Source organism: Notolepis coatsorum (assembly GCF_963971535.1).
Source record: "Notolepis coatsorum genome assembly, chromosome: 4".
NCBI lineage: Eukaryota > Metazoa > Chordata > Actinopteri > Aulopiformes > Paralepididae > Notolepis > Notolepis coatsorum.
In genome coordinates, this window is record NC_140168.1 from 200405631 (window position 1) to 200477719 (window position 72089).

Consider the following 72089-nt stretch of genomic DNA (forward strand, 5'->3'; position numbering starts at 1 on the left):
GCGGCTGGTCGATGGGGTATGACGCCCGCGTGCCTCCGGAAAATAAACAATCACATTTAGCTAAGTACTTCTATATGGTTAAAGCTGCACTGTCATGACGTGTGTTACAACAGTTTCAAAATGAGCCCTTTCCTCTTACAATCTAAACCCTTTTAAGGCAGATTGAACCACATTCTAGACACTTGTTTGTCTAGTAAATCGGTGTGTATCGATTTTACTAGTTACACTGCTGGCCAGTATGACTTACTACCATAGTGTCTTTATTCCTGTATCACTGTACATTTAATACTACAACTCTGTACATACGTCTGATTAGCGCTATTACTCAGTAGTACTAATTTATATATTTTATACCCAGTTTAAATCACCTGTACATTGTATATTACTGTTGCACTTTACTGTTACATTTGCACTCTGATTGGATGCCAAACCTCTTTTCGTTGTACTGTACTTGTGCTGTATGATGACAATATATTTGAATCTAATCTAAACTAATGTAATCTATTGTACAGTGAGCTTCAAACCATGTTCCAGGGACTCAATCTTCCTCTAAGCAGCAACAACAACAACAACAACAACAACAACAACAACAACAACAACAACAACAACAACAACAACAACAACAACAACAACAACAGCAAAGACAACAACAGTGGAACTGCTTTTTGTGTAGATGGAAACGATTCCCTGTTTATAATTTTTTTTTGTATAAAGAAATATGATAAGCTGATCAGATGTATGTACAGAGTTGTAGTATTAATATGTACAGTGATACAGGTATCACAGGTAATGTTACTATGTTTTATTTGATTTGTATTTGCATAATATATGACCAGCGAAGCAGGCTATTCTCGGTCCTCGCTCCACAATGGTAGAACGAAATTCCCACCACAGTCACATTCTGATTCTTGGAGAGTCTGGAGTGAGTCTGGGAGCGGAGAAGTGGTGTTTTGTTGGGACAGGAAAACAGCCCTAACATCCTTCTCATTTGTGACATTTGGCTGTTCCGTCTGCTGTAGCCGGCGGCCGCAGGAACTATACTGAACGGCTCGCGACGCCAAAACCTCAAGTTACACAGAGCGCCATGAAGGAAAGCCATGTGGTACTACAGCCCCGCCGCGCCAGCGAGCATAAATCTGGAGTACCATTCTCACAGTCACGCCTCGAGAACTGTAAAGTCCCACACGCACACACACGCGAGCACGCACAGACGAACACACACACCCACACACGTTTCTCTCTCAAAGAAAAGGCGCACCGACGTTGATGTCATCTCTGTCTGAATAAAATATTTACAGCGCCATGGTAACGACCCGTGGGGACCCGAGTGGTCCGATGGAAAATGAGGATGTGATTGAGCGGCTTTTCCAAATTAGTTCTCAAACAAACAAAAAAAAAACTGGGTCAAACGCGCCAACGTGCCGCCACTGTGGTCTCCCTTTGTGAGAGATGGGGGGGGATTACGGAGGACGCGGAGGAGGAGGGAGGGAGGGAGGGAGGGAGGGAGGGAGGGAGGGAGGGAGGGAGGGAGGGAGGGAGGGAGGGAGGGAGGGAGGGAGAAAAAGCCCCCATGTTTTCTCGGCGAGCGGGCGGGGGGGGATTAAACCCTTCATCGCGTCGCCGTTAAATACTTCTTCTTTCTTTGGAGTCACAGCGGAGCAGACGCGGGGAGAGGCCCGGGCGCTTGTTGGCGATAGGGCACGTCTCAAAGCACACGCCGCTGTCTTCCCTTCCCCTGCGCCCTCTGTTCTTTTCCCTCCAGAGCTCTAATCCGTGTTCTAGGCTCCGGGCAGCGTGTAGTATTTTACCAACACACTTGCAGTTCCGGGCCCCTAATGTGGCGCGAGCGGGCAGGCCCTCCCTCGCAGAACACCTTTCATTTGGGGACACGAAAGGGGAAACCTGGTGTTTCAATATCGAACCTTCGTACTATCTTTGTACTATTATGTACCCTACTATTATGCTACTATACTTATAATTAGGGATGCCCCGATCGATCGGCCACTGATCGTTATCGGCCGATAATCAGTATAAATATGCGATCGGTGATCGGTGATAATGCTTTATTTTCGCCGATCGTCAAAACAGATCTCACTCGCTGAGTTCTGTCTCAGACACCGGGAGCTGCACACAGTGCTGCGCGTCTGCTCCTCCTCCAGCTCCTCCCGCACGCATGTAAACACGGGTCTAGTCTAGTCTAGTGGGACGGGACCTCCATGAGCTAACGTTAGCTACCGTTACAAAATGACCCAGTCAACTATTCACTTTTAGTTTAATACATGATGAGGCATTGTCTAACTGAACGGTATCTAGCCGGCTAGCTACTTATAGCTCCTGATATCAACAAATGCTCCAGCAATAGTCTAGTTATCTAGTACTAGTGTATGATACCTCTGTTAGCTCACGTTAGCTTAGCTCACTGTTCAAAACTAAATGTCCCATTCAACTAAATAGTTCACTGAGGCGTTGTCTTAACGTTATATTTCCGGCTAGCAGTAGCTACAGACAGCTCCTGATATCAATGTCTTATAACACTCATTCGATGCATATTCGAAGCCCGGCTTGCGTCGCAGTCACTAACGGGGATAGCTGAGGGAGTAGGGTATATCTGCAGAGCCTAGGGTAAATCTGCAGAGCCGAATGTGATTTGATCAAAGCAGAGTATGTACAGTTTGTACACACAGACAGTGGAGATAGCGAGCATTTTGACTTGTTGCGTGGTGGCGTTGTCTCGCAGATAATACAACTACAAGTACAAGTCTAATTATATAATATATATATTTTATAAAAAAAAAAATATTATATAATTTTTTTTTTTTTATTAATCAAAAACGATCTGTATCGGATCGGTATCGGCCGATATGGCTCAAGACGATCGGTGATCGGTATCGGTGGCAAAAAACGTGATCGGGGCATCCCTACTTATAATACTACCTACTATGATAAGATAAGATATTCCTTTATTGATCCCCTTGGGGAAATTCAGGCATCATAGAAGCATGTGGGAGGGGGGAGGGGAGGTGCAGGTATGGGCAGGGTAATCATAGAAGACATACATACAGGCAATAGTATAGTACAGTAGAAAGTAAAAATAGGCAGTGTAAACAATATAATGAACAATGAATATACGCGTATGAGCAAGTAGGCAGTGTGAGCAAAGGTGTAGATGAGAGTCTGTATGCTCTATCAGTTATACTATACATTACAATAAATATGGTTACAATAAACACTAGAATCTAAATATATACTATGCTAATACTACTATGCACTCAGAGTATATAACACTCAAGTTCGACACTGTTTGATGAACAATGCCGCAGCCACACTGACCCTTAGCTGTCAGAGTTGTACCCTTCCAGAACTTGTACTGCAAGTCGCTGTTAGATCTCAGTGCAGCATTTGATACAATTGATCACGATATTCGAATTGATCGTCTTGAAAACCTTGTCGGTTTCTCAGACCATGTACTTAGCTGGTTTAAAACATACATCAGAGGGAGGAAATTCTATGTTAAACTAGGAGACCACATGTCTGAGATATATGACAACAACTATGGAGTTGCACAAGGGAGTTGCTTAGGTCCTTTACTCTTCTCCCTTTACATGTTACCGCTGGGTGATATCATCAGAGAACATAATATAGGTTTCCATAGCTATGAGGATGATACACAATTGTACATATCTGCTGAACCAAATGATACAGCGATTAACTCCATTACAGACTGCTTACTGGCAATAAATAAATGGATGAGTAAGAACTTCCTGAAACTAAACGAGAACAAAACTGAAATTCTAATTATCGGCCCCAAAACAAAAAAAGAAACGTTAATAGAGAACCCGGGAGGACTAATCCCTTGGATCAAATCTGAGGTCACTAGTCTCGGGGTTATCATAGATTCAGAACTGAACTTCAATTATCATATTAACAAAGTGACAAAAAACATCATTCTTCCATCTCAGAAATATAGCAAAAGTACGACCATTTAATAATCAAAACTATGCTGAGAAGCTAATTCATGCATTCATATCTAGCCGGTTAGACTACTGTAATACACTTTTCACGGGTCTCCCTAAGAAAACCACAGGGAGGCTTCAGCTTATCCAAAACTCTGCAGCCCGACTGCTAACTAGAACCAAAAGGAGAGAGCACATTAGCCCAGTCTTAGCTGCTTTACACTGGCTTCCTGTAACATTTAGAATTGACTTTAAGGTCCTTCTCCTTACCTACAAAGCTCTAAATGGACAGGGACCTAGCTACTGTACATCACCAACACTCTAATAAATTACAGGCCAGCAAGAACACTGCGATCATCAACTGCTGGACTACTAGAGGCTCCCAGAAACAGTCAAAAAAGGATCGGTAATGCAGCCTTTATCAACTATGCCCCAAAACTATGGAATAAACTACCCCAAAACATCAGCGAAGCAAACTCACTAGATATCTTCAAAAGACAGCTTAAAACCTACTTCTTTGCTCAGGCATTTAAATGTGTCGATTCTATGCACATTTTATCTTGCTATCTCCTCCCTCCTCTCTGCCGAGACAACTCACATCTCCACTATGATGAATTGAAAATGGGGGATCCTGATGTAAACAAGACGAAAGTCTTTCTCTGGTCTGCATCCCCTTAACAATTGTATGTATTGAGCTGTACTGTACTGTACCCATTCTGCAATCTGTTAATAAAGTTTTCAATCAATCCCCAGACTGTCGAGGTCATCCTATCACCAGCCCTCACTGCCTCCCTATAACCGGTTTAGACGTGTCGATTCTACCTTCTTCAACGGACTTGACTCCCTACTCAAACTACAATATGGACCAACTAGCAATCGCTATCGGGATCTGGATCTGTACAAGATTAATTCGGAAACACGATAACCGTATGGAGATAGCTATGGACAGACTGGAAGCCCTCCACATGGAACTTGTAAAGAGACTTGCTGCCCATCAATCCGACGCTGCCCGATGCCCCCCCCCCCCCCCCTTCCCCCCACTCTCAAGTGTGCTGGAGCCTTTAGAACTCACAAGGTCACGCCGGGGAGTCGAGAGATAAGAACAGAACATAGCGTTCCTCCTACGCACATTGCACTCGCCCCCACCCCTCACCCCCGGCCCTGCTGATGAATTTAAGACTGTGTGCCATTATTACTACCAAATGTAATAATTGTGAAAGCCCCTTGAATATTGAAGAGCACTGCTCTGTTGTAATCCAAAATTGAACTATTTTATCACTGTTCTATGTGAAATACCCTGTTGTATGTTTGTTCCATTTTATAATTCTTAGTCTATTTCTAAACCGAATCATTTTAAACAATTTTTGTACTGAATGAAACTGTAAACAGAGAACCTATTGGGATACTAGGTCCTAATGTGAAACACTGTGATTTACCTTACCTTGCTCATGCTCGCTTATGCCTATATTTTTTACTGTTGTGAAGCACTTTGAACTGCAACTTCTGTATGAAAAGTGCTATACAAATAAAGTATTATATTACTGTAAGTCGCTTTGGTTAAAAGCATCAACTAAATGACTAAATATAAAAATGTATTAGTTCGCTGCAGGAGAAAAATAGAGAGTGCAGGTCAACTGGGCATCGTAGAAGGGAAGGGAATGAGAGGACACTGATCTCAAACAGATGTTTTATGTGGTGTAGAAGACTAGTGATATTATACCATGTTGACCGTGACGGCAGTCATACCTGCTGTCACCTCCTCTTCATTCGTCCTCCTCCTGAAGCCAGCCACGCTCGTCTGCATTTTTGTAAGGAGCAATGCAAATCGCAAGTAAACCCATTGAGCCGAGTAAACTAGCTTCAGCCTGTCAATGTTTTGACACACACACACACACACACACACACACACACACACACACACACACACGCACAGACACACACACATGCACGAGAGACACAATAACCATGGCCGGACCGCCTGGGGAGTCACTGGACGGTGATGACGGCTCTCTCTCTCTCTTTCGTTTTCTTCCAGACCAGCTCCCTCCAGAATGATCCTCTCAGTGAGACACCGGGGACATCGTTTCACCGTGCGTGCCGTGCATGACGGGGTAGCGTGGTGGCACACCTCTTCCTCCGTTTCAACCCTCCTGTGTGAGGGAAAATGCAAACACGCTGCTGCCACGTCTCACCCCCACGCCTTCCAAAATGCAGTGCCAACCACCCTCCCCACCCCACCCCACCCCACCTCCCCCACGGTCGTTGTGTTGTTGAGTTGTGAGTGTCTCTGCGCCATACAGTCATTACAGTGATTTTGTTTCATGCAGGCAGAGGGTGGGAACGGCACACGTGCGGTGGAAGCTGTGGAAGGCTCTGCCTCACTGAGGCTGGTGGGGAGGAATGGGATGTAGTACCTCGCTGCCCCCTAGTGGTCAGACCGCGATACTGTCAAAACACAGGGCACTCTCTCTTCACATACAAGACGTATATCCTCAAAAAAAATTCACCTTGAAATCTCGCCGCCTCCCTCTTCCCCTGCATTGTACACATACATAATGCACAACCCGTTTGACAAAAGATAAAGAACCGAACAAGGTGTAAGATAAAGATATCTTATATCTGAGGAAGTCTACCCATATAACTCTGTATGTTGATAACATGTACGATAATGCTGTATATGGGGCATTCTACCCAATTAGTTTAAAGTGCAGTCCCACAACAAGAAAAACTATTTAACAAAACAATTAAGTATTCAGACATAGATATTTACTAAGAATATGTTATGATCTATTTAAACCCAAGGCATTACATTATATTGTGATGAGCTAAATATATACAAAATCATCATTTATAGGGTACTTTCTATTGGGAAGTAGCTGTCCCAAACCCTGACATGTAAATTTCAATGTATACGAAAGCTTGCCATTTTGTGTCCCTCGAACAAAACTCAATTTTAATAAAAAAATAATGAACAATAAAACATTTCATAATTTAGATTCCTGATGTGTCATGTAACATAAAAACAAATACAATTTATTTAGCTTTTTGTTTTTAAAAGAATTTTAAACACTTTTGTGCGAAGCATCTTGCAAAAAAATGAAAAATGACCTGTCCCTCAGTAAGATTGTTCTACTTCCACTAGCTATTAAGACCAAAAAAGCCAAACTAGAACATAAAAACTTAAACCTATATCAAGGCACAAGTGTTGTTTCACTACGCATGAATGACTTTTTAGTTGTGTCCCCATGTTTGTTACTTTTGATGAAAACACCCCTTCAGAGATAATGGACTGTTTCGAAGTTTACATATTGCCCAGGAACTGACATCATCTTCCTTTTCTAAAGATGGTGGAGAAAAGACAAGTAAGTGTGCTCCTCTTTTCATGCATTTTCTTTGAGTTATGTGATGTCCAACAGAGGGGGATGAGCTTGTTGCGTCAGAACTGTTACCATAAATGCACATGTTAAAAAGTTATTTGTTTGAAATTGTAAATATACATATTTAACATCATTATTTCCTCTCATGAATGTACACCATGTGGTGTCAATACCGTTAGCATATGGCTAGTAATGGCTAGTAGTTGCCTTTTTCGTCAGCCCTGTTACCATCAGCCCTGTTACCTTTCAATGGGTAACAGGGTTGAGTGAATGGTAACAGGGCTGACAAAAGTATATGCTTTTGTGTGTACATGAAAATATACTTCCCTTACCAATAGTAAGAGGTTACAGCAGTGGCGGTTTCTCCACTAGGGGCGCTGGGGCGCCGACCGCCCTGGTAAAGAGAGAGAAGAAGAAGAACATTTTTTATTTTAATTTTTCATTTTAGAGCCCTAGAAATCAAATAAACATGTTTAAAATGAATAATATTTACTCATTTTAAGTATGTTTGTGTTTCCAATGCACAATATAACGTTAATATATCAAATATAAATAATTGTTTTCAGACAGGAAGTGAATGTCTGCTAGAGAATAATACCGCCTCTATACTTTCCATAGCCGCATTTCCCCTGGGCTAGATGCATTAGCGCTTACAGTGGGCGTGCACTGGTTTCATCGATGTACTGTCGCAGCCAATCAGTGCGTAATTCGCTGTGCGTTGAAATATGATGTATTATGATGGAAACCGGGCACGTTTTGAAGAGATCTATTATCATTATATCAGCGTCAGCCGCATTTCTCGGAGACGCTCTCTGATTGGCCGACGTCAGTTTCTACACTGGGAAAGCGTAGCCACTCTTCGTTCAAAGTAGGTTAAGGACAAGGTAACGTTAGAGTTTGTCTTAGAGCGTGACAGCAAGTTATTTCGACGGTTAAGCTTAGGCACTCTTTCAAAGTTGGTTAAGGTTAGAGTTTGTCTTAGAGCAGGGCGATAGAACGCCAGGTAGTTTGCAGGCTGTTTGACGCGGAAATGGGCAAAGACAGACTCATTCATTCATTCATCACAGTACTGAACTGTTGTGCTAACAACAAGCTATTTGGCTAATAGAAGCTATTTGGCTAATAGCTGGATGCAGTCTGGACAGAGTGGATATACATCAACAGTCTGGGGACCAGTGTTGTGCTAGTTACTGAAAAATAGTAACTCAGTTACTTTACTAGTTACTTCATTTCAAAGTAACTTCGTTACTGTACTAGTTACTTACACCCAAAAGTAATGAGTTACTGTGAAAAGTAACTATTTAGTTATTTAAAAAAAAGATTAAAAAAAAAGATTGCTCCCGAGTCCCATGCCCTATAGTACTCAAAATCGGTTGATCAACTTGACAGTTTCCATTCACATCACCGAACTCTGCTAAGCAATGTGGTCTAGATACAAACACAAATCTGACACAAACAAATGTTGTCCCGAGTCATATAATAAGAAGTGCGCCGGTTGAAGGAACAGCCTTGATGTCGCCGGAGCGTTTCATTATAACCATTATAATTCAAGGGTACTACGACTATGCTTGCACCTCATGGTACCAAAGCACCTCAAAGGCGCTTAAAACAAAATTACAAACATCACAAAACAAACTGGTCAGACTACTACTTGACCTGAACCCCAGAACCTCACCCCTGCCCACTTTGACAACCTAGGATGGCTTAGAGTAGACGACAGAGTACAGCAACTTGCAATGGGCCTGGTCTACAAGATACACTACACGACCGGGGTACCCATGTACATGTCAAAATACTTCCCAAAGGTCAGTGAATACCACAACCACTACACCAGAGGAAGCTCAACAAATCATGTAAAACCCAGATTCGGCTCAAACAAGGGACTAAACACGTTTCGCAATTATGCCACAACAATGTGGAACGCCCTACCCAAAGCTAGCGGTAACGGTACTGTATATTTGAATACCGTTTATGTCACAAATGTATCAGTACTAAATACCTATATGTCCCTATGCCATAAATGTCATGTATGTTGTGTATGTCATAAATGTCTATATGAATTGAAAATGGGGGACCCTGATGGAAACAAGACAAACGTCTTTCTCTGGTCTGCATCCCCTTAACAATTGTATGTATTGAGCCGTACTGTATTGTACCCATTCTGCAATCTGTTAAATAAAGTTTTCATTCATTCATTCATTCACCATCTTGCAAGTTGCAACGTTGTTTAAGATATCAATCAAAGCATTGCAACGTTAGAATAGTTAGGATATCAATTGTGCATGAAAGGACTATATTTATATTGTTTGGTTAGTATTATATGAGATTCCCTGGCAGATTTCGTACAGTCAAAATCCGTTGATCAACTTGAGTTTCACTCACCAAAGTCTGCGGTGGTTGAGATGTAGTAACGTTACGTTAGTCCAGTTGACTCCAGCAGCGCCTCAAACATGTTCTTTATCTCGTTTCCATGTTGTATATTAATTATCTCTCCAAGTAGTTGCTAAATGGTTTGTTAGTTTGTTACTGCATTCTTTGTATGTAGATTCATAGCGAGCGTTTGTTTTGTTTACAATAGAGAGGGTCTATTTCTTTCCGTAACCGCATTTCTTGCGCACTTCTGATTGGCCAGTGGCCAGACTCGCCTCGTATCATTCTACGCGGGTGGGGATGAGGATAATAATAATAATAATAATCACTACCGCTCGCTATCAATCTACGCCGTATATAACGCAAATAACGCAGTGACGAACCATTCAGTAACGTAAGTAGCGTTACTGAATTTCAAAAGTAATGCGTTAGAGTACTAGTTGCGGCAAAAAGTAACTTCGTTTCTGTAACGCGTTACTTTGTAACGCGTTAGTCCCAACACTGCTGGGGACAACAGTGGACATAATTATACACTTTATCAAGCCCTCCTCGACCACGTAAACAGTGAGTTAATTCGGTCTCTCTCTCTCTCTCTCTCTCTCTCTCTCTCTCTCTCTCTCTCTCTCTCTCTCTGTCTCTCTCTGTCTCTCTCTTTCTCTCTCTTTTTCTCTCTCTCTCTCTCTCTCTCTCTCTCTCTCTCTCTCTCTCTCTCTCTCTCTCTCTCTCTCTCTCGCTCTCTCTCTCTCTCACAGCGTGTTGTTAATTTTCGAGAGAGAGAGAAAGAGAGAGAGAGTTGAGATCGGGGTGTGAGTGTTTGGAAACCTAGCTGCATGGACTCTGTGATCATATTGATTGATGGAAATGGTGATAGTTGTACTGTAACTGTACCTACTTAAATATCCGTATGCTTTTGGTTTCACAGACGCTCTGACGCACACAGTGTGTGGTTTCGCGATGCGTGTGCACGCGCGTGTTTGTGTGCAGTGTGGCATTGTGCAAATGTACATGTAAATTTTTGGTATCGATCGACCCCCCTGGAGAAAAATTCACGAGCCGCTACTGGGTTACAGCCAATGTTAACCTGTTAATCTGTAGACCGTTTTCGCCTAAAAGGTACATGCCTAAATAAATGGAAGATTGCTCAACTTCTGTAAGGTCAATTAGCATGTTCTTGGTATCTAGGAACATCTAGGGACCTGGGGGTATGTAGTTCCAGTGTCAGAAATATTGTGTCTGTTACTAGGCTGAGTAAATTGTAATGAATAAATTAATTATGATTAATTATGATTTATGATTTTGATGATGATGATCAAAAATGTATGCGGGGCACGAGAAAATGCTCACTGAGCTCATTCACCACCTTATGAGATAATGTGTACAAAAAATCTAAGCAAATTAACCGCGGGAAGATGATTAAACAGAAGGATTTGTAGATTCAGTAATTAATGATAATCGACTTTAATTATAAATTCATATTTGACCTTGAACTTGACCGTTGATCAACTTGAGTTTCACTCACCAAAGTCTGCGGTGGTTGAGATGTAGTAACGTTACGTTAGTCCAGTTGACTCCAGCAGCGCCTCAAACATGTTCTTTATCTCGTTTCCATGTTGTATATTAATTATCTCTCCAAGTAGTTGCTAAATGGTTTGTTAGTTTGTTACTGCATTCTTTGTATGTAGATTCATAGCGAGCGTTTGTTTTGTTTACAATAGAGAGGGTCTATTTCTTTCCGTAACCGCATTTCTTGCGCACTTCTGATTGGCCAGTGGCCAGACTCGCCTCGTATCATTCTACGCGGGTGGGGATGAGGATAATAATAATAATAATAATCACTACCGCTCGCTATCAATCTACGCCGTATATAACGCAAATAACGCAGTGACGAACCATTCAGTAACGTAAGTAGCGTTACTGAATTTCAAAAGTAATGCGTTAGAGTACTAGTTGCGGCAAAAAGTAACTTCGTTTCTGTAACGCGTTACTTTGTAACGCGTTAGTCCCAACACTGCTGGGGACAACAGTGGACATAATTATACACTTTATCAAGCCCTCCTCGACCACGTAAACAGTGAGTTAATTCGGTCTCTCTCTCTCTCTCTCTCTCTCTCTCTCTCTCTCTCTCTCTCTCTCTCTCTCTCTCTCTCTCTGTCTCTCTCTGTCTCTCTCTTTCTCTCTCTTTTTCTCTCTCTCTCTCTCTCTCTCTCTCTCTCTCTCTCTCTCTCTCTCTCTCTCTCTCTCTCTCTCTCTCTCTCTCTCGCTCTCTCTCTCTCTCACAGCGTGTTGTTAATTTTCGAGAGAGAGAGAAAGAGAGAGAGAGTTGAGATCGGGGTGTGAGTGTTTGGAAACCTAGCTGCATGGACTCTGTGATCATATTGATTGATGGAAATGGTGATAGTTGTACTGTAACTGTACCTACTTAAATATCCGTATGCTTTTGGTTTCACAGACGCTCTGACGCACACAGTGTGTGGTTTCGCGATGCGTGTGCACGCGCGTGTTTGTGTGCAGTGTGGCATTGTGCAAATGTACATGTAAATTTTTGGTATCGATCGACCCCCCTGGAGAAAAATTCACGAGCCGCTACTGGGTTACAGCCAATGTTAACCTGTTAATCTGTAGACCGTTTTCGCCTAAAAGGTACATGCCTAAATAAATGGAAGATTGCTCAACTTCTGTAAGGTCAATTAGCATGTTCTTGGTATCTAGGAACATCTAGGGACCTGGGGGTATGTAGTTCCAGTGTCAGAAATATTGTGTCTGTTACTAGGCTGAGTAAATTGTAATGAATAAATTAATTATGATTAATTATGATTTATGATTTTGATGATGATGATCAAAAATGTATGCGGGGCACGAGAAAATGCTCACTGAGCTCATTCACCACCTTATGAGATAATGTGTACAAAAAATCTAAGCAAATTAACCGCGGGAAGATGATTAAACAGAAGGATTTGTAGATTCAGTAATTAATGATAATCGACTTTAATTATAAATTCATATTTGACCTTGAACTTGACCTTGACCTTATTATGGCCAAATCATACATCTATGTATAGGGGAAATGCTCCTCTTTCCAATGGCAGGGTTGAATCTGGATTTAGTAATTTCTTGCGGTTTTTACCATAATTAGCATTTTTCCGATAAATTTGTATTTCCGATAAAACATATAAAACATCTGTAAAAATGAAAATATACACTTTGACTACTGTTTTTGATAGGGTTATGGTCTTTACTCTTGGCTACAAAAAAAAATATTTAAAAACATTGACCTCTTAACATCCAAGGGCCCACATGTGGACGATTCTTTGCCGACCTCTAGTGGCTCGGGTGTGCATTTCTTTTAATACAATATATAGATAGAATTAAAGCCCTATTTGTTGCCTGTCGATTGCCCTTTCAGGTGACAAAATCCGTTCAGCGGTTCTCGAGTTACATGCCGATATGTGAGGCGTGCCCCAAAGTATGCAAAAGTACACATTACCACCCCCGACTCCCGGGGCTCTAGCTCCGTCAATCATTTGGCGATCTAATACGGTCTCTATTGATCGATTTATGATAAAGAAAAGCAGGGTCCCCCTATAGGGGGACCTTAAGGCTTAACAGGAGTGACTTTTGTATTTGTATTTTATATGATTTTCTTAGGATGACTCTATCTGCAGTGGAGAAACAGCGCCTAGATATTTAGAGACAGAGAGGGTGAAATGGAGAAAGGATAAGGAGACAGGGAAAAAGCTGTCTATCAGTCAACTAAGTGACAGAGAAAGGAGAGCCAAGCGGCGCAAATGGAGAGCGCAACAACTGAGATGCAGAGCAGCCAAAACAGCAGTTGCAGCAACCATAGATCAGTGCATGACGCCGCCTCTAAGTCCAGACCCAGGGCCAAATTCAGGGTCAGATCCTGGGTCAGATCCAGGCCCCTCAAGGTTAGAGGAACAAGAGAGAGAGAGTGTGTATGAGTGAGTGTGAGTGTGAGTGTGAGTGTGTGTATGTGTATGTGTAAGGGGAGCATTTGAGTAAGTCACATGCATTGGTGAGTATTTGATTGTCAGTACAACTATTTGACTAATCTTTGCTTTATTGTGCTGCAGGCAACGTGCTCAGGGGCGTTTAAGGTCAAAGAAGGAGAGAAAGAGGCTCCACCAAGAGCTGGAAACATTGAGGAGTAGCCTGGAAAAAGAAAAACAAAAGCAAGATAAGTACAAAAAATGGTACTTTCGCTTGAAGAAAAAAGCAGCATCCCCATCTTCCAAAGTCAACCATGACTTGAGCACCCCATCTGCGCGGTTACAAGCACGAAGTACCCTCAAATTTCACACTGCACTGTTGCTTACTTACTTACGCCTTTTACCCCGTTTGGGGCATAGACCGTCAACAAGGGTTCTCTAAGCATCCCGATCCTGAGCCAACCTCTCAAGCTGGCCCCAGGTGTGTCCCATCTTCTTGGCATCATCTTCCAAGTCTCTGCGCCAGGTGTTTCGTGGTCGGCCTCTCTTTCTTTTCCCTTGGGGGTTCCACCTGAGAGATTTTCTTGTGATGCTCAGGGATGGTTTACGGAGTGTATGGCCGATCCATCTCCAACGCCGTTGGAGAATCTCTTTCTCTGCTGGCTGTTGTTGTGTTCGTTGCCACAGGTCTTTATTGCTGATGGTGTTAGGCCAGCGAATCTGGAGGATTCAGCGCAGACAGGTGTTTAGGAAAACTTGTAATTTATTGGTTGTTGTGACAGTGGTCCTCCAGGTCTCAGCGCCATAGAGTAGGACTGACTTCACGTTGGTGTTAAATATCCTGATCTTGGTTGTGATGGAAATGTCTCTTGAGCTCCAGATGTTTTTTAGTTGGAGAAAGGCTCCTCTGGCCTTGCCAATCCTGGCTCTCACATCAGCATCTGTTCCACCTTGCTTGTTAACCATGCTGCCCAGGTAGGTGAAGTTGTCTACCTCTTCCAACGCTTCTCCTTCCAGAATGATGGGTGATGTGTTGTCAGCATTGATTCTCATGACCTTGCTCTTCCCTCTGTGGATGTTAAGCCCAAGCCGAGTAGAGTTGTCAGCGATGGTACTGGTCTTTTCCTGCATCTGCTGCTGGGTGTGAGAGAGAAGGGCCAGGTCATCTGCAAAGTCGAGGTCTTCTAACTGCGTCCATAATGTCCATTGTATGCCATTTCGTTTCTCTGCTGTGGATTGCTTCATGACCCAGTCTATTGCCAGCAGGAACAGACATGGTGACAACAAACAGCCCTGTCTCACTCTAGTTTTTATCTGGAAGGCGTCGGTGGGTTGACCGCCATGAATTACCCTGCAGGTCATCCCCTCATAGGAGTTCCTGATGATATTTCTGTACTTCTCTGGCACTCCGTAGTGTCTGAGTAGCTTCCAGAGGGTCTCTCTATTCACGCTGTCGAAAGCCTTTTCGTAGTCAATGAAATTAATGAATAGGGGTGAATTCCACTCTAATGACTGCTCCAGTAATATCCTCAGTGTTGCGGAAGCCCGCCTGGTGGTCTCGTAGCTGTGGGTCGACGGCGTCCTTCATCCGGTCCAGTAAAATCCTGTTGAATACTTTTCCTGGGATGGAGAGTAATGTGATCCCTCTGTAGTTTGCACATTGGCTCAGATCTCCTTTCTTCGGTATTTTGACGAGGTAGCCCTCCTTCCATTCTGATGGGATGTGTTCTTCTTCCCATATCTTCTTGAAGAGAGGATGGAGCATCTCTTCCATCGTCTCTATATCGGCCTTCAGTGCTTCTGCCGGAATACCGTCGGGTCCTGCAGTCTTGCCGTTCCTCAGCTTCTTGATGGCTTTGCGGATCTCTTCTTTTGTTGGCACGCTGCAGTCTATCAGCAGATCCCTGTCAGCTTGCTGGATGTCTGGTGGGTCCTGTGGTGCTGGTCTGTTTAGCAGTTCCTCAAAATGTTCTACCCATCTTTCCTTTTGTCTTTCCTCTCCGATGATTGGCTGTCCATCTTTGTCCTTAACTGGTCTTTCTGGTTTACTAAACTTTCCTGACAGCTTCTTGGTGGTGTTATATAAGTCTTTCAAATGTCCATGTCTAGCTGCTTCTTCAGCCTCTGCCGCAAGACTCTCTATATAGTCCTTCTTGTCTGCCTTGATGCTTTTCTTAACCCTTTTTGTGGCTTCTGTGTACTGGTTTTGTGCTTTGACCTTTTCGGCTCTTGTTCGACTGTTGTTGATTAGTGCCTTCTTCCATTTCCTCTCCTCTATCTTCCTCAATGACTCTGCTGATATCCACTCCTTGTGGTTGTGTTTCTTCGGGGCCAGTACTTCTTTGCACGTTGTACTTACTGCTTCCTTCACAGACTTCCACTTCTTGTCGATGTTTTCCTCCTCTTCTTCAATCAACTCTTGCAGGGCTTGAAACTTGTTCCTAAGTGTGAGTTTGTATTCTTCTAACTTGGTTGGGTCTCTCAGAAGTGCTGTGTTGAATGTTTGTCTCCGATTCTTCTCTCCTGTCCAGTTTTTCTTTAATTTCAGCTTCAGCCAGGCAACCAGGAGGTGGTGGTCTGAGGCAACATCAGCTCCTCTCCTAACACATACATCTTGAAGGGACCTCCTGAACTTCTTCGTGATGCACACATGGTCTATCTGGTTTTCGGTGTTGAGGTCCGGTGAGATCCAAGTAGCTTTGTGTATCCTTTTGTGGGGGAAAATGCTTCCGCCGATGACCAGGTTGTTAGTGGCGCATAGGTTTGCGAATCTCTCCCCGTTGTCGTTCATCTCTCCTATACCTTGCTTTCCCATTGTCTCCTCGTAGCCTCTGTTGTCACTTCCTACCTTGGCATTGAAGTCTCCCATTGTGATGTTGATGTCTCTTTCTGGGTATTTCTGAATGATGTCCTGTAGTCTGCTGTAGTATTCTTCTTTTCTCTCTTCATTGCTGTCATTTGTAGGGGCATAGCACTGGATAATGTTCATTTTTGCCTTCATAGTTCTAAAGGAAGCTGCAATGATCCTAGGACCATGTGCCTCCCATCCAATAAGTGCTCTCTGGGCAGCCTTGGACAGCATCAAGGCCACTCCCTGGGTATGGTGTGCATCGTCCTCTTCATGGCCTGAGTACAGTGTCCGATCCACCTTGATTCACTGATTCCGAGTATGGCAAGATTGTAATTCCTCATCTCGGCAGCCACCTGCGCAGTCTTTCCGGCTTCATACATGGTCCTTACATTCCATGTTCCGATGGTGGTAATGGCCCTGCTTGAGAGAATGGTGGTCGGCAGGGTAGCTTCCGGATGTTTCCGGCTTTCACTACACTGCGTCATACTTCCTACCTGAGGTCCATCCTCTCTCAGGGTGGGAGATTCTTGTTTTTTCTTTGTTGACGTTTTTGTAGCAATGAGGTTTTTACAGGATGGGGTCACTGGCCCCAAGCCAGTGGCGGCTCTGCCACTAGGGGCGCACGGGCGCCGCCCCACCTGCTGTTAAATCAGAGAAGAAGAAAATAAAACTATTTAGTTTTTTGTTTTATAGCCCTATAAATAATATAAACATGTTTAAAATGAATAATATTTACTCATTTTAAGTATGTTTGTATTTCCAATGCACAATATAACGTTATTATCTAAAATAAAAAAAAAAATCGTTTTCCTGAGCAGGAAGTGACGTCACGTTTTTTTTTTATTTTATTTTTTTTTCGTATTTCTCTGCCCGGGCTAGACACGATAGCGCTCTGAGTGCGCGTCACAGTTTGATCGCTGTATCCGTCACAGCCAATCAGTGCATAACGCGTTGTGCGTTGAAATATGACTATTATGTTGGAATCCGGGCGCGATTTGAAGCGGTCTAGCCAGTAGCGTCAAGAATTTCTGTAGCCGCATTTCGCGGAGACGCTCTCTGATTGGCCGACGCCAGTATTTTTTTCCGTAGCAGAATTTCACAGAGACGATCTCTGATTGGCCGAATCCAATTTCTAATGTTCCAATTCTAGCTTACTCCTAGGTTGGTCCGTTGTTGTGAGATGCAGGCAGCTGTTTGTCTTAGAGCGTGCCGTGACTGCAAGTTCTTTAGACTGTTAAGCTTAGGCACTCTTTCAAAGTTGGTTAAGGTTAGAGTTTGTCTTAGAGCATGGCGATAGAACGCCAGGTAGTTTGCAGTCTGTTCGAGCGGAAATGGACAAAGGAATGAAGTACTTGTGTTGTGTGGTGCTGCTAACTGCTAACAAGCTAACACTTGGCTAACAAGCTATATGGCGGATGCAGTCTGGACACAGTGGACAGTGGTCTGGAATACATCAACAGTGGATTATACACTACTTTATCAAGGCAAGCCCTCCTGCCCTGGACGTGTCAACTAAACAGTGAGTCTCTCTCTCTCTCTCTCTCTCTCTCTCTCTCTCTCTCTCTCTCTCTCTCTCTCTCTCTCTCTCTCTCTCTCTCGCATTTGGATTGAAAATACGTGGATTATGGCTTGTTCAATATCGTCTATGTTTGAATGAATGAATGAGAACTTTATTAACAGATTGCAGAATGGGTACAATACAGTACGGCTCAATACACACAATTGTTAAGGGGATGCAGACCAGATAAAGACGTTTGTCTTGTTTACATCAGGGTCCCAGATTTTCGATTCATATCGATAGTTTAATAGCTAGCCTTGGCTCGTTTAACAATATGCAAAATCTGTGTACAGCCCTGTACTCATACTGAAATTATTCTTGGTATATAATAGGTCTGATTGTGTAACGAATCGATTCCACGTCGCGCTGTGTGTGAGAGAGAGAAGGAGAGAGGGAGAGATCTGCGTGTGTTTGGAGACGGAGCAAGTTTTGTTTCTAACTTTTCTATTTATATATTGTGTTTCAAGTTGTGAATTAGACTATACTTTATTTGACTGGTTGTGTGTTGTTATAGTAACAGCTGAGCGACTCGTTCATAAGAGCCGATTCATTGCCGTGAGCGTGAGTCGAATCGCTCACGTCTTGCCATGAGTCGGTTGCGTGGTACTGTACATGTTTGCAAAATGTTTGGTATAGCGCCCCTAGTGGCGAAGCATCCACGAGCCGCTACTGCCCCAAGCCCAACCTTCCACCATTTCTGGCTTCTGGTGTTTTGGAGTTGGTTTGTTAGTCCCCTCCCCTGGCCTATTGTCTTCCAGGTAATGGATTGCAGCCTCATACCACGTGAGGCCAGACAGGTTTCGGGTTGTGTACAAGCTGTCTCGGCACGTCAAGCCCAACCAACTCCTGCTACTGTGTAACGAAAGCTGCGACCAAACAAGCATTTTCGTCCCAGCAGCACAAGATAGCACTGCACTGTTGAGGGACATAAAAAGAAAATATTTAGATTCAAAAGATGAACGAGAAAAGCAGATTATCTCCAAAATGTTATCCGGGAAGATTGTAAAAAGGTACCGCATGCAGAAATATGGAAATAGTGCCAGTGGTCTTCCAATAAGAAGGTGGAAGACTTTGGAAAAAAATTCACTTTCTTTCACTCGTAAAGCAAAGCTCCGCATCCCAACACAGTTCAAATCAAATGTCAAAGCTTTCTATGACCGTGATGATGTCAGTCGAGTCACGACTGGAAGAAAGCAGACCATAACACAGCAGAAAGTTAAAAAACAAATGAGATTTCTTGTTGATTCACTGCAAAATCTTCACATGAAGTTCCTATCTGAAAATCCACACAGAGCTTTGTCCTACAGTCTCTTTTGCAGACTTCGACCCCTGCAGACATCCCACCATTCAGGACAGAGATACGTGCATGTGTAAAATCCATTAGAACCTCGGCTTTGTGGCTGACAAGCTGAAGCAACTAAGTTTGCTTACCAATTCCAACCTTGAGCAGCTTATTGAAGAGGTCTCTTGCAGCACAAACATTAAACATTGCATGTATGGAGAGTGTCCCACATGCAAACTGAAAAGCTTCCCACTGGCTACTGTTCCTGACACCAACATGCGTGTTGCATACATACAGTGGGTAATGGAGAAGACCATGCTACAAGAAAAGAAGGCTGTGTCATTCAAAGTGACAGCTAAAAAACGAATTGAAAGCTCTGTAGAGGAGCTCATTGAGCATTTCACTTGTCTGCTGCACAGGTTTAAGAAACATGTGTTCAACATCAAGCAGCAGTTCTCATTCTCCAGAGAGCTAAAGAGAAGTCTGTCCTCACACGAATGCATTATACATGTGGATTTCTCAGAAAACTACTCATGTAAGTACAGTGCTGAGATCCAGGCTGTGCATTTCGGTGCCTCGCACCAACAGGCATCAATGCACACAGGTGTGTTGTATGTTGGTGAAGATGCACGCCCTCTCTGCTTCTGCATTATCTCAGAATCCAAGCAAAAAGGTCCGCCTGCGATCTGGCAACACCTTGAGCCAGTACTGGACTACGTACAAGCCAATCATCCACCTGTGTCTGTGGTCCACTTCTTCAGTGACGGTCCTTGTACTCAATACAGGCAGAAGGGTAATTTCTTCCTGTTCAGTACTGAATTGAGTAAGAGGGGCTTTGAGAGTGGCACATGGAATTTTTTTGAAGCAAGCCACGGAAAGGGAGCGCCTGATGGTGTTGGGGGAGTATTAAAAAGACTGGCAGATCAACTTGTGAGTACAGGGCGTGACATTCCTGATGCCACCACACTTTACCGACCACTACTTACAACTGGCACGACAGTGAAGCTCTTTTATGTGGAAACTGAGAACATTGTGGATGCTTATCGTAACATGCCAGCAAATATCCCATTAGTCCCAGGGACAATGCGAATACACCAAGTGGTCACCAACAGGAAAGGCCACTTGATCACCAGGGATGTCAGCTGTCTGTGTGCCACATTGAAGAACCTGTCCTGTACATGTTTCAACACTAACCACTTCATCTTTGCTCCACTGATAATGGGCCCCCAAATGATCAAGGCAACCCAAGCCTCAAGCACCCCAGCCATACCTCAGCCAACCACAAGCACCCCAGCCATACCTCAGCTAACCACAAACACCCCAGCCATACCTCAGCCAACCACAAGCACCCCAGCCATACCTCAGCCAACCACACAAGCACAAGCACAAAAGTCAGCAGAACAGCTGACTGAAGAACTTCAAGGACCCCAGGAGATTGATTGGAGTAGTGATAGGATAAGTGGTCAATGGTGTGTCCTTACATATGACCAGGAGCTGTACCCTGGAATCATTGTGGCAACAAGTGAAGTGCATGCACCATATTGGCCAGAATAGATATTTCGGGCCATCCCGCGTGGACTGTATCTGGTACATGTTTGACGACATTTTAAGGTTGATTCCTTCTCCTGTCAATGTGACAGCACGACATGTAGAGATCCAGAAAGACATCTGGTCAAAACTTGTTGGGTAGGCAAACTAATGGTGCATTAGGTGATTGTTTGTTCTGCAATTCTAGGGAGGGGGGTTTAGATGTTTGAAAAGATGTTAGATGTTTGAAACATTGTTCCACTGCTGTTTGTTGCCAAGGTTGAATTTCAGCTGTCAACCGAGGTTCACATGTTGACAGGGTACCTGACATGGCGTTTTTTCCCCCTCCTATTCCTGATTGTTTTTTGTTTTGTTTTTTAATAAAACAATTGATTGAATTTGACTACATCTGCAGTATCATAATTATTTTCATCATCTTCTACACTAAAACCTCATATCTGTCAACAAAGTATTCTGATATGTCATGTTGAATTAAAGGCTTATGACTGTGTCATAACTATCTCCATAACATCTTCTTAAATAACTCCATTACACCCACAATTGTAACTTAAACAAGCAGTATAACCATTTCGGTAACTGTGTCAGGTAACTGTGTCATTCCTGTTACTGAGGTGTCAGCCCTGTTAACCTGTTCCCCCCCACGGGGTCGGTACCGACCCCTTTTTGACATTATTATCATATATTAATATTTTTATGAGTGATGCAATAAATTTGCGTTTTTAAAATCAAACGTTTTCAAGTATTATTATCACTACTATGTCACAAATACATGTAGAATGTAAAACGTTAGGTTGGCAATAGTTTAGCAATAGGTTAAAAGTGAGTTTTTATCATTTTAAGTTTTTATTTTTCAGTCGCGTTTTTGACGCGGAAGCGGAAATGGAAATGTTGAACCATGGGAATTGTAGTTTTTTTGCGGCCATTTTGAAGATCGCCTCGCCAGCTATCTGCCTATAGGCTTGTTCAAGATGGATTTCGGTTTGCCTCGACTAGTAGACGAGAGTAGCCGAGTGAGTTAAGAGGGCGGACACTGCCGATTTCACTCTCGCCTAGTCTCGCGCGGCAGATACGCTTTCACGTCACCACACACACATTACACACCTGTCCAGCTCATTATAATGCGATGGCCGTGTGCAAAATTAGATCAGATTCAAATGTACAGCACACCATATACTGCTACAGTGGAATATACTATTCATATACCATAATGTATACCATCTTGTTGCGCGCTCCTGGCCGCACGCACACACAACACACTGCTGTATGTGTGTGTGTGTGTGTGTCTGACAGCTTGAAGTTTATCATGATGATATGATGATAAATTGATAACGCATAACATAATAAAGTTTTCAATCAATCAAACGTCTCATAACTCCCTGGCTGTCACATGGCTGGTGACTGACAACTTTTCTGAACCAATAGGCGCTTTGCGCGACCGTAGCAAGTCGCTTCCCAGCCGGGAGCAGCCGGCTGAGAGGTACTGTGGAGCCTCGCTCTGAAGGCTGCGCGCGGCTTGCTCCCGCGGGAGTTCCGCGCCTCGCCTCGTCAGACTTTCAGAGCAAATCGGACAACATTCTAACCGTCATGCAACGCGCTTGGCGAGGCCGTAGTAAAACCTGCGCAGATCTGCGTCCGCCTATCCCATCTTGAACAAGCCTAGTGTCGGAATTTCTCAAAACTACACTTCCTGTGGTCTGCTATGGACGTTCAAAGTTCGGCGTTCTGAAGGAATCATATCAATAATTGTTATGATTCGCGATAATAAGCTACAAAAGGTAACGTTTTTGACAAATATTGAAACGCAGTCAGTTTCTCCACACTATTGTAATCATGTAGGAATAATTAGATCTGAAATTAGTTACAGAATGATTACACTGTGGGAGAAATAAAAAAGTACAGTCGATTACATTAAATATCTGTATATGTTACGCATGCCTGGTGATACTATATCCAAATTGAACTCGGCCATTTGAAAGATACTATATGTATATATATATAAATGTGCGAATTGGCTATAATAAGGTAATGTATAAGCATATATTCTATATTCTATAATAATATTTCAAATTGCATTGGTCCGGATGGGAGAATTCAGTACTGTATATACAAAACCTTCAATTTTATCATCTTCCCTTTATTAATTTCCTTAGATCTTTTGTACACATGATCTCAAGAGGGTACTGAATTAGCTCAGTGGCAGTTTTTTAAGTTTGGTCATTATTATCATGGTTTTATTCACTGTCAAAGATGAAAAGAAAAATCATAATTCATATTTTCCTTTGTTTCATCAGAATTTAAGCAAGCCTAGTAATAGACACAATATTTCTGACACTGAGAATACATTCATTGAGGTCCATAGATGTTCCTAGATACCAAGAATATGCAAATAGCCCTTGTAGAAGTGGAGCAATATTCCATTTACCTAGGTATACATTTTATGCAGATTTTCACCTGGGGTGGAACATTGTACAATATTCTGATGTAATTTAAGAAAATAAAATAAAAATGTAAAACAAACTCATTTTATATGTTAAGTAATAGAAACCAGTGGCTCCCTTAAAGAAATTGGGATATTATTATTTTGTTTTCATAACTTTTTCTTAAATCAAAGATGCTGTGAAAGGGTCAATTGTGAATGGGCATATTTATTCATGGGGAAAAAAGTTAACTCGTCAATATTCTAACTCTACAAACACACTATTGTAACAAGGGGCTTTTAACTTTCATATGATATCATAATTATTCTAAATATGTATGTATAACCTTTTCAAACAGTAATTTTTTATTTTTTATTATCCACTTTTTCTCCCATTTTCTATATTTTCTCCCATCCCAATTTTGTATCATCCAATTCAACCCTCCCCTGTCACGAACGCTGTTTCTTGCCTCCCACAAGCCGGCTGCAATGTGGACTAAGTCATACATAGCACAAGTCCCCTCCGGTACTTGAGGTAACAGCAGTCGCATCTTTTCACCTGCGCAGCTCGATCTCTCAGCGGTGAGGAGTAACGCGTGGGAGGCTCACGCTGCCCCCGACAATTCCCGATTCTACTGCGCAGGCGCACCAACCGACCTGTAGGAGTCGCTGTCCACAACGCCCGATCCCCACCCATCAGTTTCCCACCCCCTAATACGGCCAATGTGTATTAGTACGGACGACCAGCTAAACTGAAAGCAAATGTGGAGCACTGGGCTCGAACAGGCAAGCCCAGCGTCTCCATATTTCGTGGCGAGCGCCTTGCCCACTATGCCACGTAGCCACCCTTCAAACAGTAATTGATATGTACACAGTACATTTTGCAAGAGTAAATTTGACTCAAACTGAGTCCATTTGAGCCCAAGCCCAAAACTTTTAAAACAATACTTTTCAAATCAAACATTAAAAAGTGAAAATGGCAAGCTTTCGTAGAATGACCCAAATAACACTTACCAATTTTTTTTAGATTTAGTTCAATGGTGTAATTTCAAAGATCTTCATGATTAAGTTTAAACAGAAGTTGAACGATTTTGATTTATTGTGGGTTTAATTTTTTTATTAAAAAACTATACTCAAAAAACCTTGTCCCTAGTTTTCATGTCACTACCGAAACACAGGAGTTTTAGTCCATTGGCTGAGCCTGGTTTTTAGCCACACCGCTGCATTTTTGACCAGGCATTGACACTGCCTCCCTGTCCCTCGTGGCTGCATGGTAAGTAGCTAAATCCCATACTTTTGAAGTCTGAAAATCGGTGTGTAACCATAATAATTGTCACCACCGAACACATATTTTCTTCAATTAAGTAAACTTTTTTGGGGTTTCATGCAGAATATTATGTTTTTCTGTGTGTACACCTCTTCAAAGATGTGTATACTAGCCTTTCTTTAGTTATGCTCAAAGTTAGCCAGAATTGTCACTACCGAAAGTCACTACCGAAACATTATGGTAAAGTTTCGGTAGTGACGTGATCATTTCGGTAGTGACCAAATGGAATGGTAAGTAGTTAAATCCCATCATTTTGAAATAAATGTGTTCCAAAGTCTGAAAATCAGTGTGTAACTTTAAGAATGGAACACATATTCTCTTCAATAAAGTAAATCTTTTGGGGTTTTTAAGCTAAATATTATGTGTTTATGTATTATGCAGTCACTACCGAAACACTGGGTGTTTTGTAAAAAAAAAAATTATATTGAGTTATAAACTAAAATGTTATGATAATGATTGGTTAAACGTACGTTACATTTCTTGATCTTTTTAAATAAATGTGTTCCAAAGTCTGAAAATCGGTGTGTAACTTTAAGAATTGTCACCATCAAACACATAATTCTCTTCAACTAAGTACATTTTTTGGGGTTTCATGCTAAATATTATGTTTTTATGTGTGTACACCTCTTCAAAGATGTGTATGCTAGCCATGTGCTTGCTAGCATTCTTTAGTTATGCTCAAAGTTAGCTAGAATTGTCACTACCGAAACAGTCACTACCGAAACAAGTCAAGTCAAGTCAAGAGTTTTAATTGTCACGGCATACAGGTATACAATGAAATGGGGGTGGTCTTGCCCGCAACGATGTGCAATACAGTGGTACATATAATAGAATCAAAAGAAGAAAACAACATTGTGCAGTAACAGGTAGCAGGTAACATGGAGTGACAAAAATTTTCTCTGTATCTGTACATAGTTATTTACAGAGCATGTGGGACATGCTAGTTAGCTTTGGTAGTGCAATACACTGTTCCTGTTATTCTAATTTAAAGTGTCCTTTCCTTTGGCCATAAGTGTGCGTGTGTGCGACATGAGTGTGTGCCCGCTCATGTTAAAGTGTTAAGTGGCTGCTCGTGTGTGAGCGTGCACAGTGTGCGTGTCGTGTGTGTGTTCATGTGTGCTTGTGTGTGGACAGTTCAATGTTCTGAGCACTCAATGTTCATTGTTCATGGCTCTGATGGCCTGGGGGAAGAAGCTGAGCCTAAGCCGCTCTGTCCTAGTAGCTGGGGTTCGCAGGCGTCTGCCTGACCTCAGCAGCTGAAACAGGCTGTTATTGGGGTGGTGAGGGTCTTTCATTATCCTGCAGGCTCTGGATTTGCACCTCTTGTTGTATAGAACCTGCAGGGGGGGTAGTGCAATACCCGTGGTACGCTCGGCTGAGCGCACCACTCTCTGTAGGGCCTTCTTGTCCTGTGCCGTGCTGTTTCCATACCAGGCAGTGATGTTTCCGGTCAGGATGCTCTCTACAGCTCCTGAGTAGAAGGACTGGAGTATCTTCCCCGATACTCTGAACTTCCTTAACTGTCTCAGGTGGTAGAGACGCTGTTTCGCCTTCTTTACTACTGTTTCTATGTGTGTTGACCATGTCAGGTCCTCTGAGATGTGGACCCCCAGGCTGCTCACCCTGTCCACGGTAGCCCCGTTTATCATCAGTGGTGTGTGTGTCTCAAACATATGGTTTGAAGAAATAAGAAAAATGAATAGATACACAAATGTTCTAGAATGTTTGATTATGACATCATACTGTGACATCATACAGTGACATCATACTGGGACATCACAACAGAACATATTTGAGGTTATTTGAATAATATAAATAATATGTATGATATAATATAATGTAATGTTGTGGGAAGTTGAAGGAAGAGGCGAATCAATAACGCGCGTGACAGGTCCTTCAGTGACTTCCTACTTTATTCATTCACAGAATCAACCCCGTACACACACCTACTACTCCCCTATATCTCCTCCCCTGTGACGCGTCAACTCTGGCGTGAAAGACTCCCTTAATGTGACACCACACAGGCCCCCCCCGAACACCCAGAGTAGACATACCCTGCAACCCCAACCCATACCAAAAAAAAAACCCAAAGTACTCAGCCCCTCGTAGGAGGCCTGACTACCCGACCATAACGACTGCGCTTAACAGTCAGGGGGGAAGGGGGAAGGGCACGAGCCGGCGGCCGTCCGCGCCGGCGGCGAGGCTGGACTGGGGGAGAGTCCGGGGCTGCTGCCGGGGTAGAGGCAGACATGGGCCGCAAACCTGCGGCAGGAGTGGGGTTGGGTGGACGGCCGCGCCGTCGGGGCTGAGCCAGCTCCACCGGCCCGTCCGGGTCCACGTGTGCAGGCTTCAAATGGTCCACCGATATCCGCTCCTGAAGCCCCCCTCTGTCCACCATAAAGCTCTTGGGTCCCGCTTCCAGGACCCGGAAGGGCCCATCGTATGGAGCCTGGAGTGGAGATCGGTGGGCATCGCGGCGGATGAACACGTACGGGGCTGACATCAAGTCCTTGGGGATGTAGGACAGGGGAAAACAGTGATGTGCGGGCACGGGAGCGAAAGTGCTGGCGGCGTCTCGGATGGCCAAGCGATGAGTCGCAGCTGACCAGGGGGCTGTGGCACCTGGGAGGAACTCCCCAGGGACTCTCAGCGGCTGACCCAACACGAGCTCAGCCGAAGATGACTGCAGATCCTCCTTTGGGGCCGAGCGCAGGCCTAGCATGACCCGCGGCAAACGGTCAACCCAATTACTGTCCGTAAGAGCCGCCCGGAGAGCAGCCTTCATAGTGCGGTGGAAACGCTCACAGAGACCATTTGCCTGCGGGTTGTATGCCACGGTGCGGTGGAGTTTCACCCCCAAACTCTCCGCCACGGCGCTCCACAACTCTGACGTGAACTGGGGCCCTCTGTCCGAAGTTAGATCCGCAGGGGTACCGAAACGGGCCACCCAGGTGGAGATGAACGTCTCTCCGGGATGAGAAATGGCCCCAGCGGGGCCTTAGTGTGCCGATGCACCTTGGCGCGCTGGCACGCTACACAAGAGGCAGCCCACCCCTTGACGTCCTTCCTGAGGCCTGGCCAGACGAATCTAGCCCCCACCAGCTTAACTGATGCCTTCACCCCCGGGTGCGACAAAGCATGTATAGCATCGTAAATGCGGCGGCGCCAGCCAGCGGTGACCATCGGGCGAGGTCGGCCTGTGGAGACATCGCAGAGGAGCGTGGCCTTACTGTCCTGGAACACCACATCCTCCAGTCTCAGTCCTGTCGTGGCTGTCCTGAATGCCTGGATGTCCATGTCCGTGCACTGGTCAACTGCCATGGCTGCGTAGTCCACACCCAGGTGCACAGTGTTGACCCGCACTCTGGAGAGGCAGTCAGCCACCAGGTTGTCCTTGCCCGCCACATGCTGCAGGTCCGTGGTAAATTCCGAAATGGCGGACAGTTGGCGCTGCTGCCGTGCCGACCATGGTTCCGTGGTCTTAGCCATGGCAAAGGTCAGAGGCTTGTGGTCCACGAAAGCGGTGAACTCCCGGCCCTCCAACAGGAACCTAAAATGACGCGTGGCGAGGAAAAGGGCCAGCAGCTCCCTGTCAAACGTGCTGTATTTCCTCTCGTTGTCCCGCAGTGTCCTGCTGAAAAAGGCCTGAGGCTGCCAGGCGCCAGCCACCCACTGATCACACACCGCCCCCACAGCATAGTCCGAGGCATCGGTCGTGAGGGCTATTGGAGCGGCCGGGTACGGGTGTGCCAGCATAGTAGCGTTAGCGAGAGCAGCCTTAGCACTATCAAACGCCTGGACCCTCTCAGGGGACCAGTCCACCTCCTGATTGTCCTTCTTGCCCCTTAGTGCCTCGTACAGGGGGTGCATCAAGAGAGCCGCTCCTGGTATGAATCGGTTATAAAAATTGACCATACCGAGGAACTCCTGTAGGGGCTTGATGGTGCGAGGACGTGGGAAGGCAGTGATCGCCTCCACCTTGGTGGGCAGAGGCACAGCTCCCTGTGAAGAGATGTGATGGCCCAGGAAGTCTATGTCTGGCCGGCCGAACTGACACTTGGCTGGGTTAACAATCAGCCCATGTTCATTCAGCCGCTGAAACAGCTGTCGGAGGTGCAAACAATGCTCTTCAGCAGATGTGCTGGCCACCAGGATGTCGTCTAAATACACAAACAAAAATGACAACCCTCGCAGCACAGAGTCCATCAACTGCTGGAAGGTCTGCGCTGCCCCCTTTAGTCCAAAAGGCATCCTTAAAAACTCGAAAAGTCCAAACGGGGTAATAACGGCGGTCTTGGGCACGTCTCTGGGATGGACTGGCACCTGGTGGTAGCCCCGCACCAAATCCACCTTGGAGAAAATGGTGGTCCCGGCCAGGTGAACAGAAAAGTCCTGGATGTGCGGGACAGGGTAGCGGTCATGATCCGTGGCACTATTGAGGCGCCGGAAATCTCCACACGGGCGCCACTTCCCATCAGCCTTCGGAACCATATGCAAAGGCGAGGCCCATGGGCTGTCGGAGCGCCGCACAATGCCGAGCTGCTCCATTGTGTCAAACTCCCCTTTAGCGATGGCCAGTTTAGCGGCGTCAAGGCGGCGTGCACGCGCGAAAACAGGCGGACCGGCCGTGGGGATATAATGCTCCACCCCATGTTTTGCGACCATAGCAGAAAACGTGGGCACAGTCAGAGCGGGGAAATCAGCGAGAAGCCGCTGGTACACGTCCCCCGTGGCGAGGATGTTGGCGAGGGCGAGCCGCTCCCCCCCCCCCCCCCCCCAGAGTGCAGGGGAAAGTGGCAAATGACACCGCGTCAATTAAGCGACGGTTCGCCACATCCACCAAAAGTCTATGAGCACATAAAAAATCCACGCCCAGTATAGGCATTGACACAGAAGCAATTACAAAATCCCAATTAAAAGCATGTCCATTGAAACAAACAGTCACTGACCTGTTGCAGAAGGTGCGAATCGGAGTTCCATTGGCGGCGTCCAGCGGGGGGCCGTGACTGCCACTCAAGCCGTCCGCAGCTGAAGCTGGCAGGATACTCCGCTGGGCTCCCGAATCCACCAGCAAGCGCCTACTGGACAACGTGTCCTCAATGAACAGCAGCCTCGTCGTGTCGCCAGCACTCACAGCTGCTAATGAGCGCCGGCTCTGGCATTTCCCTGGCCGGAAAAAGAGCAAGGCTGCTCACATCGCCTGGCTTTGGCACCATATAACGCAGATGAAAAAAACAAAGTTCATTCTCCCTCCGGCGATCCGATACCGCAGCTCCCGTCATCTCCCCCGCCGGCAGCGCAGCGTTAACGTTAACGCTGTAGTGGCGGGTTGCCAGCAATATTCTGTCAGCCTCTTCTGCCATCCCCCGATAATCCTTGGCTCTCACAAGCGGCGAGCTGGCCAAGGCATTGCGTACTGGAGGTGGGAGCTGACGCAGAAATAACTGTATAAACAAAAATGATGCGTCACCTGAGCCGAGCAACGCCAACATGTTCTCCATGAGCTCGGTTGGTTTACTGTCACCTAAACCGTTCAGTGACAACAGGCGCTCCGCCCGCTCCGTATCTGACAGCTGAAACAGCCGTAACAGCTGTTGTTGGAGAGCGGCGTATTTCCCCATGGCCGGCGGCTCTCGTAAAAATCCCATGACGCGACGGGTGGTCTGTGCATCCAATGCAGCGACGACATGATAGTATTTCGTGTCGTCCACTGTGACACCTCGCAGATGGAATTGAGCCTCGACATGTTGGAACCATGGGTCCGGGTCGTGCTGCCAAAACTCGGGCAACTTGACAGACACCGCCGCTGCCACCGCAGCGGGCCGAACAGCGTTTTCTTCGTTATCACTCATAATAATAATAACAATAATAATAATAATCCAACGATCAAGGTCACCAATGTGGGAAGTTGAAGGAAGAGGCGAATCAATAACGCGTGTGACAGGTCCTTCAGTGACTTCCTACTTTATTCATTCACAGAATCAACCCCGTACACACACCCAGGGCCGCCTGGGAGAAATGCGAGGCCCTGTGCGAGATTTAACGACACCCCCCCCCCCCCCCCAAAAGGTTAAAAAAAAAAATAAAAAAAATATATATATATATATATTTTTTTTTTATACAGTCAACATATTCTTAAATAATAGCGCTGCCCGAGGCGGGGCATGATACAGTCAACATATAGCAAAAGAGAGAGCGAGAGAGAGCTCCCGTTCTACAGTCAATATACAGTGTACAGAGAGAGAGAGAGAGACACATTGGAAAGAAATTGAAATGCTATTTGGCCCTAAACAGAGAGTACACAGTGGCAGAATACCTGAGCACTGTGACTGAAGATCCTTGAGCACAGCCTAGCCATCGAGAAAGGCCGCCATAGGCAGACTGTGTGTGTTAGAAAGAGAGAGAGAGAGAGAGAGAACATGTGTGTTTGTCATGTGTGTGTGTGTTAGAGAGAGACTAGAGCATGTATGAGAGATTCAAAAGGACAAAGATCAACACTTAAATCCAAGAGAGAGAGAGAGAGAGAGAGAGAGAGAGAGAGAGAGAGAGAGAGAGAGAGAGAGAGAGAGAGAGACACATTGGAAAGAAATTGAAATGCTATTTGGCCCTAAACAGAGAGTACACAGTGGCAGAATACCTGAGCACTGTGACTGAAGATCCTTGAGCACAGCCTAGCCATCGAGAAAGGCCGCCATAGGCAGACTGTGTGTGTTAGAAAGAGAGAGAGAGAGAGAGAGAACATGTGTGTTTGTCATGTGTGTGTGTGTTAGAGAGAGACTAGAGCATGTATGAGAGATCCAAAAGGACAAAGATCAACACTTAAATCCAACAAGAAGAGGGTCTATACCAGAGAAACCAAAGCAGCAAGGAGCCAATGGCCGACATCAGCTAAATAGGCTAGCCAGGTACTGTGACACCAGGCCACACACAGCTTTGGCCAACGGCCCAACGCTACCCAAGCTACACAAACGACCAAGACATTCACACACAGCACATGTCGTATCTCCAAATGTTGTGAAGTAGCATATGTTTTGCCTGGAAAAAAACATCGTTATTAACAAAACATTCGGGAGGGGAAGGAAGGAAGAGTGGGGTAATGTCATGACATTTTCATTAATCTTACCTGCACAAAAGGAACGCAGGGCGAAAGGCCGCAACACAGGTCTCCACGTTGACGAAAGGCCTCTCGCTGTCGGGAGAAATAAGCTATGGCCAGAGCCTTGTCATGGTGCAGGCCCGACTACATCTTCTGTCAAAGATGATGTCGACATGTCGTAGTCAGAGTGCCAGAACCCCCTGCTATTCTCAAGGCTAACTGATAGCATCAAACGAACGTTCCCAGCTGACGCTAAACAGCTAACTGGCTAACAGTTAGCTCAATCAGGCACCTGGCTGTATGTAGCCGCATATCTTGCTTCTGCGTTAGCTAATGGTTAGCACAAGCTAACAGCTAATTAGCTAACAGCTGATTGAGCTAACTGTTAGCCAGTTAGCTGTTTAGCTTCAGCTGGGAACGTTCGTTTGATGCTTGTGCTAACCATTAGCTAACGCAGAAGCAAGCTATGCGGCTACATACAGCCAGGTGCTCTCACCAGGCACACACCGTTAGCTAGTACTAGTAGTAAGTACTATATTAGCTAGTCGACCAGTTTGGCTCCAGAGAGAGAGAAAGAGAGATAGGTCCACGGCGGGAATATAATCATAGGTTGACTCACCATAACGCAGTATCAATGCGGCGCCAATGGTAAAGTTGGAAGGAGACTTTCTTGGCCCACGGTGTAATTTCTTCTGATCCATGCTGCTTTTGAAAAGACATCCACTCGCCTCGCTCCTCTGAATAGCGCTGAATTAGATCATCCCTGTACCTCGTGTGTCCGAGAAGAGCCCGGAAAAACACTATCCTAAAATCTGTAGAGCAGCAAAGCCGCAGAAACCGGAACACTGCAGTCTGCAGAGCCGCAGAGGCAGGAACAAGTCAGACACATTCTACAAACGTGTCTAATGTGAAATATATAAGCATATAAGCAAAACTAGATTTTAGGTCTGTGATGAAAAAGGGCCTCGCGGGAAGGGGGGCCTCTCAAAAAAAAAAAAAAAAAAAAAAAAAAGGGGGGGGGGCCCCTTTCCTGCGAGGCCCTGTGCGACCGCACTGCTCGCACACCCCCTGAGGCGGCCCTGCACACACCTACTACTCCCCTATATCTCCTCCCCTGTGACGCGTCAACTCTGGCGTGAAAGACTCCCTTAATGTGACACCACAATGTTATATATTATAAATAATATAATGTAATATAATAATAAAGTATACTATATTTAGCTCCCATTTGAATAATATAGATATTATGTCTAAAAACATGACATTCTTTAGAAGTCTTAAATATATATATTCTTTTTTTAAATTAAAATAAATGTAAAATAATCATAAATCAAATCAAATCAAATGTAAATATATAATGTAAAATAAGAATGTTATTTATATAGCACCATTCATACAAAGTACTTTACACAAAAAACGAAACAAAAGGATAAAAGAAAAATAAGAAAAGAATCACTCCATTGGATGGAAATTATAAGACATTAAAATGATAAAAATGGTAATAAAACAACTAGATAAGATAGTAAAAATAGCTAAATAAGACAAACAGTAAGAGAATAACATAAGACAATAAAATAATTACAAATAAAATAATAATAAAGACCGAAAAATGTAATAGTTAAAATAATAAAATAGCAACATTAGATAGTAAACAATAAGAAAACATGCTATAACACTAAAATAAGACATTAAAAAAGAACAAATAAAATTATTAAAAAGAAAATACATAAAACAATGATAACAATGATAATAAAATATTTAAATAAAAATAATAGAAATAAAGAAAATTAAGACAACAAAATAAAGATAATAATTCATTTAAAAGCTATTTTTAAAAGGTACATTTTGAGCAGTGCCAACCAAGTGTGCTGTCCTAATGACCTGCAGGAGAGTTCCACAGTTTTGGGGCGTAGTAGTGAAAGCACTGATCACAGCATGTCACGTCACCACTTGTAACTCTGCTGTGGACACTGAGCACCCGGCTCTATAGCAGACACAGGGAGAAACAGAGGGAGGCTACTGACGCCAGTGGGTGGTGGTGATGGTGATGATGCTGAAGAAGAAGAAACTATGAAAATCACTTTCTTCTTCTTCGTTGTCATCATCATCATCATCATCATCATCATCATCATCATCATCATCATCATCATCATCATCATCATCATCATCATATTATTATTATTATTATTATTATTAGGCTATTATTATTGTTGTTGTTTTTGTTGGACAAAAGTATTAAATAGTTTAGGTCACAGTAAACTTCTGTCTTTTCTATTAAACAATACCATACTGGTAATAGTGCAAATAGTTATTTATTCAATCAGTGCATGAAGCGGTTCCATCTTCATGTCTTTATTTGTAGCACACATTGCTACATTGTCATGGAGCAAACACACACATGCGAGATGGGCGACACAGATAGGAACACACACACACACATGTATTTTTTGGGGTCGCCGATTAAATTTCCTCTCTGCGCTTCACCCATCCTGTTGTCCTTCTCCCCCAAGGGCAGCCAGGAGCAGACCCGGGGACCAATCCAAGTGCTCCTGTCCGTCTTCGCCAGGGACACAACAGCGTTGCAGATCTGTTCTGCATGTTTTTCCATTTGGTTTATCTCTTTTTCTGGAGGGGAAACCCTTTGCGAGCACGGGTTAGAACATGCAAACTCCACACAGAAAGGCCCGGGAGATACCCCACTTGGGTACCTGGCAACCCGGCAACCTGGTCCCCAAGTGGGAATCGAACCCAGGACCTTCTTGCTGCGAGGCAACAGTGTTAACCAGTGTTAACCACTGCACCACTGTGGCGCTGTGATACTAACTATTCACTTCAGACAGATTTCAAATATCCAAATATATATGAATATTGCATAGCGCTGTTGGCGGGACAAAACCTCCTAACTCCATATATATATTTTTTTTATCAACTCAATAGATCATCCTCCATGTGTGTGTGGTTTTACAAAGTCTACACAATGGGAAAGCATTAAACCAATCATCTGTCTAAACCTCGTAACTCTATTCGCCCTCAAATCTGTGTTTGTTTTTTTCCTCTGCTGAAAAGTTGGGTTTTTGGAGTTATGCGGTTTTGTCCCGCCAGCAGCAAATTAGGGTTTAGATCACCTTTTTGGTCTATTTGAGATATAGGGTTGAGGTTGAGATAGGTCAATTACAAAAACAGCTGGCAGTGTCCTTGTTGCCTAGTAACAAGTACAGTGTAGATACTGTACTGAAGACATATGTATCACGGTTGTGTTTGGAACCCAATTTGCAGACAAGGCGAAACGGCAGACAGGTTTAAACCCAATATGGGTATATTTAATAGAATGGTCAATGTCCAGGCAGGGGTCGATACACAGGGGTGATGCTCATAATGTCCAGGCTGTGCGTGGGGGCAAGAGAGTCAGACAGACGGGGTCAGAGCAGGGACAGGGATAGTCAGCCAGGCAGGTGTCAGAGCAGTTCAGTGTCAGTGTCTCCAGGTCTTCGCTGAGCAGGCTGAGGAGAGAGGACGAGAGTACAAAGTTAGACACGGTCAAATAACACGAGATCCAGGCGAACAACTAGAAGCATCAGAAGAGAGAATACGAGCAAAGTAACACGACTAACTGGTAACAAGAGTTTACGATCTGACAGCTTCTCCGCGTCAGGGGCGGGGTTCAGTGGAGGCTGCTGACCAAATTTTTAGGTGAAGCACAAATTATTATATTATATATTAAATTATATTTTTTAAACATCCCCAACGCTGCAACACCCCCATTCCTCCCAGGTGTCAGGCTCCTCATTCGCTTCCATTCATTTTGGGGACGTACAGTATACAGTGGCTCAGCGGCCCCTGATCAAACCAAGCAGACCATGTACAGTATACAGTGGCTCGGCGGCCCGATCAAACCAAGCAGACCATGTACAGTATACAGTGGCTCGGCGGCCCGATCAAACCAAGCAGACCATGTACAGTATACAGTGGCTCGGCGGCCCGATCAAACCAAGCAGACCATGTACAGTATACAGTGGCTCGGCGGCCCGATCAAACCAAGCAGACCATGTACAGTATACAGTGGCTCGGCGGCCCGATCAAACCAAGCAGACCATGTACAGTATACAGTGGCTCGGCGGCCCCTGATCAAACCAAGCAGACCATGTACAGTATGGCTCGGGCCCATCAAAAAATAACACAGTATGCTATGACTGGCCCCTGTAAATGTCCTAACACAACCCCCTCAATGTACAGTAAATGACCAAGTATGGTTGTCAATATTCCAATGTACAGTTTTGTTTGTACAGTTGTACAGTGTATGTCCCCCACCCCCACCTCCAATGTACAGTCCCGTCCCCCCCCTACCCAACCTCCTCCAATGTACAGTTTCTACGTCAAATGTATATACTCCGTTTTCTGGACTATTTTTATATCACAAACAGTACTGTATTTGCAAGTCTGGTACATGTCATAAATGTATAGATGTAGCAGTACTGTCTATCTGTATGTCATGTATGTCATATATGTTATGATGAATTGAAAATGGGGGACCCTGATGTAAACAAGACGAAAGTCTTTCTCTGGTCTGCATCCCCTTAACAATTGTATGTATTGAGCTGTACTGTACTGTACCCATTCTGCAATCTGTTAATAAAGTTTTACAATTCAATTCAATTCACGGCAGAATGTGTAGACAATAGACAGACAGTGAAAACAAAGTTCTCCTCCAAGTCCTGTGGGTATTGTCTCCTCAACGTTTCTGTAGCTGAGCAAAATGCAGTTCTGCTCAATGAATGAATCCGAGAGGAATCCGAATGTCCCCTCTAACTAGTGCTATATGCTTCATTGCGTCATTAATAAAGTTTTCAATCAATCAATCAAACAATGCCGTTTGTTTAGACATTCACAAGACTTGCATAACGTTACAACTGCACAGCGGCAGTTTCAACAACATTATTATTGTCCCTTACCTATGTACCTATGTACCTATGACGTTGTACATCCCACAACGTCATCTTTTCCATTCATTCATTCCAGATAGGGCCATGGAGAGGCATTGTTGTTATTGTTGATATCATCTTCATCGATGCCACGCAAAAAACGGCGCAGCTGCAATCTCACTTTTGATCTCATCTTGAACAGTTGCAGCTATAGCTTCAATCAAGTCATTTTGTATGGTCTTAGACAACCCAGAAAATACAGTGGCCGATTTCAAATGCGCAGCTAAAACATCATCATAACGGGACAGTAGTTCTATCATCTCTCTGTAGTTACCCTTATTATCAGACGTTAACGTCTCATCGTGCCCCCTAAATGCTTGTTCCTGACGACCCAATAATGACACAGAATCAATCAATCTTTTCATAATGTCGCGGTTTTTACGGACCGTGTCGTTATGCTTTGTCAACTGGAGACGCTTTCCTTCATCAAGCAGAGTATCAATTCTGACTGTTCCCAACAGACTTAATTGTACTTCAGCGCTGACGTGATCATTAGATTTCTCATGAATCCTTACAGACCTGTCGAAATTCAGTATATCCGCAAATCCTTCTCTTGCAAACTTTGAACACCCTATTCCAGCAGGAGACTTAAACATAATGCACGGCCAACAATATGTGTGGTTTGTTTGCATGCTCCCAGTTAACCACAACACTTTATCATACTTAGCTGGTTGAAAACGGCGTTGTTTGCCCGACGCAAGTTGTTGACTCAAGTTGATCTTAGGTTTTGGTCTCCCGTCTGCTTTTACTCTTAGCTTTTCTTCATAGGAGAATGTGTGAAAAGATTCCTGTATGATCCGATCTACGATGTTTGGAGCAGCATCCATAATTCTTTGCAAAAATAATTTCCTATATTAGCCAGCTACAACAACAAGGAAGTTAGTTAGAACTACACTAGTCTTCAACTGAGATTTAAAAAATATATATATATATCATCCAAGTAAACGATGCAGTGCACAACAATAAGTGAACAAGTGAATAAATATCTTAAAATATGAATGATTATATTAGGCAAATTAATGTTCTTCTTCAGGCAAACAGATGATGCAACACAACGTTGACTATAGTAGAACACTGACGCCAGTCCAGCTGCAGACTTCCAGGCACCACTTACAGACAGTCTCTGATTGGATTTTGAAGGTTGTCAATCATTCAACCTCTGTGTAATATTGGATGTCTAGGGCTGTCAATCAATCAATCCTCCATTCAATGGCAAGAGTTTAACTGCACAGACCGTGCTTAGATGAAGTTAATAGCCTATTTTGATTCGCTGTTATATATTATTTATTTAACAAAGGGTCACACCTGTGAAGTTTTCTTCACGAATAATTACTGCAGGCAATACTGCAGTGCGGGCCTGCTCAGAGCTGTCAATTTTGGCCATTAAAAAAAAAAAAATGCACTGGCATTTTTTTACAGAGGAAAACATTTATAATAAAACAAAATAATAATAATAATAAAAAATATATATATATATATATATATTTTATATATATATATATAGGTATATGTAAATTAATAATAATTATGAATTATGAGTGAATTTGTGTTTCACGTGTTGTCATAGAGAAACCTCCACTGGGTTATATACCATGATCAGTGATGTACCTGAACGCGTTCAATGAACGATCGTTCAATGAACGATCGTTCATGAACGCGTTCGTATTTTGGGCGAACGTGAACTGAACGTACTGTATCCGCTAAATGAACGGAATTGAGAACGCGTTCATTATCAGCGCTGTGTAACGGAGTTCAAAAGTGCGTTCATTCTCAGCACTCTGTTATAACGGCGTTCAAAGATGTGCCAGATTTCATATGCATTTCAGCCGAAAACCCAGTTAAAACACACTGTAAACAGGCTGCAAAATTATGTGGAAAACCAACCGATCTGGCAACGCGCCTGTCACCCTGTGCTACGTCATCAGACTCATCACAACAACAGTGGACCAGCTGAATCCGAGCAGAAGCCGAGAGCTGCACAGCAGCAGGTCGAGAGCAGCACTCGCTCAGAGAACTCTACCTCTAGACGTCGGCGTTTGAGCATTTAAAAGAGTTTAACGTTAAAGTCAGTACTGACTCAGACGGAAAAAATCTAACGTTTGTCTGTAAACTGTTTGAAGAAGCAAGTCCGCACATCGACGACGTCGACAGCAAACCTTAAGCTTAAACGGCACATTGAGAATAAGCAAACGTCCTGTTTTAGTTTTCATAATAAAGACAATTCAAGCAAAGTTGTTCCTCATGTTTTTGAAAATATACTGTAGAGATGAAAGCTGCAGCTGCTACTAGTGTGGACTGAATGCGCGGCGGCAAAGCGTTATGGAAATGCCAGTATTCCGATTGCTGTCTGTGGTTCAATATTTTTTACAAATAATAGCTTGCAGCAACGTATTGAAAAAAGAACTAACAAAATTGGCCGTTCAATATCTCCTTTATGTTCGAAATGTCAAACAGACCTGGGTACCTACAGTCTATCACTACTTTTGTGAATCTAAGTGTTTATCCAGGTTCTGGGGCCAAGTGATTGACACCCTTTACAATTCAAACTATTTGATAAACTTCTACTTTCAGCCTGGAAATGCTTTCTGATAAACTGGATTAAGGATAAGACTCCATTTTTACAAATGTGGTATAGAGAGATCTTCGGTGTGCTACCCCATGAAAGACACTGTGCAATGCATAGAGGCAACAACGCTTCCTTTCAGGAGGTGTGGGCCCCACTATTAGACTATTTTCCTGCTGAAATTTCTCTGATCCTTCTAAAGGCCCAGTGCCCCATTGTATGGACAAACCTAGGATAGGAAAAAATAAATATATGTCTACATGTGAATGGGCTCGAGGCAAGTGCAATACTGTACAGTGCCTGTCTTGGTTTGCTTTCCTTTTTGCTTGTTTTTCTTTTTGTTTTGTTTTTGCTTGCTTATGGTGTGGATGATGGCATAGAGATGAACTGGAGGACCCCCCCCCCCCCCTTGTCCCAATGTGTGTTTTTGTAATGTAAGTAACTATACATGAAAAATCTCTATAAAAAAAAAATCAAAAAAGAACTAAAAATAACTAAATTAGTTCATTTTTAAAACCATGAACTTTAGTTCAAATTTTTTTATTATGAACTATGAACTGAACTAGTTCATTTTAAAAATTGTGAACTGTGAACTGAACTAGTTCATGTAGAAAGTGAACTTTCCCAACACTCACCATGATGTAATATGCCCACAGACCTCAGATCAGCTGCCTTGCTGAACACCACACCTGCACCTACTTGACCATAATGAGAGCGGGCCGGGAGAAGGGGGAAGAGAGACAGAGAGAGGAAGGACCACTGCCAGACAGGAACCATGACAATATGGGACAGACCTTTCAGGAATCTTCAGATTTTGCAGTTGGGGAGATGTTGAGCCAAATCAGATCTCAGAACAGTTCTCCCAGGATAAAGGGAGGGATAGTTTCACCAATTACACATCACCTCCATGAGTCAGGACCACTCATTTTACAAGCCAACACACACACACACACACACACACACACACACACACACACACACACACACACACACACACACACACACACACACACACACACACACACACACACACACACACACACACACACACACACACCTACACCTACACCTACACCTACACCTACACCTACACACACACACACACACACACACACACACACACACACACACACACACACACACACACACACACACACACACACACACACACACACACACACACACACAGGCTCCTGTTGCCTCGTCGTGGTGACAAGCAGTGGAACATGGAATTGTGGGTAGGAGCCCAGGGTGCGAACCATGGGAGAGCTAGGGACATGGCTCCCCTAGATGAGACATCAGCTCCCCTGAAAACATGATTTGTGAATTTTTGGGGGGTCTCTAAAATACTGACAATAAATGCTATTTTTGCCATGCATTTCAAATTTTTCTGTAATTTTCTGTATCGTCATCATCGTGTATAATGCGTACAATTTGGCTATTTTGATGTATGATTCATGATTCGCGCACTAATTCACCGTAATAGACAATAGCATAAATCTATGGGGTTGCGCAACTGCAGATATACCCTACTCGTAATAGATTGCAACATGCATGCTATTCTTGCGTTTACCATTCGGAGCGTGGCGGCACTGCAGCCTGCAGGCACAAATCAAACTTCACCCACCATTTTAAAAGAAAAAAAATACAGGTATTCAGGATAATGTCGAAGGTTTCTAAGCTGTTCTCAAGGTAAACTTAAACTTGTTTTTTGACGGGTCGCGACCCAAAGTGGGGTCGTGGGTAGGTGACAGTGCATTGGCAAGTAAACATAAGTATTAGTAGTACTATGCCTCGTTTTATAAATGTGTATTGATAACATAGTGCTGTAATACAATCTTCTAATAAATATGCATGATCAAGTTCAACAACGTGTGCTTTTATTTAGATATTCCTTAATTCCATGTTGAAATTACGCGATACATTAAGTGTGGGGTAGCCAAAAAAAAATCCTAAATAAAATGGGGCTGTGGTATAAAAAAGTTTGAGAACCCCTGGTTTAGGGAAAGCCCTGCCCGCGTGCGGGGGTCGTCTCACACAGACGTGACTCCGACGAGGCGCGGTCACGTCCACCCAGTCTGTGGAACGTTAGGAGTTAAGGCAATAACATGAATGAATGAATGAAAACTTTATTTAACAGATTGCAGAATGGGTACAATACAGTACGGCTCAATACACACAATTGTTAAGGGGATGCAGACCAGAGAAAGACCTTTGTCTTGATTACATCAGGGTCCCCCATTTTCAATTCATAGTGACATTCATGACATACACAACATATATGACATCATGACATTTATAGGGACATACATGACATACAGGTATATAGTACTGTTAAATTTGTGACATATACGATATGCAAATATACATTACTGTTACCCATAGATCCTAACAGAGAATATATAAATATGATGAGGAGACTGTACATTAAGAGGGGGTGGGTGGGTGGGAGAAAATATATACATATGGTGGGGAGAAAATATATAAGTAAGTAAGTAAGTAAGTAAGTAAGTAAGTAAGTAAGTAAGTAAGTAAGTAAGTAAGTAAGTAAGTAAGTAAGTAAGTAAGTAAGTAAGTAAGTAAGTAAGTAAGTAAGTAAGTAAGTAAGTAAGTAAGTAAGTAAGTAACGTTTATTTATATAGCACTTTTCATAGAGAGAACTCCCAAAGTGCTTTACATACAGCAGAAATTTAATATAAAATATAAAAATAAAAAAGCAAGAACCATTCAAGTGATAAGAGACAGAACAAAAACACAATGCATCAAAAAAGAAAAGAAAAATATACCTGGAGGAGAAGCTCAAACATTACCCAAAGGCCTGTTTAAACAGTAATGGTTTTAGCAGATTTTTTTAAATGTCAACAGAGGAACACGAGGAAGGGCATTCCAGAGTCTAAGCGCTACAGATTGAAAGGCTCTGTCACCTTTGGTGATCAACCTGGTGCGCGGAATGACCAACAGATCCTGGTCAGCTGTCCTCAGCTGATATACATGCTATGCATACGGTGGGGAGGAGACTGTCTATTAGGGGGGGGGGGGGGGGGGGTTGGACATTTACGGTAGGCCTACATGTCTTTTCCCTAAATGAGCAGCTGGTGGATGCAGCGCTCTGCCAGCTGAGACGCGCTAATTGTCTTTTCAGGGTCCCTGCCTGGAAACTCACATGAGCTCAGCCTTTTATAGACTCGGGTCTCGCCAATATATCACATATAAGTATACCGCCTACACCACACATATATATCAAGTTAGTTATAGTATTATAAGCAAAGAAAATAATAAATAAAAAGAATAAAATGCAGCCAGCCAATGTATGTAACATCAAGCATACATTTCCTGGTCAACATTAATGATTTAACACTAAAAAAATTTACTTGCTGTAATTATTACTGTAAACCAGGGCTTTCCATGAACAATGGTGTCACTATGACAATGCAGCAGCGCCACCATGTTTTTTTTAACCCTTTCACTACCACACTACAGATGGTTAACTCATTCAAAAACCTGCTCAAAACCCACCTCTTCAACTTGGCCTTTAAAGGAAAACTCCAATAGTTTGGGAAATTTGCTTATTTGCCATCTACCCTGGAGTTAGACAAGAAGATACATACCTTTTTTCTTCTCTGTGCATGGAGTAGGAGTAGGAAGACGTGCACCGTTAGCCTAGCTTAGCGTCAGTCACTGGAAGTAGGTTCCTCCATTAGCCTAGTTCCCAACGTCTTCCTACTCCTACTGCATGCACAGAGAAGAAAAAGGTATGCATCTTCTTGTCTAACTCCAGGGTTCCCAAAATGTTGGAGTGTTAAGATGCATACTTTTTTCTTCTCTGTGCATGCAGTAGGAGTAGGAAGATGTGCACCGTTAGCCTAGCTTAGCGTCAGTCACTGGAAGTAGGTTCCTCCATTAGCCTAGTTCCCAACGTCTTCCTACTCCTACTGCATGCACAGAGAAGAAAAAGATACGTATCTTATTGTCTAACTCCAGGGTAGATGGCAAATAAGCTAATCTCCCAAAATGTTGGAGTTTTCCTTTAACCCCTAATTTCTCACTTTATATTTATATGTTGTGTCTATCCACTATGTTTGTTACTTTGTTATTCCCCCCCCCTATGTAAAGCGATCTTGGGTCTCTTGAAAGGCGCTATATAAAATGAGGCTATTATTATTATTATTATTATTATTATTATTATTATTATTATTTTTATTATTATTATTATTATTATTATTATTATTATTATTATTATTATTATTATTATTAACCTGCTGTGAAAGGGTTAACCCTTTGTCGTGTGGCAGTGAAAGGGGTAACCTTCTGTATTGTCACAGTGAAAGGGTTAACCATTTGGTAGTGTGGTAGTGAAAGGGTTAAGAGAGAATAATTGCAGTGAAAGCTCGGGGACAGCTTAGAAACTGACGCATCATTGTCTAATATGATTGCTGTCCCCTGTGTGTGTGTGTGTGTGTGTGTGTGTGTGTGTGTGTGTGTGTGTGTGTGTGTGTGTGTGTGTGTGTGTGTGTGTGTGTGTGTGTGTGTGTGTGTGTGTGTGTGTGTGTTTTCATGTTCAATGTTAAATTGTACAACCTTATACACTTTAAATGGTAAATGGTGCATTTATATAGCCTGTTTATCCAAAGCGCTTTTTTGTTCCTCACATTTTACCAATTCACACACACATTCACACACAGACGGCAGAGAAAACCTGCTCATCGGGAGCAATTAGGGGTTAAAAGTGTCTTTCTCAAGGATACTTCGCCACGCTGCCCAGGATGAGCGGGAATCAAACCAGAAACCTTCCAATTACCAGATGACTGCTCTACCTCCTGAGCCACTGTCACCCCCACTGTACATGTTTAGAAGTTACCCTTGTGTTTGCTATTTTATTGAAATTATGTTTTTAAATTGCAGGAAATGACAGCAAATGTCTTTCTTTATCGCAATCTTTTTTCCCTCATGGACAGGGTGGACACAGCCCCCCTCCGGACCACCCCCTGGGTGGGACTCAGCCCCCCTCCAGACCACCCCCTGGGTGGGTACAGCCCCCCTCCGGACCACCCCCTGGGTGGGTTCAGCCCCCCTCCGGACCACCCTGAGAGAAAACTGTGTTTTTTTCTAATGTATATTTGGTTTATAAACTGATATAAAGAGACGCTTTAAGAGGGTAATACCATTATCATCACGGGATGATATAGACGGTGGTGAACCAGCGGTTTCACAGGCATGTTCACAGCCGAATGTTTTGAATTCCCCAGTACATCAACAAAGATAACGGAGCAGCACGAGACACAGAGGCAGAGCGCGATGGAGGTTTTGACAGTAATGAAACGTTTTGAAATGTGTGAAAGGTTATAACAGTTGTCATGACAGCGTCGCATGACAACCAGGAGAGGGGCGGGGCCGGCGTTGCTATGACGAAGATCTATAAGTCGAACAGTGTTTCCGGGTGTAAGGCAGACCAAGAGCGGCTAAGGGCAGACTACAATCTGACTAGAGACTCTCTCCTCTCATCACGGAGAGGGGGGGGGGAGGAAGGATGCCACATAATTATTAGCTTCGGCTACCACGAGGATGGTCTTGGCTAACGACCAGGCCTGACCACCATTGGACTGAATAGCAGAAGGACGATAGCAAGGACGATACAATTTGATAACATCTGATTATGAGGTTCTGTTTATTGAATAAACAACGCTCTTCCAAGAAAGGTATTACGCTGTGTCAAAGTGTCGAATTCTTACGAAGGTGGAGGATTATTATGGTTTGCGGATCGCCCTAACGGGGAGAGATAAGGATTGTGTCAGCCAGTGTATGAGACATCAGGACCATTAAAAATACACAACGCAGATGGGGAGATGATTACACAAGCCAAACAGATGAAGATGTGATACTGGCCGATTGATCAGAATCTAACAACCCCCTTGGTGGGTACAGCCCCCCCTCCAGACCACCCCCTAGGTGGGACTCAGCCCCCCTCCAGACCACCCCCTAGTTTGGCCTCAGCACCATGGTTTGAAGAAAGCCTTGGTAGATTACAGCTATCGTGGACTGTTAACGTCTGGATGAGTAATCTTCATTTGGTTTGACAGCAGCAGAAGCCGGTTAAGGTTCAAATCAAACAGCCGGCACAAAAGAACAACAAACACAAGGCACTCAGTGTAATCTTCAGTAAATCCCTCAGCACTCAGGTTCCCAAATCTTTTTAAGCCCAAAATAAATAATACATAATAGGCTTGACAGAGACTGGCTATGGGGCGACAATAATGTGGTCAAGAGGCATGGGCCCTCATTCATCAACGTGTTCTACGCACAGATCTGTGCTTACCCTGTGCGTACGATCATTTCTAAGCAAAGAGTGGGATTCATCAATTTCGATTTGAACTTGACTCCGTGCTTACATCTACGCACAGGTCAGACCAGGCGTACCTGGCGCCCAGTGGTAGAATATATTATTACAACAAGGAAATGAGCTTCTGTGCATAATAACACTGGCATGTTCTGTACGAACCGTAGTTCATTATAGTTCATTGTAAAATAGCAACAGTAGTGTAATTATGGTCAAAACCCTATAAATAGCATTTGGAATAATAGATCTTTCTCTCAGAATGAATGCAGCATGGTTTATATAGCGTTGTCGGAATATACGGGGTGTAGGCTACTGACTGACTGCGCTCCGCATAGCTTGATTGATTGATAGATTGAAAAGTGTATTAACAGATTGCAGAATGGGTACAGTACAGTACAGCTCAGTACATACAATTGTTAATTGGGGATGCAGACCAACTTTCGTCTTGTTTACATCAGGGTCCCCCATTTTCAATTCATCATAAATCATAAAGCTCAACTCGTTATTATTTTGCGCAGACCGCAGAAACACGGGAACGTTTTGATTATATTTAAAAGGCTTTACGTTAAACGAAACAAGTGGAATTTCGAAGCTGTAAGCAGAATACAAGTCATATGAATATAGTGTTCTTCCCCCTTTTTACTGTATAAGAAAGAATAGAAAACGCATTGCAATGAGGTCAGATAGTGGACAGACTAGGGGATTCAAGTTCGCGTTTTTGTTGATCATAGCCATAGGCATATGCTGTCAGAGTATGATATCTTAATCAAACATTCTAGAACATTTGTCGTCACAGATCATGTCCTAATAGAACATAGGCTATGGCATGGATCGTGATATTGTGTGGACTGTAATTATTACTGTACCGGTACCACCCATTGTGACAACAGCCTTGTGAGTCCCGCACACAAACATGATGGAATTCAAGTTCATGTATTGAAAGGCAGGCTACATCATACGCAGTGAGATTCATTGTTCTTGTATATGCTCTCTATTATTGTTTATATAGGCTACCCAATACTGACATCAAAATAGATTGTAGTATGCCTCTAGAAATCATATGCAGCAGGTAGAAAATTGACGGGAGATCCATCGCGATTTGGAATAAAATTGAGAAGAACTTCAATCCCTGGGTATTAATCAAACAACACGGGAAAAGGCAGTCATATTCCAGCGCGGTCTTTATTAGCCGACAACAAAATAGATGCCTCTAAAAATCATATAGCCAATCGAACACAACTAATAAAGGCATTCATATTACAGCACGGTTATAATGACACACAACCAACGCCAAACAGTGGTCAACGAACGGTCTTTAGTAGTATTTTGAGCTGTCCAGGCAGAATTGCAGCAATGGTCTTAGGGAGCCGTTGATATCTGACATCACCGTTTACAAGTCCGCCTTTTATTTATCCCATAATACGCGATAGTGTCTTCTTGGTTCGACAGCAGTGAACAATCTTCGTGGAGTTTCTCAGAGTTCCGCTCCGGTCAGTCCATTATTTCACATCCCATGGGGGGTGTTTCCTCATTTTCATGACCATATATGGATAATCATGCACGAGCATTGACGGTAGAACAAAGTGGTATTCATCAACACAGATGGGCATAGAGCCTGCGTACGCACTGTGTGATGAATCCCGACTTCCCTGTGCGTACACTAGTTCTACATTCCGTGCTTACGTGTGGAAATAGGTCATGTTCTACGCACACATTGATGAATGAGGGCCATGGTTTCTACCTTCAGCCATTAATCAGCGTGGTTTATTATTTGCAAGGTAAGGCAGCAGTACATGAGTTCTCCTCTCCGTGAGAGGCAGGTGGGAAAGAGGTTGAGGGGGAGGAGACATCTCCTTAAATACTCTCCACCTGGTGGTAGCATTAGTGGCTCCGCCTATAGCGCCCTCTAGTGGAAACAGTTATGTACAGTCAGTGGAAACAGTTAAATACAGTTAGACAGTTACTTGCAATCCTATATAGAACCTCTAACTTTAACACTCCCACTTAGGGTTGTATAGCACACTGTATAACTTCTTCAAAAACAATTTAGAAAGAAAATAATACAGTTCAGAACATCAAAAAGAATATGGCAGTCAATATTTACACACCAAACATGACCTCTGCTAATCTCTTCAATTTCAGTTTGGAAGCAGGTTTCGTCATAGCGTCTGCTACCATGTCGTCAGTTGGACAATACATCAGTGTCCTTCTTTCTTCTCTGATGACAGATCTGATGAAATGATATTTTATATCGACATGTTTACATCTCTGCCGGCACACAGGGTTTCTAGCAATCGCAATGGTTCCCTGGTTGTCCTCGTAAACAACAGTCTTCTTATATACATAGGTATCCATCCCTTCGAGCAGTTGTTCTAGATAAATACATTCCTGTATTGTCATAGCTAGAGCCATATATTCGGCTTCACGAGTTGATAATGCCACTGTGGGCTGCTTCTTTGTTTTCCACGCAACCAGTGAGCTGTTTGTGTTTAAACTCACACAATATCCTGTGGTACTTCTTCTGCCTGTGGTATCAGCTGCCCAGTCTGCATCACTGTAGGCTTTAAGCCCTAAGCCCTCGCTGCTCTTTCTGAAACACAGCTGTTTATCTGCTGTACCTTTGAGATAACGAAAAACATGTTTTGCTGTAATCCAGTGCTCCTCTGTGGGGTCAGCAAAATGCTGTGACAATTTGCTCACTACAAAACATAGGTCAGGGCGAGTACATGTTGTCAAATAAATGAGGCTACCCACAGCTTCTCTGTACATTTTTACATCTGTCAGTTTCTGAGCATCCTCCTGGTAGTCTAATTTTTGATCTACATTCTTGCATGTCAAAACGTTTCAGGATCTTTTCCACATATCTCTTCTGGGATATTTTTACACAATTGGCAGACTGTTCAAAGTCCATGCCTAGAAAATGCTTTAACCTTCCAAGGTCTTTCATTTTGAATCTGGTGGAGAGCATACTTTTCACCTGTTCTAGGTTTCTAGTGTTGTCTGCTGCGATGATCAAATCATCCACCCAAATGATTTTTCCTGACTCTTTTGACTCCCTTGAGTAAACACAGGGGTCTACTGGGTTCTGGAGGAAGTGATCTTCAATGAGACATGTATGAAGCATCTCGTTCCAATTTCGCCCAGACTGTTTCAGGCCGTAAATGGATTTTTCTAGCTTACACACTAGCTTCTCTCCTTTCTTTCCGTAACCTTCAGGTTGTTCCATATATATCTCCCAATATATGGGTGCGTGCAGATAGGCTGTCTTCACATCCATCTGATGTAAAATCAAATTGTCCTCAGCTGCTTTCTGCATCACTACCCTTACACTGGTCAGATTGGCTGTGGGGGAGAATGTTTCACCGTAGTCTATCCCCTCCCTCTGACTGTAACCTTTAGCTACAAATCTCGCTTTGTACTTGTCATGGCCTTCAATACCCTCCTTGATTGAGTACACCCATTTCCCTCCCACTGTCTGTCTGCCCTCTGGTAACTTGTGTGGTTGTCCTCTAGGGACCTCATCTCCTCATCCATTGCTCTCTCCCATTTACTTGATTCAGGGGACACTATGGCCTCTTTAAAGGTCTGAGGTACCCCACTGACTACCCTGTAGCAGTAATCAATGGTGGTAAGTGTACTGTCATCCTCGTCACTTCCTCTCCGGGCATAGTCTGTCAGATACTTTGGGGGTTTGTGTTCCCTTGAGGGATACCTCCCACTGCTTGGGGCACGTGACGTCACCCTCTGGTGCTCCTCGTCATCGCCCTCTGGGGGTTGCTGACTGTCTGTCTGCACAACCGTGCTAAGTACAGTGGGCTGAGGTGTCTCTGTTTCTTCACACCTTACTCTGGAGTCCAGCTCTGGCTCCTCTGTCTGTGTCTCGCTCTCACATGTTGTCTTTGTGACAAACTTGACTAGCCTGTGTTTCTGCAGTCCCCCTTTACCGGGATAATAAACTAGGAAAGCAGGGCTTCCTTTGTCGTGCCCTACAAAGAGTCCTTTTTCACATCTGGACTTGAGCTTTCCTCTGTCCTGCTGGTAAGCATAACACACTGATCCAAATTTGTGCATTACACTTCTTTCCTGTCAGTGCTGTATACGGGGTGGTGCCCGTGTGCTTATTAAAGCACCTGTTTCTGGTGTAAGCGGCTTCTTGCACCGCATAATGCCATAGACTCTTAGGTAAGTTACTGTCTACTAGCTTACACCTAGCCATTTCAAAAAGAGTACACCATTCCCTCTCTGCCACTCCGTTCTGGTGTGGGGAATATGGACATGACGTCTCGTGTCTTATCTTGTTCCTCCTCAATAGTGATTGGAACTCTCTGTTTCTGAACTCGGTTCCGTTGTCGGACCTCAAGCATCTTATGTTACCATCTATGGCCGCCAGGAATTTCTCTGTGGCCTGGAGGTTGTCACTCTTTGCTTTGAGAAAGTAAACAAACACTGCCCCTGTGCACACATCTGTAAAAGACTGTACATATCTAAAGCCTCCTATGGACTTGTTTCTTACTGGACCGGCTAGATCTGTTAACTAGCGCAAGTGGTACCTTTACTTTTTCTGTGGGATTTCTGTTTCTCAATTGAGTAAACTTCCCCTTTATGCACACTACACATTCTTTGTCAGGTCTACGCTTTTCACCTTCAATGTGCATGCCTGCTTGCAGTTTCAGTAAATCCTCGTAATTACAATTACCCATAATCTCATGCTATGTCTGAATATCGTGACTGACAGTCACGTTACACATATCATTATCATCATTACACTTGTCGTTGTCATTACACTCTGTTTGCAGATAATACATTCTCTGGTACACCTCTATGTTAAATCGCGTACCGTTGGGCTCTACAAGAAATGTTTTACCTTAGTTGAAGAACACTTTGGCACCGTTCGCAGTAGCAGCTATTACAGAGAATAGTTTTTGTGAGGCATACCTGTGCGTCTCCTCTCTCTTGCGCCAACCCGTAGCTGCGCTTCCCGTCTGCCAGCTCCATGCTGTGTCTCTCCGGGTGGAAAGTGTTGTCAAAGTTCTTGAACCGACTCCTGTCGTTGATGACATGGGACGACGCACCTGTGTCCACGATCAGTCCCTTCCTTTGGGCCTGCTGCAGTTGCGTTGGCCTGGTGACGTACGCTGTCTGCGCCCTGGGGATGAAGCCCTCTTGTCCCGCTACTCTCCGAGCGTCGCCTCGATTCGTCTCACGTCAACCGTCGCCGCCATCTTGTCCATGGCCGCCATCTTGTCCATGTGCGTATCGCGCGCTCTGGTCGCGTTTCTTCGTCTGTGTGCCTCGTGGGTTTGCAGAAGCCACACCAGACAGTCCTTGTGCAGTTACCTCTCCGATGGCCTTTCTCTCCGCATCGCCAACACGCCAGCTCCGTCGTGGGCCTGGTCTTCTCCCTTGGCGTCGCTCGGGCCTTCAGCACCCTCTCTCCCGCCTCCGCGGTGGCTGGGTGGGTATCTTCTGAGGCCTCGAAGTTTCGTAACTTGGCCTTGAACTTTCCCAGCGTCATGTCCGATGAACCGTGTGTTACCAGGAGTGTGAACGGTTTGTACAGCTCCGGTATTCTCCTCATCACCATCGCCATCATTAGCCCATCGCTTGGTGCTTCTCCTGCACTCTTCAATGCCGTCATGATCTGCTCAGCTCTGATGATGTATTCTGTCACAGTCTCGGTGTGCCCCTTCTTCAGTGCTGTTAGTGCTATGTAGAGGGCCACGACTCGGGGTCTCCCTTGCCCGATATAATGCTCTCTCAATACTCCCAGGCTTTCTCTGCCTTTGTCTTTAGTGTCGCGGAATATCAGCCCCAAGCTTGTGTAGTCGAGCAATGGTGCTAACTCACAGTATGCATCTGCATTACGCTTGTCGTCCAGGGCTTGTGCTTCCGCCGTCTGGTCTCCCGTGGGGACCGTCAAGATTGTCGTCTTCAGTCCCACACCGTGCATGCAGCATAACATGCGCTCTTCCCAGAGCTCGTAGTCCTCTGCCTTTCCATTGAATGAGGGCCATTTGCTCCTTCCCTTGGTCGCCACAAGTTTTACGACGGGGTTCTCCCCCTCGCCTCCGTTGGGCTCAGCAGGCTCTGTCTGCGCGCTGCTCTCCGGGCGGGTCCGCTTGCGCTCCAGCAGCAGCGCGTCGGTGGGGTCGGTGCCCCGCTTCCTCTTGACGCGCAGGATCGTGAGTGCTACAGTGTAGGTTAGTATTGTAACAAATTCAGGTTGTTCATTATTGACGACTCTCAAGGCTGTTGTTATTCCTCACTTTATGTCTTTATTGCAAACATCAGATATGGCTTCGGTACAATTAACTGGATGCATCACCTCTGCACGTAACCGGAAGACTCATTGCTATAACTTCCCATGCCTCAAGAGAGCGCACCCTAGGTGCCACACCCTCTTATACCTTTCCCAGGTCTGCCCCTGCCCCCTCCCCTCTACCAACCCCGGGCCCGCACGACTAACAGTGTCGCCTGCCAGCCCCAGGTTGGTAGAGCGCAGAACGACAGCCCGGCCGACCAACGACCCAAATCCCAGGGTTGCTACAGTATATTAGTGCATGACAGTAAGGTTAGTTAAGGTTAGTTAGGGTTAGATATAATAATTTTTTCTCATTTCAGATATTGATTGAAGAAGTGTCTTTAGTCGACGGCGAAAGATTGGACGGGTTTCTGCTGTCCTAACTGTGGTGGGAAGTTCGTTCCACCATTGTGGGGCAATGACCGAGAATAGGCGTCTTCTCTTTGATGACCCTCCCGGAGCTCTGATAGGAGTGGGTCTGAGGCAGCCAGAAGATGCAGAGCGTAGGGGTCTTGTAGTTACTGTAGAGACCATTGACCGGAGGTAGGCGGGAGCCGTTCCCTTCCCCGCACGATAGGCCAGGTCGAGGGCCTTGAGGCAGAATCGTGCGGCAAAAGAGGGTGGGGACACTTTTGTGGACCAGAAAACCAACCAACCAACCAACAAGAGTGTACTATTCAGTCGTTAAGTCGTGACGTATCGACCTTCGATTAAACCATTTCCGGGGGCCAAGCTTCCTGCATTGTGGGTGATGCTCTCTGGTCTGTTCAACACACCTCAGTGTAGGGTTGCCACCCGTCCCTTAAAATACGGAATCGTCCCCTAATTGAAAACTAAAAGACGCGTTCCGTATTGAACTGATACGGGACGCCCTTTGTCCCGTATTTTAAGGTTGCCAGTTTAGTGAGAGAAATGAGCCAGCCGAGCTACAAAAACAAGCAAGATTGTGTCAAAGTTGCGGGAAATAGACAGACATGGCAACTCTGGTATGGTGGGCGTGCGCTCAGCAGCTCACCGACCACTGAGAATTAGCGCTTTCACGTTGCTAAGAAGAGTTCTGTGCCGTTGTGCCAATCCTCTGTCTGTGCGCTGCGTGATTTCTTTTCGAAGACGCTTTGAAAATTTCTACAGCAGACACTGTGACTCCACCGCGTCCTAAAAAGACAAAACGCCTCCAGAAATACAGACCTGAGTGGGAAGAGGCAAACCACTGGCTTGATAGTGTCAGAGTATATAAGTATGTGTTTTCTGTGGCGCATGGTGGACTGACTGACTGACATCAGACAGCATGCCTCAGGAGAACATTCCCGAAATATAAGAATGCAAAGAAAGGACCCAAGCACAGGTGTCACAGTTCTTCATGACTGAAACATCTCCTGAGATTGATTCGGTATGGGATATTACATCTTATTACATGGCGTTTTAACATTCGCCGAAATGCTTGATTGTGATTGGTCAATAGCCCCTGACAGCGGTGAATTATTTTTCGATAACCACTGGTGATTATTGTTTTTCGCAGCTGGAGCAATCAAGCCCACTGACACACACTGTTTCAGTGCAATCAGACACACCTGCCGGCTGCCGGCGATAATAATAATCACTTTATTTGGGCTGACAGAGCCACAGAACAACTGCGTCTGCATTTGATCTCGTCTTGTCGATGGTTTAAAATGAATTAGGTATATTGTTAGTAAGTTAGCCATGTAATAAGCGGGATAATGTATAGCTATACTCTGTCATTGTCGCAAAATAATTTACCTTCACTGACGTTTAAAACACCTCGGCGAGGCGCCTCGGTATTCTAAACGCTGTGTCGGTCAATTATTTTGCGACAATGACCTCGTAGCTATACATTATCCCTTACTTATTTATCTGGTTGTGTTTTTAACTAGATGTCAGTATTTCTATTTACCTGCCCTGGCAGCCAGGAGCCTACTCTTCTTTGCACTTTATTTTTTATTAATCTTTTAATTTGGGTCACACAAGTGTTTCATTGTATTATTGTCCTCTTTCAGTAAAAGTGTTCCCAGGCTTTGTTTTTACAGCACTTTATATGCATACAGTATTATGCTCAAGTTGAGGCTATAGTTCAGCCAATTTATTTAAACAATGTTAAATGCAAATAAAGCACTTTAAACTTTAAGTATGACTAAATGCTTTCTTGACTATTAGCCTAGTGACAATGCCCCCAAAATGTTGAGATACCCCTACCGGAGGTAGAACAAAACACAAGCATGTTTTCCTCATCTCTAAGGTCTCCCATATATGAAATGGATTCTTGTATAAAAATATTTTACTGCAAAACTTGTTAAATTGATAGATATTGTTATACACCCCCAAAGGAAAAAAGAACCAAAATATAGCCTGGCCGTATGGGAGTTGAGACATATAAACTCATGTAGATTAATAATACAAGCTCCAAGAGCTTTCAAATTAGACATGCTAGCAGTCAGACAGTTGCTTAACATAATAGAAAAGCCTTGATGTGAATATCTGTATGCATGTAGGAAATATATACCTATGTACACATACTTAAAATAAGCGGAAATGTAAAAATGAATATCTATGCAGAATGTTCTCATTTACTTTGTAGTAGCCCTGCCATGGATTGTCATAGAAACACATATGCGGGATTTTTCGGAAAGGTGTGGTTGTGCTGAATCCAGCAATACCACATGTGTAAACATAGCATGCATGGTCAGGGAGTTACATCAGTAAATGTATGAGGTGTCCTAAATTAAAGAAAATGAAACATTGACATAATGAAGTCTTCAGTCCAAGGCCCATTATCAGTGGTGAGAAGCATGTTGACAAATTCAATGTTACTGCAAAGTAAAGTCACTTGAGGTAATGTTCTGGTCTATAATGTTAATATATTTATGATACATTTAATAAATTATACATTACATGATACATTTTATGATACTTCATATGGAAACAAAGATCCAATTGAATCAGGTTGAAATAGAAATGGAACACCTTTAGTTCAATCTACTGCGTTCTGAGCCCCCTGCTGTATTTACTGTACACACATGACTGTGTGGCCAGGTTCAGCTCCAACTCCATAGTGAAGTTTGCGGACGACACATGGTGGTGGGGCTGATCTCTAACAATGACGAGAAGGCCTATCGGGAGGAGGTTGATGAACTGGCACGCTGGTGCCGGGATAACAGCCTACTCCTGAACATTGGTAAAAGAGCTGATCGTGGATTTTAGGAGAATACAGCAGGTGACACACACGCCACTGCGGATAAATGGGGCTATCGTGGACAGGGTGAGCAGTTTCAAGTACCTGGGTGTCCACATGGCGCTGGATAGGCCACACCCTGCGAAAGCCTGCAAGTACCATCACCAGACAAGCCCTAACATGGAACCCGCAGGGCAAGCGGAAAAGGGGCCGCCCGAGAAACACCTGGCGCAGAGACCTGGAGGTGACCTGGAACCAACTGGAGAGAACAGCTCAAGATAGAGATGCTTGGAGATCACTTGTTGACGGCCTATGCCCCAGAAGGGGTAGCAGGCGTAAGTAAGTAAGGGAGTCCACATCACAGAGGACATGACATGGTCAACACACATAGATTCTGTGGTGAAAAAGGCAAAACAGCGCCTCTTATCACCTGAAACAGTTAAGGAAGTTCAGGTGCAAATCCAGAGCCTGCAGAATAATGAAAGACCCCCACCGCCCCAACTACACCCTGTTCAAGGTGCTGCGGTCAGGCAAGCGCCTACGTACGCACGCTACAAGCACAGAGAGACTCCGGCTCAGCTTCTTCCCCCAGGCCATCAGAACATTGAACTCTCCACTCACAAGTACACACACACACACACACACACACACACACACACACACACACACACACACACACACACACACACACACACACACACACACACACACACACACACACACACACACACACACACACACACACACACACACACACACACACACACACACACACACACACACACACACACACACAGACACACATGCTGCAACCGCTTTAAATAATCACTTTAAACTAAATGGAAAAGTCACTTTAAAGGAATGAAGAATATAAAAGTCACTTTAAGGAAATAACAGATGTGGTTCTTGTATAGTATCAGGAATTTAGCATGTCTATTTTTATCATGCACATCTTATGTCTTACCTGTTTTTTTCCCTGTCTATTTTATTATTGTATTATTGCACAATCGATGCGGGCATGACCACACGCATTTCACTGTATGCCCTGGTATGTATGTGATAAATAAACCTCTTGTTTCTTGATTCTAGCAACACATCACCGTCACTCATCCACATTATCATCAGTGACAAAATGGATCATATTTGGGCAGTCAGGGAAAGAGCAGTTTCCATCTTTACAGTACAGGTGGGTGATGTCTCAAACTTACTTAGGTGCCGGTGATTTCTGGAACATCACAGGTTCAATGGTCCCATCTTCTCTGAGCCTCCACCCTCTACCAACTGGGTTCCAGAGAAGAGGCTTGGCCAGATGGCTGTGACGCCACACTGCTGTTTGGTACAAGGCTCTCAACACATGTTGCTGGAAGGCATCTTCTGTTGGGGGTAGATTTGCAGCTGATGAATCTGTGGTAGATGCTAGTGTGTACCTCAGCTCATCCAAGTTGGTGCAAGGACGTCCATTCTCCATTTTCTTTTCGCCATACAGGAGGAGGGCATACTTTCTTGCCACAGAAAAAGCCTCCTCTAGGCTTTCAGACAGTCAAAAATTGGCCATTTCTTTTAACTCACTCAGATGGGTCATCAGTCTTGTGAATGCAGTGGTCTTCCCAATTCTGTACAAGCTGCTTGTGGTATCGCAACCTGTGAGGGCGTGGCATGGAGGTAAACACTCACAAAGTGCTGCTCCAAGCTTCTGATCGATGGATCTTTCCTTTGGGCCATGTCCAGAGTGCATGAACACTGTTGAGGATCCAAACATCCCTTTGCTTGAATAGTACATAAGCAAAACCAGTACATCTGTATCATCACATTTGACAATGAGACGAGAATGTGACTGTGCAAGGTGTATTGCATGTAACACCAATCTTGTGTCAGCCTCCTCCTGGTCACTATAAAGATCTGTCAAGCAGTCAACGCCTGACTTGCTAATCGTCTTAACCTCCTCACCATTTTCAAAGCCACCTGCCAAGATGACTGTGTTCTCTGAAGAGATTCTCTGTGGCCCTTTCAGACATACAATGATCTGGGTGAGTGTGTCCCATTAGCAACGTTAATGGGAAAGGAAGGCATCAACTGCGTTGTTATAGTGTTTGACAGATATGACCATCAACACTCAATCAAAGACCTTGAAAGGCAAAGAAGAGGCACCATCCAAACCAGCAGACCAACACATATTATCACAGGACAATCAAGTGTTCCTAACTACAGGAAATACCAGAGGATCAGTGGGAACAAGGCTGCTCTATGTAGCTTCGTCAGCAACTACATAACCAATACAGGGCCACAGAGAATCTCTTCAGAGAACACAGTATGCCCTCCTCCTGTATGGCCAAAAGAAAATGGAGAATGGACGTCCTTGCACCAACCTGGATGAGCTGAGGTACACACTAGCATCTACCACAGATTCATCAGCTGCAAATCTACCCCCAACAGAAGATGCCTTCCAGCAACATGTGTTGAGAGCCTTGTACCAAACAGCAGTGTGGTCACAGCCATCTGGCCAAACCTCTTCTCTGGAACCCAGTTGGTAGAGGGTGGAGGCTCAGAGAAGATGGCACCATTGAATCTGTGATGTTCCACAAAGCACCGGCACCTAAGTAAGTTTGAGACATCACCCACCTGTACTGTAAAGATGGAAACTGCAATGATGTCAGCAAATGGCAATGTCTTTCAGAGTTTTGCTCTTTCCCCGACTGCCCAAATATGATCCATTTAGTCACTGATGATAATGTGGATGAGTGACGGTGATGTGTTGCTAGAATCAAGAATCAAGAGGTTTATTTGTCACATACATACCAGGGCATACAGTGAAATGTGGGTGGTCATGCGCGCATTGATTGTGCAATAATACAATAATAAAATAGACATAGAAAAAAATTAAACAGGTAAGCCATAAGATGTGCATGATAAAAATAGACATGCAAAATTCCTGAGAAGGCACTGGTTCCTATGTACACTACTATACAATATACAATTTTAACTCTGTCATTATGTATTACTTACTATATCTAAACTATACTATACAAGAACCACATCTGTTCTTTTCCTTCCTGTACTGTGCCGTGCTGTTTCCAAACCAGGCAGTGATGTTTCCAGTCAGAATGCTCTCTACAGCCCCGGAATAGAAGGAGTGGAGTATCTTCCCAGATACTCTGAACTTCCTTAACTGTCTCAGGTTACACCACAGAATCTATGTGTGTTGACCATGTCAGGTCCTCTGTGATGTGGACTCCCAGGTACTTGAAACTGCTCACCCTGTCCATAATAGCCCCATTTATCCGCAGTGACGTGTGTGTCCCCTGCTGTATTCTCCTAAAATCCACGATCAGCTCTTTGGTTTTACCAATGTTCAGGAGTAGGCTGTTATCCCGGCACCAGCGTGCCAGTTCATCAACCTCCTCCCGATAGGCCTTCTCGTCATTGTTAGAGATCAGCCCACCACCACGTGTCATCCGCAAACTACACTATGGAGTTGTTGCTGAACCTGGCCACACAGTCATGTGTGTGCAGTGAATACAGCAGGGGGCTCAGAATGCAGTAGATTGAAATAAAGGTGTTCTATTTCTATTTCAACCTGATTCAATTGGATCTTTGTTTCCATATGAAGTATTATAAAATGTATCATAATGAAATGTATAATTTATTAAATGTATCATAAATATATTAACATTATAGACCAGAACATTACCTCAAGTGACTTTACTTTGCAGTAACATTGAATTTGCCAACATGCTTCTCACCACTGATATGGGCTTTGGACTGAAGACTTCATTATGTCAATGTTTCATTTTCTTTAATTTAGGACACCTCATACATTTACTGATGTAACTCCCTGACCATGCATGCTATGTTTACACATGTGGTATTGCTGGATTCAGCACAACCACACCTTTCCGAAAAAGCCCGCATATGTGTTTCTATGACAATCCATGGCAGGGATACTACAAAGTAAATGAGAACATTCTGCATAGATATGAATTTTTTACATTTCCGCTTATTTTAAGTATGTGTACATAGGTATATATTTCCTACATGCATAAAGATATTCACATCCAGGTTTTTCTATTAGGTTAAGCAACTGTCTGACTGCTAGCATGTCTAATTTGAAAGCTCTTGGAGCTTGTATTATTAATCTACATGAGTTTATATGTCTCAACTCCCATACGGCCAGGCTATATTTTGGTTCTTTTTTCCTTTGGGGGTGTATAACAATATCTATCAATTTAACAAGTTTTGCAGTAAAATATTTTTATACAAGAATCCATTTCATATATGGGAGACCTTAGAGATGAGGAAAAACATGCTTGTGTTTTGTTCTTACTCCGGTAGGGGTATCTCAAAAACTAAAGCCCTTTTTGACAGTTTGTCACAGCACTATATATATTGTAACTGTTCCAAAATGCATAGATTTCTATGTATTTTAGGGGTTTGGGGGGCTTGCTCTTTTTAATATATATTTCATAGATTGTTTTATTTAGATTTCATAGATTTCTATGCATTTCAGGAGTTTGGGGGGCTGGCTCCCCAAAATAATTAAATAACATAACCCTAAGCCTAACCCTAAAACCAAAATAAAGTAAAAAAAATAAATTGTGACAAAATCCGGCCATTTTCGCCCAAAAAACTTCCCAAAACCGCCAAAAAAATATTCTTGCGCGCTCTACGCGCACGCTCGATGATAGGTGTCCCTTACTTCTATTGGTCAAAGGTGGCAACCCTACCTCAGTGCCGCGTGTCCCTTGTTGTTTGAATAGATCCGAGTCACAATAAACTGTTCAGGGTATGTGCTCCTAGTATCTCCTGCTGTCCGAAGGGGAGCGTTCGGCCCGGACATCAATATAGGTGACGCATGGCATCAGGCTTAACAACCGATTATACAACGGCATGCAAATTTCTCGATTCTGATTGGCTGAAACAGTCAATTTACACGTATGTATTCTTCACAATTCCACGCTCCTGGTCCCAGGACCCGCCCACAACCGAATTACAATCACTCAGCCATGGGATTTTTAGGAAAAAACAAGATGGCGGACAATAATCTTTAACAAATGGATATGTTGATAGCGTCATAACGACTAAATATAAACCGATTCTGTCACGGCTAATGTCTTAGTTCCTTAAACAATGTTGGATGATGTAATTGATGGGTCATGAGTCATTGTGGAACAAAATAAAAATCGCACAGATTAATTGATTGATTAATTTGCATTTTTTTTTAATTGTTCTTTTCTTTCTTCCTTTTCCTTGCCCCTGACTGCAGAGCTCACTCTCTCACACTGTCTGGCACACTCACTCGGTCGCATACACACCCACACACACACCACACACACACACACACACACACACACACACACACACACACACACACACACACACACACACACACACACACACACACACACACATACACACACACACACACACACACACACACACACACACACATACACACATACACACACACAAACTCCTGTCTGCAACGGCGGAGGAGAGTCAGACTGAGAGACATAGAAGAGAGACATAGAAGCAGCTGGGTGCTGCGCTGTTTTAAGTGAGCATGACCTATTGAATTGATTGATTGATTGATTGATTGATTGATTGATTGATTGATTGATTGATTGATTGATTGATTGATTGATTCAAGTTTCAAGTTTCTTTAATAGTTGTCATACAGAAGTACAGAATACTTTTGTACAAAATGCTTCTTACTGTTGCGCTCCAGAGACTGTGCATGACAAGATAAGTATGAAATAAAAACATAGTAAAAATTAGAAGTAAAAAAAGAGGTCACAGTGTTCAGTTTAGACATATGTACAATGTTCGTAGACGTAGTTACCATACAATATACAATACTGTGCAGTGTACTAATATACAATACTATATAGTGCAAGGCATAAATGGACGAGGTGCAGTTTAGGTACAATTCACAGTAGGTGTACGAGTTGTAGTGCAAATCCTTTATCAATAAATATAAAGTGTAAGTGTGTTTGTGTGATCTAAAGTGTGGAGAGTGGGTGCTGCAGTGTGTTGTTTGTTTGAGTGAGTGTGTGCGTGTGGGTGTGTGTGCTGTGTGCATTTGATGGTTGTTGCATAGTGATTATTGTTCGTTTAGCGATTATTGTTCGTTTAGCAGCCTGATGGCCTGGGGATAGAAGCTCCTTCTGAGTCTTTCTGTGCTCGCCTTAAGACTCCGGTATCGCTTGCCTGACGGCAGCAGTTCAAAGAGGCAGTTGTTCGGGTGGCTCGAGTCCTTAATAATTCTCTTAGCCTTCCCCTTGCACCGCTTGTTGTAAATGTTCTGGAGGGTGGGAAGCCCCCCTCTAATTGTGCGTTCGGCTGAACGTGTCACTCTTTGTAGTCTGCTACGGTCTTGTGCAGTGCTATTCCCAAACCAGGAGGTGATGTTGCCGGTCAGGATGCTCTCTATTGTACATGAGTAGAAGTTCCTAAGGATCTTCTGACTGACTTGGAACTTCCTTAGGCTCCTGAGGAAGTAGAGGCGTTGTCGTGCCTTCTTCACAACACTGTCAATGTGTGTGGTCCATGTCAAGTCCTCGGATATGTGGGCTCCGAGGTACTTGAAACTGTTCACTCTCTCAACTGGTGCCCCGTCGATGCTGAGGGGGCTGTAGTCCTTGACCCCCGACCTCCTGAAGTCCACAATCATCTCTTTTGTTTTGCTGACGTTCAGGGAGAGGCAGTTCTCCTGACACCACTGTGACAGGTTCTCTACCTCTTCCAGGTAGGCCCTTTCGTCGTTGGCAGAGATCAGGCCCACCACTACTGTGTCATCAGCAAATTTGATGATGGTGTTGTTGTTCCGCTGTGCTACGCAGTCATGTGTGTACAGGGAGTAGAGGAGGGGGCTCAGAACACAGCCCTGGGGGGCCCCTATGTTGAGCGTGATGGATGAGGAGGTGCAGTTGCCGGCTCTTACCACCTGGGGTCTGCCCGTCAGGAAGTCCAGGACCCACTGGCACAGGTCATAGTTCAAGCCCAGGTCCCTGAGCTTGGCTATGAGTTTGGAGGGGACTATGGTATTGAATGCTGAGTTGTAGTCGATGAACAGCATTCTCACATAGTTCCCCTGCCTCTTGTCCAGATGTGATGCTGCTGTGTGCAGCACATGGGCTATGGCGTCCTCCCTGGACCTGTTGGGGCGATATGCAAATTGCAGAGGGTCCAGGTTGATGGGGAGGGAGGAACAGATGTAGCCCTTCACTAGCTTCTCAAAGCACTTCATGGCTATGGAGGTGAGGGCTACAGGGCGGTAGTCGTTGAGGCAAGCGGGCGTAGATTTTTTGGGTACAGGGATGATGGTGGACTTCTTCAGACAGGTGGGGATGACGGCCTGTTCCAAGGACAGGTTGAAGATGTCAGTGAATACCGGGGCCAGTTGGTCGGCACAGACTTTTAGGACGCGGCCGGGGATGCCGTCCGGTCCTGCTGCCTTCCTGATATCCACTTTTTTAAAGATCCGTCTCACCTCATGCTCTGTTACCCTGAACACTGAGTCTCCATCAGCAGACCCCCCCCCCCCCCCATTGCCGTGGTTTGTAGGCTGGTGTTGTTATTCACAGCCTCAAACCTCGCATAGAAGGAGTTGAGATCATTTGCTAAGGAGATGTCACTGTTCAGTTTGAGGGGGGTTCCTTTGTAGTCTGTCATTGTTCTGAGGCCCTGCCACATGCCTCTAGAGTTTGATTGATTGATTGATTGATTGATTGATTGCTAATATTATTACTGTCCGCCTGGTTTCCAACTGGTTAAGTTTAGGCCCTCTTTCGAAGTTGGTTAAGGTTAGAGTTTGTCTTTAGAGCAGGGCGATAGACCACCAGCCCTGGTTCCAAACTCCTTCCAAACCAACTTTGAAAGAGGGCCTAAACTTAACCAGTTGGAAACAAGGCGAACAGTAATAAAATTAGCAATCAATCAATTCAATAACCCACGCTCACTTAAAACAGCGCACCTCCCAGCTGCTTCTATAGAAAGTAGGTTTAAAAAATAAAATAAAAAAATAGGGCAAAGAAAACTTTTTTTAATTTGTTTTACCTACTTTCTATAGAAGCATCTAAGAATGAAGTTCTATAGAAAGTAGGTTAAAAACTAAAGAAAAGTTGGATGTGTTAGTTGGTTGGATGTCTTAGTTGAAAGACAGTTGGATGTGTTAGTTCGTTGGATGTCTAGGTGAAAGACAGTTGGATGTGTTAGTTCGTTGGATGTCTTAGTTGAGAGACAGTTGGATGTGTTACTTTGCTGGATGTTGCTGGATGTCTTACTGAGAACAGTTGGATGCACTTCCGAGCTGCTTCCACATGGAGGCAACTTCTCTTTTTTGTTGTTGTAGGAACTACTTTTTGTGGCGGATGGTTTTTTCAATAAATCTTCGATTAATGTGTGTTTATCGTATAGCAATAAGGTTGGATGAATGTGGCAGTTGTATAAAAGCATTACACCACTTGCAGTCGTGCGCGTGATGTAATGCTTAAATAGAGCCCAACTTCTGGTGGTAGCTAGAAGGAGTAAATACTCGTATACCTTCTCATCGTCAAACCTCTAGTCAAGGCATAGGTTATTTTATTGAAAGCCTCTTAACTTTTTATTTTATCTGCTGGTTCAGTGGCCTATCTAAAGATAAGAACAGCCTACAGTATATTGTGAAAGTGTGCTCAAAAATTATTGGAGTGAAACAGAGAGACCTACTGTATGTTCTCTCTGGACCAGGTGGTCAAGAAGGGGACGAGCATCACAAACCAACCTCTCCATGCTCTGTCTCAGCAGTTTTCGCCGTTGCCTTCTGGACGCTGTTATGACGTTCCTTTAAGTAGGACCAACCGTTACGCAAAATCTTTTGTACCCTCGGCTATCAGACATTTAAACACAGACAGTAGTAATTTTAAGTAGCCTTTTACACCTAGTTGTCAGTTTTTACTTTTACTTGTACTGGACTGTGTATAGCATGGAATGTTGTTGTTATCGTGCTGTCGTTGAGATGTTTTTGTTGTTGTTTTTGTTACTCTTTTTTTCCCTATTGACTCCATCTCAATTTCTCTTAAATTCAACTAAACAGTGCAGCGTTTCCTTTGGTCAGTCAGCATGTTCAGTAATGTCAATGTTCACTAATGACGTTAAGCTAAATGTGTTCCGCACAGCGGCGGCTGGTCCATAGAGGGCGCTAGGGCGCCGTGGAAAGTGGTTTTGGATTTTTCTATAACAGTAGATTTCGACCGCTAAAGGTATAATAAACATTTTAAGAATAAATAATAGTTACTCATCTTAAGTATGTTTTTGTTTAAAATGCACAATAACGTGTAATATATCGCTGCTGTCGGGACAAAACCTCATAACTCCATTTTTTAAATATTTATTTTTTTAATATAAATCAACTCCGTAGATCATCCTCCATATGTGTGTGGAGGTTTTACAAAGTTTAAACAATGGGAAAGCATTAAACCGATCATCTGTCTAAACCTCCTAACTCTATTCACCCTCAAATCTGTGTTCGTTTTTTTCATCTGCTGAAAAGTTGGGTTTTTGGAGTTATGAGGTTTTGTCCCGACAGCAGCGATATCAAATATAAATTGTTGTTTGTGTGTCCTGTTCATCCCCTCTCTCTTCTGGGGCGCTAGAAATATCGCCCAACTGACTGGGCGTCAGTGCGCTATGCAGCCAATTGAAAAATGCACAAGGCAACATAAATGCACCTAGCTACAAAATTTTGCCAATCAGCGTCTTCAAATGTGATGGCTAAATGGCGATTTATTTAGAGCCCCAAGCAGAGGTAATTGGTCTGTTAGGGGCAGTGATGTCACAGATTACTTGTAAAAGTAATCTGATTACTGATTACTGATTACTCCTTTAAAAAGTAATCTAGTTACTTTACTGATTACTTGATTATCAGAGTAACTTAGTTACTTTGAAAGTAACTAGGTTACGAAGTCGTTATACTTCAAGAAAATGTTCTTTATGTTTGAATACCTATCCAGTATCTGAAGCTCATGCTCTTAAAAAACAGTCTATTAAACGGTACTGCTCCTCCTATGCTATTATTATTATTTATTATTGTGTGCTACTGACAACCTACATACTGCAGTATGGTGTTCCATGTTCATGAATAGTGCAATGCAAAAGATGTTTAACTCAAAGGTGGAACATACCTGCACTATGGCATCTGGAAGGCCTGCAGTCATCTTGGAGAGGGTGTCCTTCAGAGCAAGGGTCTTCTGCATCAGCACTTCAAGCGTGGGTAGTAAAGTTCCATAAGGACAGTCACCTTGTAAAATGTCCAGTGCTACAGTCAGAGGCTTCATGGTGGTGCAGTACTCATGCAGGAACTGGTATTCTGTATCTTTGAAGCAAGTGACTCCCACCAAGAGTGTTCAGAGGTAACATTTCTTCTACAACATATCTCCCGACCATTCTCTTCAGCTCTCGCTCACTTACGGGTGTTTTTTTTATTGAAATCCAGCTTTTGCTGTTTGGCTGGTGGACCTCCGAGTCCTGTAGAAGTCGAAGCTTCGGCTTCGGGTTTTTTTCTATCAGTTTGGTCATGCTGTGTTGTGATTCCAGATGCTTTCAATGCAATTGGATCTGCTGTTTTTAGCGGTAGACAGTATTTTGTTTCCTCCGCATAGTGAATGTTTTTTTCACCCGGCTTAGCTGACACAAACGTGAAGTAGTGACTGAACTTCCAGTGTAAGAAAGCGTTACCAGCGTGCGCATCTCCCTGTGCCATTGTAGTGGTAGGCTAGTGTGGTAGATTTTCCTAAGCTCAAACTCATGAAACCACTAGGGGTGGGAAAATGCTATTGAAGTTGTATTTCCCTTGGAAGCTAGGTCTGCAGCTACTAGACGATGCTGATAATGGTGGGACCAGTGCATACACAATTTTAGAATAGTCTGAATGTTCTCTCTAACAGGTAGTTAAAATACATGGATTTTAGAAGGCTCATATTAGTAAATCCCTAAAAGCTTTTTATTATAGACCACAAGTACAGTGACTGATTAGAGTATGCACTATTTGGTCTGACCAACCTGCACCTGGAGTAAAGGATAATCTCTCCCTGATTAAGCAACCCCCCCCCAGGAGAGCATTATATGTAAAATAAGACAGGATACTAGCTCAGGTTGATCGGCCAGCTTTGAAATTAGAACAAAAGACTGTTTACCAAAACAGGACGCTGAATAGAGCTGGCAGCAAACGCCCAGTTGTTACAATTTACAGGCCGCAGCTGTCTATAGAAACGCTGAGAGCGGCCACCCAGTTTGGGGGGTCGTATAGATAGGACACAGAGCTTCAAAGGAAGTTTCCTGGTTTGCAGGGAGAGAGTCACAGCGTCCAAACTAATATAAGAATACACTAATTTAGTGATAATGTACTTGTTCCATTGGTGTAAAGTCTAAATCAGTTAGTAAAAACAGTTATAAAATAGTGTATTCAGCTTTACAAAGTATCCCTAGCTTCCCCTAGTCAAGATATAGAAATCAATATGGTTACAATATTAAACTGATCAAATCAAGACTAAACAGGACATTATTCAAGATATATGGTTTAAAATAGGTTTAAGAACTTCAAAGATATTTACCTAGACTACAGAAAGTACTTAAAAACCCACAATAGGTTTAATCTACACTAAGAAATTCGGCAGAAAGACTAAATTAGATGTTTAAGCAAAATAAGCATTACTTTTTTATTGATAAATTGATAAATCTAATGCCAGATACATTTAAACGCTAAACTAAAGAATTCTCTAATCAAGAAACAGCCTGCCCTGTAAAATTTACATCTAGCAAAGATATTTCCTTATAAGGTAATATCCGGCGTTAGACCTGGTTCAAAATGACCGAGTATGCGCCTCAGCCAATCAGAATCTCTCTCTTCTAAAGAGGTCCTCCCCTCTGACGTAAGATCTCAAGGGGAGGAGGAAAGGCTTTAAAGACTAGCACTCTAGTTAGAGAGAGCAGAACGAACGAACGCAACAACAACACACACACGCTTTCCAGAGCCAAATGCAGAGACCCACAGGAGGACGGCAGCAGGAACACAGAAGAAGACGCTCTTCAGACGAGAAACCAGATTCCTTTGTTGTCACCAGGCAACAGAGGCCTACATTGACCATTCCTTTAGTAACTTCCTTTTGATTAGTCTGAAACAAAGAGCTGAGGGCATAGTCTCATGGTATCTTTGTTTCATTGCACGTTTTGAATCAGGCATTGTTATTTCACTTTTGCTTGTGAAATAAAAAGCGGATTTTGTACATTAGCAAACTCTCATCGTCTTCATTTCATTCTCCTGCTCCGCCGTCGTTACAAGGCCATGCTTGGCCTTTTTAAAGTAAAAGGGAATTAGTAAACGGACAGACACAACGCAGAGTATCATAGCTGGTTCTTAATATAAGAACCAAGGACCCTTTTTACTTCACTAGCTCGCTATGTTTTGGTCAGCCTGATAATAATAACAGCCAACGCCCACCAGCATGGTACAACACGTCAGGTTGCGTTCTCAGACACGCTTTGAAAACGTAACGTGTGCATATGTATGTATTGTATTGCAAGTATTATGTATATATCTCGTAAACTACATTTATATTGATTCAAATATTGGAATGTATAATCCTGTGATTTATTGTGGATATTCACTGTTAATGCTTGTGTGTCTAGTTTTATGTCATGTCAAAAAAATTATAAAAAAATTTGTTCACAAAAAAAAACGTGACGTGTGAAAAACGTTGAAAACAGTTTAAAATGTATTTTTGACTGTCGAAAACTAAAGAAAATACTGCATTCTGTCTGCATTATGAGATAGTAACGAAATAGTAATGCACAGCCACTTGGACAAGTAACTGCAAGTAATCAGATTACTGGCTTGTAAAGATTAACGCGTTAGATTACTATTTTCGGGAATTACTGGCATCACTGGTTAGGGGGTGCGCGGACTGATGACGACAACAATGATGGACGCAGGGACTACAGCAGCTGCCCCCAAATTCAATAAGATCTCTTCTCCAAAAGCCATTTGAGAGGAGAAATTTGGTGGATAAAAGTGTTGTTCAGACAGTGTTGGATCTAACAAAATGGATTCATTATGGACACATTTATGAAAGTTCAAGCCCGGACCACAAAGATTCTCGAGGGGTTAAGCGCGACACCCGACGGATGTAGTTACTGAAACTGATTGAATATGGCATCGCCCCACCTGGAATAATTTTCACCAGCCGCCACTGGTTCCGCATCAAGTGTGTTTTCCAGTGTGTTTTAACTTGTATGTATCTTGGGCTAAGATCAGTTCCGTTTGCAGGCTACACTTTCTCCTTGGGTAGAATTTCCATGAAAATGTTAAAGGGTCTCATGGAGGAAAGAGCTCACCTGGTTCCAATGGGGTTTCTATTCCTCGAGGCAGTAGAAGCACGGAAGGCTCGGTCACACTCCATGGATGAAATGGGAGTCTTGGCTATTCGTGAAATACGAAATAAAACCACATGAAGCAGGGTGAACCGGGGTAATGTGCCATCCTTAACCATTTCGGTTAACTGTCTGTAGTGTGGTAGTGAAAGGGTTAACCTTCTGTAGTGTGGTAGTGAAAGGGTTAAGTCTATCAAAATACAATCATTTGAACATTAATATAATATGTACAGTACACGATAAATATGTTTAAATTAAGCATTACATCACACGCAGGAGTGGTTTGTGACCAATAAACCATGCCTAGGGGTGGTTGTTAGGCCCGAGGCGCAGCCGAGGGTCGTTAGACCCCCCTAGGCATGGTTTATTGGTCACAAATCACGACTGCACGTGGTGTAAAGCTTTTATACAACTGCCAGATTCATCCAACCTTATTTCTATACAATAAACACACATTAATCGAAGATTTATTGAAAAAACCATCCGCCAGAAAAAGTAGTTCCCACAACTCCATGTGGAAGCAGCTTGAAGTGCATCCAACCAAACTAACACATCCAACTGTGTATTATTGGAATGATTGAGAGAAGTTGCCTCATGTGGAAGCAGCTTGAAGTGCATCCAACCAACTAACACATCCAACTGTGTATTATTGGAATGATTGATTGAAAATTTTATTACCAGATGCAGAATGGGTACAATACAGTACGGCTCAATACACACAATTGTTAAGGGAATGCATAGGAAAAAAACGTTTTCTTCGCCCTATTTTTTTATTTATTTCTTTTATCCTAAACTTAACCAGTTGGAAACCAGGGGTACAGTAATAAAATTAGCAATCAACCAATCAATCAATTCAATAGACCATGCTCACTTAAAACAGCGCTGCTTCTCTCTCAGTCTGACTCCCCCGCTGTTGCAGACAGGAGTGTGTGTGTGTGTGTGTGCGTGTGTGTGTGTGTGTGTGTGTCACAGTGTATGTGTGCGTGTGTGTGTACGTGTGTGTGTGTGTGTGTGTGTGTGTGTGTGTATGTGTGTGTGTGTGTTTGTGGGTACGCCAGCGTCGGACAGTGAGAGAGAACGCTGCAGTCAGTAGCAAGAAGGAAGTAGAAATTTAAATCAATCAATTAATCTATCAATCAAACCGCGATTTTTCTTTTGTTCTAGATTGCCTCAAGACCCATCAATTACATCATCCAACATTGTTTAAAGGGCTAACACATTCCCCTTGACAGAATCGCTTCATATTTAGTCGTTTAGTCGCCATTAACATATCCATTTGTAAATATTATTGGCCACCTTCTTGTGATCCGGCGGAGTGATGTGATGTGGGTCGGTTGTGGGCGGGTCCTGGGCCAGCAGCGTGGATTGTTGCCAATAAAGACGTGTAAAATGACTGTTTCAGCCAATCAGAATCGAGAAATTTGCATGCCGTTGTATAAGGTGCTATAGATAACATTTATGTAGAGTAATCATTACAAAAAATACATCCACAGCGGCTGGGTGGCACAGCAGACATTGCGCTCGTCACCAACGCAAGAGACACCGGGTTCGACTCCGGCTGTCGGCGTTGCCTCTGGCTTGGGCCGGCCGCCATACTAACTCAATTGGCAGAGTTAGCGGGTGGAAGTCGATGGGTGGTAATCTGGACGTTGTGGACAGCGACTCCTACAGGTCGGTTGGGGACGCCTGCACAGCAGAGACAGGAAATGGCGGGGGTAGTGTGAGCCTCCCACACGTTACACCTCGCCAATGAGAGTCCCTGCTGGCAGGTGAAAAGATGTGACAGGCTGCCTCCACATGTACCGGAGGGGACACGTGATACAAGGCTTCTATCCTCCCTACAACCGGCCAGTGGGGGGCATATGCGAGCAACGTTCAAGACAGGGGAGGGGAGAATTGGCACAATGGAATTAGGATGGGAGAAAAATTGAAAAAGACGAGAAAAAAGTGGAGAAAAGAAAATACATCCACAGAGCTTTTAGAAAGGTACTGTACGGAATAAAAGTATTGCTTTTCCCCAAAGAAAGAATTGATTAACAAATGTATAAGTATTTTTGTGGGTCCAAAATGAATGTTGCTGTTGTCCCCACGTGGAATGCACCTGATTGGATAAACCCCCTACACCCTCTCAAGACCCCTCCCCTCTGCATCTTCTAACTACACCCCCTCAAGACCGCTCCACTCTGCATCTTCTAACTACACACCCTCAAGACCCCTACGCTCTGCATCTTCTAACTACACACCCTCAAGACCCCTCCGCTCTGCATCTTCTAACTACACTCCCTCAAGACCCCTACGCTCTGCATCTTCTAACTACACACCCTCAAGACCCCTACGCTCTGCATCTTCTAACTACACACCCTCAAGACTGCTACACTCTGCATCTTCTAACTACACACCCTCAAGACCCCTACACTCTGCATCTTCTAACTACACTCCCTCAAGACCCCTCTGCTCTGCATCTTCTAACTACACTCCCTCAAGAGCCCTATGCTCTGCATCTTCTAACTACACACCCTCAAGACCCCTCCACTCTGCATCTTCTAACTACACTCCCTCAAAACCCCTACGCTCTGCATCTTCTAACTACACACCCTCAAGACCCCTACGATCTGCATCTTCTAACTACACACCCTCAAGACCCCTACGCTCTGCATCTTCTAACTACACCCCCTCAAGACCCCTACGCTCTGCATCTTCTAACTACACACCCTCAAGACCCCTCTGCATCTTCTAACTGCACAGCCTCAAGACCCCTACGCTCTGCATCTTCTAACTACACACCCTCAAGACCCCTCCACTCTGCATCTTCTAACTACACTCCCTCAAGACCCCTACGCTCTGCATCTTCTAACTACACACCCTCAAGACCGCTACACTCTGCATCTTCTAACTACACACCCTCAAGACCCCTACACTCTGCATCTTCTAACTACACTCCCTCAAGACCCCTTTGCTCTGCATCTTCTAACTACACTCCCTCAAGACCGCTACGCTCTGCATCTTCTAACTACACTCCCTCAAGACCCCTACGCTCTGCATCTTCTATCTACACCCCCTCAAGACCCCTACGCTCTGCATCTTCTAACTACACCCCCTCAAGACCACTACACTCTGCATCTTCTAACTACACTCCCTCAAGACCCCTATGCTCTGCATCTTCTGGCGGCCTCAGACCCACTCTTAACCAAGCTCCTGGGGAGTCATCAAAGCAAAGCAGGCTATTCTCGGTCCTCGCTCCACAATGGTGGAACAAACTTCCCACAGTGAGACCGGCCGAAACTCGACCAATCTTTTGCCGTCCGACTAAAAACACTCTTCTTCAATCAATATCTGAAATGAAAAAATCTCAGAAAAAAGGTGTATAAGTAGTAGGGGTGTAACGGTACGTGTATTCGTCCCGCAAATTTACGGTACATCCAGACAGAATAACAACAGCGCGCACTGACATCTGCACTCGACTCTCCCCTCCTCCTCTCCTGTTTACTACAGCCTATTTGTCCCTAAAACAAAACCATGATGAATTAATTAAATGTTTAACACAGCAGGGTCATTACAATTTTACAGTTTTCTTTAGTTTTCTTGTTCGCCCAATAATG